The sequence below is a fragment of the Schistosoma mansoni genome, chromosome 1 (assembly GCF_000237925.1).
Source record: "Schistosoma mansoni strain Puerto Rico chromosome 1, complete genome".
NCBI lineage: Eukaryota > Metazoa > Platyhelminthes > Trematoda > Strigeidida > Schistosomatidae > Schistosoma > Schistosoma mansoni.
Window position 1 is genome coordinate 24,019,213 of NC_031495.1, and position 66,094 is coordinate 24,085,306.

Consider the following 66,094-nt stretch of genomic DNA (forward strand, 5'->3'; position numbering starts at 1 on the left):
TCATTCGGCTCTCACGCTCACTCGCCTATTTTACGGCACTGCTCTTTCATGCTTGCTTAACGTGCCTGTAATATTGGATAACTGTGTGTGGTTCAATAATAAATGCAATCAGCCCTTCGTATTCGCCTTCTGATTTATACATCGTTAGGACGTTAACGAGTAATGGTTATCAAGACGAACAATATACGAAGTTAGGGATAATATCGAATATCGACCACCACAAATAAAACATGAGACAATTGTATGATACAACAAAGAAACTCGCTGGAAATTACCGTAAACCAGAACAACCAGTGAAAAGCAAGGAAGGCAAGATAATCACCAACATTAAAGAACAGCGAAACAGGTGGGTAGAACACTTCAAAGAGCTCTTGAATCGACCAGCTCCACTGAACTCACCCAACATCGAAGTAACACCCTCAGGACCTCCCAAACGATGTTGTCCCACCACCAATAGATTAGCATGGCCATCAGACAAATCAAGAGCGGCAAACCATCGGAACTACACAACATTCCAGCAGAGGCACTTAAAGCAGACGTAGCAGTAACTGCGAAGATACTCCACATACTCTTTAGTAAGATTTGGGATGAATAACTAACAGAATGTAAAGAAAGAATTCTGGAGCACGGGATACAATGGACAGCTAGAATGCAGCTTGATGGTTTAGACTACGCAAATGATCTGGCTCTACTATCGCACAAGCAACAACAAATGCATTAGACGACCAGTGTATCAGCCGCCTCAGAAGCAGTAGGTCTCAATATACACAAAGGGAAAAGCAAGATTCTCTGATACAACACAACATGCAACAACCAAATCACGATCGACGGAGAGGCTTTGGAGGATGTAAAAACCTATACATATCTGGACAGTATCATTGATGAACACGGTGGATCTGATGATGTGAAGACGTGGATTGACAAAGCAAGAGCAGCATATTTACGATTGAAGAACATCTGGAACTCAAAACGACTGTCAAACAACACCAGAATCAGAATTTTCAATACAAATGTCAAGACAGTTATTCCGTATGGGGCGTGAACCTGGAGAACTACGAAAGCCATCATCCTAAAGATATAAGAGTTTATCAACAGTTGTCTACGCAAAATATTTCGGATCTGTTGGCCAGACACTGTCAGCAACAACCTACTGTGGGAGAGAACAAACCAGATTCCAGCGGAGGAAGAAATCAGGAAGGAGGGCTGGAAGTGGATAGGATAAACATTGAGGTAAGCGCCCAACTTCGTCACAAGGCAAGCCTTCACTTAGAATCCTCAGGGCCAAAGGAGAAAAGGAAGACCAAAGAACACATTACACCGAGAAATGGAGACAGACATGAGAAGAATTAACAATAACTAGATAGAACGAGGAGGGAAGGCCTATGACAGAGTGGGTTGGAGAATGCTGGTCAGAGGCCTGTACTCCATTGGAAGTATTAGGTGTAAGTAAGTAGGTATGAAAGTAAGTAGGTAAGTAAGTAAGTAAGAACTTGAAATTGAAGAAAGTGGTGATAAAATTTCGAAAAATATTCAAAAGTATATTGCCAATACTGACACTACACATATTGGTTAATGGGAAGGAAGTAACTGTTAAAAATCCGATGAACATTGATCTAATGGTAAGATAGAAACTCATTATCCTATTGGCATTTAGTAGAATACCGTAAACAGATGTATCATTCCTAATATGTGTCCATCAAAGTTAGGAGATCAATTCGTCCTATTTGACAAAAACATCCGGTTCCTCAGCAGATTCCACAATCTGCAACTTGACTGTCCAACACTTACCTATGCGCTAAGTGAATACACTCATAGTAATCAATAAGAAGTCAGTAATGTTGATGTGAAGATAAATGAATTCATTCACCTCCCAGTCGTTTTTGTCTTCTGTCATCCAAAAGGGATTGTAGCTGTAAATAATTCCCCAAAATCAATAGCTCATTAAGTGTTCGACATTGGATGCTGACCACGTTGTTTAAGTGGACTTGTTTAACTGAAGGCTTTCGGTCATGCATCCGTACCAGATCACGTTTCAACTCGGCGTGGGACACAGCTCCTGCGTTTCAATAGTCAGCTAAGAACGAACGCCTCTCGATATATTGGTAACGTATCAAATATATCTTTCCTACCTCTTCTCGTCTGACTTCTGATTTCTATCGGGCGTAAGAAGGTTTTGAATATAGAAGGTACTACTGGCCGCTAGTTGTAAAACTAGAATACCAGTCGTATCCTCAAGATTATAGTCGCTAAAACTCCATGAACCAACCCCAAAATCAGTCACCAGCCTTCAAGGAATATACTGGTACTTTCTTCATCATAGGAAGGCACACAAAACCGAAATTTCCTGACAAAATCCAGAGTATTCCTCACGAAAGAATATCTGAGCAACCTGACGAAAAACATACTGTATATCCATGGAAGTGTCTGAAGAGGAACAGACTGCATCACGTTTCATCAGCATAAAAACAAACAAAACGTATGGAGTTGAATCGAGTCCTACTTTTATCACTGATACTAAAACCAACAGAACAAGGGATTGTTGTATCCCGAAGAGAATTGTGAATGGTAACTTTTGAGGACTATTTATGGACCAATGTAATATGTCTATTTCCTATCGTATAATTGTTATGTAACTAAACTATTCATATTCGTGTTCCTCTTATCATTAGTTTTATTTTGACCTTTGACCTATTTTTATACGATTCTTGAGCTATCATCAGTCTATCGATTACTTTCCCCCTATTCACAGCCACATTTGGCCAATAATTGTACAAATTTTATTTTCTATTTTACGGTACGATGTGGTCTGTTTGGTTGGTATATCAACACAGTATGTTTGCAAATAATGATTCATATTGCCGAGGCTGTTATTGGTGTTCTGGACTTAACTGGCTGGGCTAGGCAGAAAGCAGGACCGAGTAGTACTCAAGACTGATCATACGGCTTTTGTGTATCATTGCTCTGATCGATAATTCGCTCTTCTCTCATTGGCGGGAATCAACACGTTCATATAGCAAACAGAGCACGCATTCATGCACAAGTTATAACAGGGATAGACTGAACTATTGTAATTATTCATCTGGAAGTTCAACTTTCAAACACACATTATTATTTGTAGTTAGAATATTTCATAACTCATTTTGGCGTTATTGAAAACGTCACGATAAAATACTGATAAGTGTTTAAAGACAAACTATAGACATAAACACATCTTCCTTTATTCTTGTACCTTTCAGTTAAGTGATATTAGTGAATTTACATTGATGTTGTTACAAACTTCACACTGTTCATAACCACTTAGAAGGTGTAGGTGAAATGTACTTACATAAAATGGTAGAACAGAATTACTTCTGTGTAATATATATGTGTACATATACTCATAAATAATCATTACCTTCAAACGAGCGTGATTTGATTTCCAACAACAGATCCTTGATTCTCTGATTATCTGGTTCAATTGTTAATAAACACTGACAATAAATGGCAGCATTATGATAGTCCTATCAAATAAATAAATACAAAAGAACATTATTATCAAAGAATAAAACAATCATTTTTAATTACATTCAATTTTAAGAAGCCAACAGCCAAATGATATAAACAATCACTTTGTAGTTTGGTCAATTTGTTGTCTTTTAAAATATCTACATTTTAAGAAATATTTATATAAATGTAATCTGAAATTAGAATTTACATACCATGACTTGTATACTTTAGGTTCGCTACATTGATCACGAAAGATGATGAAATATGAGTTCATAAATAATTTTTGTTTTTCATACTCAGGCTAACTCTATTGTGTAACGTGGTAGAGAAATCAAGCACTTATAATGAAAAAACTTATTTCAGACATCAGAGCAGAAAATCAAATAATGTAAGTCAGGTAGATTCAGATCAGAAGAGGTATTTACCATCCTACTTGAAATATTTAGATGTGAGTCATATTACACACAAAAATATGCACCGTATAAAATGAAGGTAAGTAAAGATGGTGAACAATCGATATAATAAGTGTACAGACATCACAAACAAACCAAGTATACATGCGTACAATAGGTTTGAGATAAATGCAAGTAAAGTAATCTGCATAAAAGTCATTAAATACTTGACCAAATCTCAATGACATTTAATAGCTTATTAATTGGTACTGACAAAATTAGATTCACATAGGTCTAAGTGAATAGCATGTGACAGCACAGACTTTAACAAATTTCATTACATTAGATTCATCAGTAGTTTTCATCAACCTACTTACTTAAGGCTGTTACCCCTCGTAGAGGAGCATAGGCCGCACACCAGCATTCCCCATCCAACCCTGTCCCAAACCATCCTTTCCAGTTGTTATTCATCTTTTCCACATCTGCCTCTATTTCCCGACGTAATGTGTTCTTTGGCCTTCCTCTTTTCCACTTCCCTTCAGGATTCCGAGTTAGGGCTTGCCTCGTGATGTAGTTTGGTGATTTCCTTAATGTATATCCGATCCACTTCCAACGTCTTTTCCTAATTTGCTCTTCAGCTAGAAGCTGGTTTGTCCTCTCCCATAATACGCTGTTGCTGATAGTATCCGGTCAGTGAATATTGAGTATTTTGTTTATAAATACTTGTAACTTCTTGACGATGGATAAAGTAGTTCTCCACGTTTCAGCTGTACTGTTTTGATGTTCTTAATGGAGATTCTGACTTTGATATTGTTTGACAGTTGTTTTGAATTCCATATGTTCTTCAATTGTATAAATGCGGTCCTTGCTTTGCCAATCCTCACCTTTACATCTGCATCAGACCCTCCTTATTCATCAATGATGCTTCCCAGGTACATAAATGTTTCCACTTCTTCCAGAGTTTCTCTATCAAGTGTGATTGGCTCGGCATTCTCCGTGTTGTATTTGAGAATCTTGCTTTTCCCCTTGTGTATGTTGAGGCCTATTGATGCAGAGGCTGTTGATACATTAGTTGTCTTCGTCTGTATTTGTTCTAGTGTATGGTATAGGAGGGCTATGTCATCTGCGAGGCTCGAATTGTATAATTGTTAGCAAGCTATCCATTGTATTCCGTGCTTCGAAGTTTTCATAATCCAGTCAATCACTAGAAGAAAGAGGAAGAGGGAGAGAGTTTTCATCAAGATTATAAAATAATCTAAATATCTAACTAAATATTTATTGTGGAATAAGTTAGTAGATTTACAAAAAACAAAGAATATTTAAGTGAACAATTACTTTTAATAACTTCATTATCAGGCTCTACAGTTATAAGTTCGGAATTATTATGATACATTACAAAGGCCAAAATAATGCATGAATCAATGAGTTTGACAATGCTTTATGTTGAAAATAGTGAACGTTTGTGTCTGCTGTTACGACATAAATACTTTAATATTGTGTTATTTGCAAATTAGAAAGATCATTTGATAAAGGTCAGAATGATTTGTAGTAGCTTCAAGCAAAAATCATCATAATACATGTTACAACAGGAAGTAATAATAATAATAATAATAATAATAATGGTAATAATAATAATTATTACTATAACATTGTGTGAATATAGTGTATAATAAATTTTAAATAACGCATTATTTTGGCCTAAATGTCTAATTAGTTTAAACAAAGTTCATTTGAATTTCACCAAAATTTATGAAATCAGCTAAAACGTGTATAGAGAGAGAAAAAAATGACTCACCTGACAACACACAATTCTGAATAAGTAAATAAATTACATTTTGTACAAAATGTTGATATAATCTTTCTTTACAGAAATTATTTATTACTCATATACAATAGCAAAGCAGTACCCTCAGGATGTAAATGTAATAAACAGAAAAAGATCAAAGTTCATGCCGAAAATCAACAACGAAAAAATGCTAAAACAAATTACTCATGAATCACTCTTGTAACTACATTGATGGTATCAGACGTAAATTTTAAAAACAAAACCGTATTACAGTTCAAAGTATTCTCACTAAATGATTTGAAGGTATTTTAACACTTTAGTCTCTATTGATTTTTACTTTAGAATAGTTTATGTGCTTAGACTATAAGTTGATTTCATGTACAGACATCATGACATTCTTCAAAACTAATACTAAACTGAAGTGTGTGTGTGTACGTGCAAATCTATAGACACTTCCGTTTATTCAGTGTAAGGGACAACATTTAAAAGACTGAGCCATATGACAAATACATGAACCATCCTGTGAATAGAAGAAGACTTTTCTAAATGAAAAAGGATCAACTGTTTCTTGATTCATTATCCTATGAAATGGATAAATAAATCAGTTACAATAAAAATACATGCACTGGGTTGAATCAGCAGAACCTGCCAGAAGTAACCTCAACTAGTAAAACAGATGAGTCGAAGCTTCGTCATACTGTATACAACGCCAGGCAATAACACTAAGAACTGCCGAATCAACTCTCCAATCAAAATACTAGACAAGATTAGAACTTCGATATTGACCAATTGAAAAATCACGTCCCTCAACCTGTAATTTTTGCATAAGTCGAGATGAGTATTTGGAAACCTGATTCGACACAGTTGATTGAACATATACCCAGTTTCCCATCTCGCATTTTCATGTACAAATTAATGTCTTCAATTCTTCCTTACATTTCACAGTGTGTTCTTTAATTATCTCCACTGCTATGAAACTCCCTGAGATTGACATGTAACATACGTGAAGTGAAATAGGTAAATATACGGTTAAGCACCACACATGAAAGAGCTCCTTGTGTTAATCATCCGAAACCCAAGATTGAAATGTTTCCCATTAGAGAATATAAATTGGTCCTTATGGTTACCATGTGGACATCTCGGAGTTCGACACCCAACAATGAAAAGCCTCCTATCTAGATGAAGCGAATAAAATCCCATTAGAGTGGTTGTCGGCAGAACTTCCGACAACTTTCCTGTAAAAGTAGAACTGTGTGTAGTCTTGATTGTTTATGATAAAATCTCGTCCAATATTTCACACAACGATTAGAAATGCTGTGAAATAGTTATGAGGCTGTAAGTGCCTTATTATTGAGAAAACAAGGCTTATTGTCTTCGAGGGTCACGACTAGTTGAGAGTGTTCAAAAAACCAGTTTTAGGTTACCAGATGCGTCGTATCAATTCTCAAGCATTCAGTAATGAATGTCCACACAGTGTTTTATCCAGAGTAATGTGTTGGCACGTTCTACTACTAGTCTACTACACAATCGCAGAATATTTATCAGGTCTGGTTTCTAAAGATTATCGATTCACCAGTGCATCCGATAGAAATCGATGTCGTTATCGGTTCACTGGAGAACAATAAATTTTATCTCTCTGACTCAGTCGACTTTATATTACTGACCTACAATTCTAACCAGAATTGATAAAGATTATTGAAAACACTCTGTAGACGTTTTCACATTTACAAAGTGCTGGGTCATAAAATGTTTCTCTTCAGAGTTTCTTGAGTGTTTGTTGTACAATAAAGATTTACATAGAACAGTCCAAATATAGTGACGATTAAACTCAGTTGTGAGAAAGAGTAGTTTACTTCTTTCGTCATGTACATATATCTCATCGGTATGATGATTTCGTTTCATAACTCGTTCAGTTCTACATTTAAGCAGCAAGTTACAAGTCATAAAAATTTCACGATTATAGTCCCTATATTAAGTGCGCGATGAATTTTGTGTAATCGAACCGTTACTTCCCATCCAAAAATATGCATCAGTAGTTAATCAGTCAAAAAGATTACAATCGAAGTCTAATAACGACAACATAAGATGACTGAGCTACTCAGAATCATTGCTTCTTATCAATCATGATTGCATACAAAAATTCACTCTGCATCTTTCTTGAAACACTCAACATCTTTATCGGTTCTTCTTTATTGAGGTCACTTCCATTTGTGCCTCGCCTGTCTTATTCAATGTTTGTATATTCGTGTTGATATTCTGTGTCACCATTTGAATGATGTGGTAGAAATTCTCTGTTAGCATTTCTAACCTGCAGAAGTTATTGTCTTTCATTTCATCGATAACTAACGTTAATATTTCATTTGTTCTAATGGATTCGTCCAGAATTATTATCAATAGTAACGGTGAATGCTATACACACCATTATTGTTAAATATATTGAGTGATACAAGTTGCAAGTGTCGCTTTATTTATGTTTTGAAGTGATTTCTTAATCAATTAAAACTTCTGTCCATTGATTTTCATCGACTGTAAGACAATCAGACATAGCCAGTGTAGAACTTGACACATATCTGCACCGGTTCAAGTTCACAAACCATTTAGGCACCACCAGATGAAATTGTCAAGATGAATGCGAAGGGTAGAAGGAGTAACAGTATCAGTAGTAGTAGAAAACATTAGGCTTAGACAACATGATCCAGCAAGACTGAATGAGACTGCATAATAAACGGTATAAGATAATTTGGAAGATCAAAGGAAAGATAAATATTGAATGCATATGTTTCACTGTGACCTAATCCGAGTCAACGTACACAGGTCTCCAAACTTGATCCCGATAAACGCACGGACGCCAAAGCACAAGTCTGAACCTACCAACATGGCTCAATCCAATCATCAATGAATACATGAACTAATCCTGTTTTGGTTTGAAAGCGCATAGCTTTCTTCAAACCTACTCCTACAACAAAAATACCCTTTCGTCGACTGTTATGTAATCATAAATAGACCTTCATGAGAAATTAATTTTTTTTCTTTAAAATAAATAGGTTTATCGTATTCAAAATAAGTATATGATTATGTGCGATCTGATCTGCGCCCCTAACAAATAACTTAGCTCTCTGTAGAAATCAAGATTCCTCATTACTCTGGACACCAATTATTTCAACTATCGTTTGATTGTTTTAGATTTGTAGTCAAAGCAATCTTCACAATCATCTGACTAAATAAATCTCTATGCAAGTGTAAGAATAATCTCCAATGAATCGCAGTACGCTGCCACATCATGTAAGCTAATTAGATGAGTTACGTATTCGTCGCCTTAAGAATTTTCAACCATTTCGAAGTCACTTCACTTATAAATCCTTTCATTGTTATCGCTCGCTAGGTTTAAATTTGCACTTTTATCACACATCATGTATTAATTAATCTCCTTCGATCTTTCTGAACGGCATTCTTGTTGTTTAATATACCTTACCACCGAAAAAATAATACGATTATTGATTCCACTCATTTGGTTTCCAACTTGTCTATTCCAGTTAACTGTATTGATCTGATGTAGTTACTAGGTCACTTGTATATTTGTCTCATAACAAACATCGGTTATTACTGACTAATCCAATTCTTCAAAGTTCCACAATAGAGTATTAACACTGTCTTCATGCAAATTCAACCAATCAAGCAGTTTTGAAACACTATACACTGGTTAAATATGAGTAGTCCAAACAATGTCTATCTAGTATATTTTTTGTGAAGGCGTATATTCACCCTGACATTCTTTTGCTGCTTGTGAAACACTCAAATATATTCTGAACAATAGCAAAAATAATACAAGTAGAAACATGACTAATAAGAAAACACACATTGGATAGCACACGTATAACATATTTTACTAAGTATTCATTTGAAGAAATCATCACAGCCAACCATGAAAAAAGTATGTTGAAACAACATATAAAAAAATCAAGGAACTATAAAGAAATAGATTAAAGCAAAACTCATGAATGTAAACAGTAAATATCGATTGAGCTTCATTTTCCATCTACATTGCCTAACACCTCTGAAGCACGTTTACGAGAAGAACCCTCAAACACTGAACCGATTAAACCATGAGCAGTAGTTAACAAATTCACTGGTGTCGTCCCATCTGTAATTAATGTACTTTGTAGGCCCAGAGCGTTCAACATGCGCAGACTATTATCTGATTCGGCTGTTGCCATTGCACGCAGTGTATCTGCACCTAATACATTCACCATTGAAATGAAACGCGATTTCTCGATTTCCGTTTCGTCTGCCTTATACTTTAGAGCTAATTCATTCTTTTCCTTGATATAGGCGATCTCTGCAGCTCGAGCCAATTTGAGTCTTTCTAATTCTGCATTCTGAAAATATTGTTTCAATTCCAAAAAAAACAATAAGATGAATGATTGAGATAATGAGATAGGGAAGATTAGGAGATCTGACATCCATAAGTGGGAAAATCTCGAAACACAAATACGTTCTACAATCATTATTATCATACTGTGGGATTACTCTACTTACATTTCGTCTAATTGTAGGATATGGTGATACGTCTATTAATGGTAGAGGTCGCTTTAAACAGCTAACCATAAACCAACTTTGGTATTTTCAGAAAACTGAGTACATGAAATACCAGAGATCACATTTATGAAGAATAATGTTTGGAAAATTTAAGAAATCTTCAACAACAATGAGGATGTGATTATTTTGAAATTTAACTGTGAGTTCAGCTTTCTTATGTTCTCAAACGTCGATAATAAGAACAAAACGTGACAGAAATTCCGTAAGTACGTTTTATGTCATTCCTTTTCTCTTCTCATTACATTCTACTACTACATTTCATCCTTTCCTTAGTAACTTAGTGATCTGACTACATTTCTAGTCTCCATGTCTCACCGAATGTGTTGAAACACAGTGACAAATTATGACTAATGAACAATAATTATTGATTCAAAGTCCTTTCATCAGTTTATCACATTGAGTTTCATTACAAGTAAATCTAACAAATCCCTGTAAAATTTTTGTGAGCTGAAACCCGAACGAAATCAGTGTTTCACCATATACACTTCAATCTAACATCGAACAAATTTTCACTACATCCACCTCCTATCATGTCAGAAACTATAACAAGGCTAACACAAATATTCTCACAAATTTGATCCACAGATGCAGATAAAGAAAACAAATCGAAAATCCAACTGCAAACGTCCTCACCGTTTCAATAGATAAGGCTTCTGCTCGGAGTTTAGCCTCTTCCACTGCAGCTTGACTGGAAATACGATTCGCTTCAGCTCGACTCTCTGCTTCGGCCTTCGCTTGGCTATTACTTTCTAGTGCAGCCAGTTGCACTCGGATTTCAAGCAAATTACGTCTGGCTTGTTCAGCAGCCGCTTCATCTTCAATTCTTTGACGCTCCAACCGACCTCTTGCTTCCTGTTCGAGTCTTTCGGCTTCGTGACTAAAATGCAATACGATAGAATAAACTTCATTATCGAAAATTTCATTCCCGGTTCTCAGCATGACAACTAAATACTTTACCCCTAGTTTTCATACTCGAAATGAAATTTCCAATACAGACAATGGTAATACCCCATTACGCACCACAACTATACACTATAAACCGAGGAAGTGAAACAGTGAAAACACGTTATATTGTAAAGAAAACTTAACCGACTAACACTACTTATTTCATGCACACCTTAACGAGTATTGTACACATGACTACATTGTTCAAAAGAATCTCCAAAATCATACATAAACTCAAAACGAATGCAGTTCGCTTACCGTGCAGCTGCCTCTTGCGAATTGGTCGTGATCTCAATGGCAAGTTGAACTGACTTCTGCAACGAATCCCGAGTTCGTTGATCCACTGGCTCCACAGACTGTACATCCACGCTTGTAATATGCAGATTATTTTGAGGAAAAACTAATCGATCCCGAACCTTTCCAGCTTCATCCAATCCGAATACGGAAGCACGAATAATTCGTGATGAGTGCTAAATAAAAATATAGTGGAAACGAGTATAATTCATCATAGTGTTTCCGCTTACATGGGGACTCATTAATCAGATCTAACCAAGTACCGGCTAGTATTGAAGTTTCTCTTGAGGCTCAAAATCAGTAACCAACACTTACAATCACAAAATCTAATTCACAAAACTACCATACCTTTCGTTAAAAAAATCTAGCTGGCAGTAGAGTTATAAAGCTCTTCACCGAAACAAAACTCGTATGATTACACTAATTTCGTACTCAAACACTGGTGTCGTTCAAGTATTGACGCAGGAATTCCGGGCAACTTCCGTAGCTTGCCACTGATTCCCATAAACAGAACACTGACTGCACCACAATCCATTCTCATAGAAAGTCCGGATCTTCAAGATATCCTCAGCTGACAACCATCACTGTAGTTGTGACCGATCTACCATCTACCGTCAATATATACCCATTAAGGTCGGAATAACACCGTGTTGACAAGTAAATAGTTTGAGCGATTTTCTAGAACTACTTCTCTCTTCAAACACAATTAATTGACCAATGCATATATGTGCTTGGTACTACGTTGTAGCTTAGTGACTGACTGACTCAATCTTTATTCCTCATCACCAAAATTTATCTTACTGATAACCGACCAGTTTGTTTCCATTAAAGAATCTTCTTACAACTACATTCTATATTTGAAAAACAAGTACGGTGGTATGCATTGTGAATATTGAAGATGGAAAGAATAATACATCATTTAACAAACTTTCTGGGAATCACAAGGACTCTTCTCTCCATAGAATTCTACACAGTTCATGTGAAACATTTTGTTACAACTCGGTACACTTTCCAGGATGGAGAAACAAAATTGTAGTCATTAACAAATAAGAGCTTTAACTCAACTATATAAATAACTGACTTATGTAATACTTATAGTCAACTTTAAGTTTCTTATTAAATAATACAACACCATCAAGCATGTTTATTTCGAAGAAGAGATTAGATTTCAAGTAGTTTTTCTACTGGCTCTCAGACTTCTCCTTACTAGTCTGCATTGAACCATGATGTCTTGAACATTTTTGAACGAAGATTCCCAAACTCAGACACTACGCTTTTAAAAATGCACTGAACAACTGCCAGTAATCGGTGAAGAATTTAAACGACATCGCTCTTAATCAGCATCAGTACCACAGATTCTATAATACTTTAACTTTCTGTAGATTCTGAACAACAAACTATTCTAAATTTTTACTCAACCATTCTACTCGTCTTTCTTTTAGTTTCCTACTACACTTGGTATTACTATCTCTCCTCCAACTGCTTCTCGCTCGTTTATTTATTCTCACTGTGTGTATGTATTCGGTAGTAATTGAATAGACATTCATTCGCACTACATTATACGTTGTTACTGTCCGTCTTCCCACCTCCGAAAACATCAGTCAACTTTCTAAGATATGTTAACTAAACGTTTCAGAATAGCTCCCGTCAACAACAACGTGCTAGCAAAGTGTATAAAGCAATTACGTTGTTGCACGAAGTTTGGTCATATCATTCTCTCATCAGTAAGAGTAACAATTACACTACAAATTAACACCACTAATCAATCCTTCATCTAGATATCGCAGTAACTAATAATGTCTCTAACAAAACGTATGCAGTCGCTACGACAAATTCGTGAGAAGGCACTAAATATTCTAACACTAACTAAACCCTCTTTCACCTGAATGAATTTGCAACATAATCAGTGCAATGATCCAATAGAACCACTAGACTAGAAAATTACAAACCTTACCTTATGAAAATCATCGAATTGGACGGATGCAACTGTGCCACGAACACGAGATGCAATAGCTTTACACGCATCTCCAACAAAATCAGGCACTGAGAATAACTTAGCAGCATCAGCTGCACTGCATGATGGAGAGACATCAAACACCCAATTGTACGATAGTTGCAAAGATAAACGAGCATGATCCGCAGTTTCAACAATTACAACATCTGTACAAAAGTCTGGACCTAACAGTAAACATAAACTCTTAATCACATTCGGTTTCTTTGGTTTCCCACCACTCAAGCTCAAACGAGTAAATTGTTCATCTGGTCCTAACATAGCTAAATTAGGTCCGAACTCGACTCTTGCCCTTTTGTTTTTATAGTCATAGATTTGAACTGCAGCATTGTGTGGAACGCGGAAAGTAACTACACGAGTTGGGTCAAGACGGTCAACTGAGTCTTGAATTGATCGAACTCCACGGTCAGCAAATGGGTCGATATTACTTTCCAGCAATTGAACAACCTCAGATGGGAGTTTCTTCTCCCATAATTCTTCATCTTGATTTAACATATAAGCTTCACCAATAACAGCGCGAACTTGTCCTGTTTGTGTATTACGAACATAGATCCCTTCATTACAATCGAGAGGAATAACGTTACGACGGTCTATCACTTCCACTTCAACAGGAGGTATGTATTCGATGGGTCCACGTAACATCCATCGATCACCAGGACGACGTATCTAAAATCAAAACATTAAGTATGGTAGTATTCAACTTAGCAGGGCAAACGTCTCTAACAAATAATATCTCTTCAATACATTAACACTCACTGAAGAGAGGAAACAATCATAACGAAGGGGAAAATAATAAATGGGTTGACCTGAACTTGATCAAGAAAATAAATACAACAATAACATCTTGAAAAGGCTAGTTCGACTTAATTTGATGAATATTAAAACATCAAAATGACAGGACTAACATGTTAAATCTCCATCGTTCGTAAATATTCAATCACTAGACGAGCTCGAGAACTCTGCATGCTAAAGTTACTCGTCTTCGTATGTTGCGTTTCATAAACTACACCGCAAAACCAAACAATATACTAACAATAAAGATTTTTACTAATCAAATCTCATACTACTGAAAATGTAAGTTCTATGTGACTTAGCAACCAAGTACAAGTTCATATACTCAGCCTTGAGTCACAATGTTTTGTGAGAAGGCTGATTATACTACTTGGCTGGTGGAATTCCAACTCAAATTCAAATGGTCGAATCTTTCTACATATGAGGCACAATTCTACAAACGTACACATAACTTTAATTATTAATGCTATGCTCTTATATGAATTGTCCTTTCTCCTAGTCAGCCCTAGTACCGATTGAGTTAGCAAATTACGTGGGAGATATGCAACCAATTGTCAACACCAAGAACCGGAATCGAGTAAAGTTAACAGACCATAGTTTTACTGACACGCAACGCATGGAAAGTCAATATCCACTTCCTCATTAACTATTAAAAACAACAAACCACAAATTCTGATTGGTGCTTAAACGTTCCTAGACTTATGACCACCTCAAATGAGGTAAATATTGGAACAACTAGACCTAGCTGACGACACAAATTAGAAACTTACACATTTCTTCTGCTTCACAGACTCCCCCTCAGATATAGCGTCCCCACATATATCCTCGACAAACTGTTCTTTAGCTCGAAGAATAAGACCTTCGTCATTCTGCAAAATATAAGCATCTTGAACACCCCTTTCTAAACACTCTCCTGGTCTCAGAAAGAATGACTTTTCACCACGTACTAATAATTTTCTCCCTAACTGAGGAACACCGTTCTCATCCCAAGGGTTGACTACCACACAAAACTGATGGACACCTAGGATTGTAACTTCGACTTCTCTCACAAACTCCTCAAGTGCACTGCAAATGTGATACTCCGCATCTTCGTGTGTAATTAACCATTCTTCACCAGCTTTGCGATATTTCCCGAATTTGTCACAATGAGACTTGACAGCTTTGACACATATCGCCCGCTGAAAATGAATAATAACGTTGACCAAATAAAATATTCAATTGTGAGACTGATATATAATTTTAGAAGCATTATGGCTATCCGTACAGCCACCAGTCGGTGATTTCACCTGTCTTGGCCTCACATTGTCAAACAAAGATATGCACAAACCTATATATCATTTAGTCAAATACATAGTACATCACCTATGTAAAATACGAAGTGTCAACAAACAAAACACCAATTCTAATTTAAAGGGCATCTTCACTTGAAAGTAAGTTTGAAATTTGAGGTCATTGCTTTGTCATTGTTTTCATATAAACTTTGATGACCTTTGTCTATTTTTTAGAAGAACACCGACGAGCAGTAACTGTGTTCTACAACTTGAAATAAAATCCTGTGTACGATTGAAGGTATGGCAGACTTCGTACGACTTAAACTTTGATTTTCAAACCACTATCTTTTCCATTCCGTTTGGTTTGAATGAAATCATTACCATAACCTTCTTACGCGAAGCGTATGAAACCCGATACCTGGAAATATTTATAGAATGTACCGATTACCACAACGTGCAATGCTGACTAGTATTGGAGATGGTTGGAAGAAAGTTAGTGGCGGCCAAACCAAAACGTGGTATCAGTGCTTGAAGTCACCAACCTCTGGTCTGAGCCATGTTGGTAAATTTACACTACTTGGTTGGGGTCCGCGTGACTGTCGTAAACAATGGTTGGAGACTCTGTGTGACATGGCTCAGAATCAATCACAATGGCGTAGGTGTATACACTTTCTGTCTTCCCTCAAACCTTGAGATTAAAATTGCTTCATATCTTTCTTTTTGTACTACATACTTATATAAAATCTTTTTTATATATTACCACCATTAAATTAAATACTTCTATGAATTCGGTGTTGATCTTGTTGTGCTAATGATGTATGACAACTTGGACCGATGCATTTTTATACCTGGTCCTACGTTGTAGCTGACTGAATCATAGAATCTATATCTGCAAATACATTATGTCAATGGCCTTTAGGTTTCTGTAATACAGTGTTCGATAACGCTTAGCAACAGAATCCAGTGTGTACGTTCCTTCCCATTCGGGACACATCAGATTAAAAACACTAATGATTTAGTTCCAAAATAAAGTCAATCCGATCAGGAGGTATATATGCTAGAGAGAGTGACCTATTGCAGTCCTTAACATCAACAACGGGAAAACCCAAACTCATACAAATAAAGAGTAACATGTCATATTCATCATAAAAGTCAGTAATATACATGCCGATTAACATAGAGCTTCAGAACTATAAGACGCTATACCCCAATCATAGTATACAATTTATGATGGCGAAACAGTTAATATGTACTGTTTATTACAAATTGCATTCATCAAAATATATGTCTGTGACTGTATATGGCAAAAAACTCCCTAGAGCAGCACATATTATCTGTAACCCAATACAGACACATTTCTAGCTTGATTGAAATCTGTAAGCATAGAATCCCTAATTTTCTAGACAGTAGTTTCATAAGCAAACATACAGAAAGTTACTCTTCTGACCAGTATTCACATCTACATAGGTTTACACCAACTAATTCTAGTCACTCATTACCGTAACTTGGTGAAGCATACCAGAATATGGGCAATCAGGAAATAGCTAGTTACAAAAGGTTACCTAATAGTTCACGTACTCTGTCTGTTAGTGTAATCGCTTTGCGTTCGTCGACAATTTGCTCATAGACACCCGGGAGGTATGCACCTGGTGTCGTAACTAACCATCGCTCACCATAAACACGAGGAACACCACTTCGATCGACGCAATCTTTTGTGGCCTCCATTACAAGAGCAGAGTTGACAAGAATCACTTTGGCTTGCTCGCATTTTACAATTTCAACCTCTTTTCTGGGGTAATAGGTACCTACAGAGAGAAACAAGAGTAATCCACACACAAGTTATACCAACTACATGAATAAAACAAGTTTATTTCAATATTTAAATGGAGTCTGTTTGTTTTCTTTTACTTACATATAGCCAAAGCAGATTACCAAAAGAGGTATGATAAACCCCTGCAAGTAATACATACGTGAACTTGCAGATATCGTTTTATACCCTTTACATGAATCTTCTACTCACAGTGCATTCTTGTGTTTCATTCGCTGCTTATAGCGACTAAAGTAATTATTTTGCTTAGTAAATTTACTAAAGCGTTGTGGAAAGTCACAAAAACTACGGAGACTCAATGTTTCATCAACAGTGTTATTTGATTCAATCCCATCGTACACATGTTAACAACATGCCTCATATTCTTTTGAACGTGTGTATGAGGCTTATATGGAAAATGAACAATTTATGATGACAAGACTCACAGAAACATATTCGATTATCAATCCTACGTAAATTTAAAGTGAAGTATGTTCGCTGATTAAAATTTACCTACGATATGATAATAAAGCTGTTTTGTTTATAAAAGATACAACCACCAAACCCTTTGATAGTTTGACCAATATTTCAACTTGCAATAAACAAATCTAAAGCTTAGCTATCAAGACTGAACTGCAAGAAATTTGAACAACAGAATAGTGATGCTTACGATGTACCTACATTTATAAGTGCACAGAGTGACTAGATCTAGTGTCTTCTCGCTTTATATGTAAACACAAACTTTGATGGCAGCAAATTTAAAAGTCACATGAAAGCATGTACAACCCCTAACTTTTATCACTCCAAGTTTGATACAGCGTCCAAATAAAAACAGACACAAGGGTAACTAAACGCCTTTTACAAGGATACATACAACTTCATCAAAATTGTAAACGGGTGTTATGTCCCGATAACAATAGTGAATGGTAACTTTGGGACCCATTTATATTTTTTATCGTATAATCACTAAATAACTAAACTATTCATACCCGTGTCCCCCTTACCATGAGCTTTAATTTGAACTATAAACTATTGTCGTTCGATTTACCATTCATGAATTACACCCAGTCTACTAATTACTGTTCCCCTATTCACAGCCACATTTGGCTAAATCTTGTACAAATGTTATTTTCTATTTTATGATACGATGTGGTCAGTTTGATTAGTATATAAACTCAGTATGTTTGAAATATAATGATTAATACCGCAGAGGCTGTTCTGGACTTAACTGGCTGAGCTAGGCAGAAACAAGACCGACAAGTACCCTAGACTGCTCGTGCGGTTTTCGTGTGTCACTGTTCCAATCGATAATTCGCTGCTCTCTGACTGGCGGTCTTATCACGCCATACGTTAACAAAACAGTTCTACATACAGAATGAACTGAAACACTAAGTTACCTAGTAAGTAATTAAGACAATTAGACAGTTTTAAAACCGTTGGTCATACTTCCTCGTTGTGTTAAACATTCTAAACAGAGGAGACTTGCTTCTCGTAGTTTTCACATTCGCGACTATGATAATGATATCAAGGTCGAATTTGTTTCCAAACTAACCACTGGTCACTTGGGAAATAAAATACTTACCAGGTCCCTCAAACAACCATTCCTCTCCAGCTATTCGTCTGACGTTTCCATCTTCAAAATCCGAAACTGCTCGCAATCTGAGTGCCGAGTTTGGCAGAACAACAGGTAGAGGTCTGACGATATCCTTTAAAGTTTCGCCCGGATACAATGGGAAAGGATCTTGGGCGAAACGGTACTCCTCGTCACCCATTCGAACTTTAACCTGTCCAAATTTGTCGACTACTGGAACACCGTCTTTGTCTGTTATAACTGGGTTTCGAATCACGCAGTACATCATCGTCGGAACGACAGTTAGTTCCTCAGGTCCGAGAACAATCCTAAGAAATGATAAGTAGATAATGAACGAACTCACTTTTCATCCTGTTGGCAAACATATGTCTTAGGTCCAACAACAAGTGAGGTGACATGAGTATTCAAGTTTAGCACATGGATATAATGTCTTGGACTGATTGAAATTATTGGTGAGTCTGGATTAGACTTCATCTTGAACCTGCAAACATTTTAGTTAAGGACACAATACTGATTACTTACCACTAAATCTGTGGAGAATTTCCGTTGTGAAAAAAAAACCAAAGTCTAGTATGAGGTTGAAGATCACGACCTCCTGTATAGCAAGAAAATACAAATAATAAAGTTTAAACACAAAAGTATTTGGCTAATGGCGTAGAAACAGTGGGAACTGTAGCCAGTCTTTTGACTGAATTTTACATCAACATATATCACTATGGTCAATCTGTACCTAAGCGTTTTACAAAACCATAATCCATCCATCAGGGAAATCCGGCACTCGACTACATAGTCGGAAAACAAAAGGTAAGTCTGACACCACAATCTAGACCAGAGGAGAGACTGAAATCTGGGTGAACTAGGTTCGAGTGGGTGAAAACAGAACATGAACAGCAGCATCAACAACCTTACCTTAGTTGTCATGTATTTGGTCTTTCACTTTACTTGAGATCCATGTGACGTTCGTCGTGCAGTCAAATAAACAGTTCTTCAGTATAGCAAAGAACAGGCTATTAGATGTAAATCAACTCCCAAGTATAGTTGGGCCCCCAATGTTACTTTACGCTGATGTGAAAATTTGAGGAGAAATAATAGGTGACGCAGATGCATGCACACTTCAGGCAGATTTAAATATTGTAATCAGCTGCTCTAAAGAGTGGTGACGTGCATCTACATGCACTTTGGGAATACAAAGGCATATAGGTACAGCAGAGAGAATGTACTTGTACCAGTGGTCCGGTCTCACAAGGGTTTCGGGGTGACAGTGAGATATGATCTTAAGACCACGGTCCATTGCCGGGAGGTTGCAGAGAAGAGGTTTAAAACTCTATGGGTTTCAAGATGGAAATTCACCAAGTTAGTACTATGTTCACTACAGTATACATCACCTTAGAGGGAAATAAACTTGAGAATTGAGTTCAGACTGCAAGCCCTTGTTTAAAAGATGACTCGGATATCCTGGAAAAAGTACCCGTGCAATTCCACAGCTCCGGAGTTTGCCATACAAAGAGCAGCCTGAAGAGCTAGACCTCTTTAGTCCGACCTACCGTCGATTAAGAGGTGATCTGACTGTGATGTATAGGACAGTAAGACATGATTGGACCTAATATATCCTCTCGGCGAGACTATAATTTATGGACGAGCCAATCAAACTTACAGTAACAGGTCTTGAATTTTCACGCAAAATCAATTCATTCATTTGGCTAAATAGAGTACTGGCATTATAGCTGACATCAGCTCATCATGTAAACCCTATATCCAATCCGTAACCCTAACTATCAACTGTAAATATTTATCCTAATTCCTCACACTGGTTTATAACCGTCACCTAAACGTAGAATGTGGGTGAACATTCTCAAACATTTTTAGCGTCACTCAAATGCCGTCCACAAATTATAATCTCACCACCCTCTCTTTTTCTTGCCACTAGATCGGTACATCTAAGATGACATAGCAGGCGAGCAGAAAAGCCAACAACGAACAAAATACCTGTGGTATTCAGGTTTTTACACCAAGTCATCAATTCTTGGAACCTGTTACCCGAAGCACTTGTGTCGGCACCATCAATTGACTCATTCAGAAGAAGACTAGACAATCACAGAAACACACTAGAAACAGAATAGCATAGGCCGTAAGCCTCCAGTCCTTACTAACCAAATCTAAATCTGACTTATGATGGGTAAGCTATGTGATTTCCTCTTGCAGACCGCTTGCTAAGGCCATCTCCATGTGCAAACTTAAATCATATCATAAACAAAACAAGGGTATAATTTACAAAGAACTACCCTCACCACACAAATATAAATCTGAAAAAACGACAGTCCTAAACGCAGTTTCAACCTTGAACGGTAGCACAAGTAAACAATTTGCGAAAGCAAGAATACTCATTGAACACTTATGAGTCGTATATAAACGTAAAACCATATTTCTCATCTACTTTCACATATATTTCGCTGATTTACATGGAAAGACATGATCCACACATCTAGCTGAGTAAGCAATTAGTCGAGCTATTTAAATAGGCTTCAGATGTATTACACCCTTCCCACAAGTTCATGCGAATCCCCCCCACACAAGCACTGGACAGCGTGACCATTAATGAACTCGATATTTTTGGTCTGCTAAATGAGCTTGACATAGGCGAATCCACGAGGCCCGACGAATTGCATCTCAGTCTACTAAAGGAATTATCCAACCTTGCTGTGAACCCTTGAAGTATATGCTTTAATCCATCCGTAACCCAGGGTCGTTTACCAAAAGACTGGAAGAAGAAGGCTATAGTAAGACCTGTCTGCAAAACAGGTATGAAATATAAACCTGAGGATTACCGACCAATTAACCTGACTAATATGGTTGTTAAAATCTTGGAAGGAGCAAGGGTGATAGTTTAGAGCTTCAAAATGACATGGAGAAATTATCTGAATGATCTCAAACTTGGCAGTTGCCAATAAATACTTCCAAGTGTATTGTGATGCATACCAGTCATCATGGCAAAGATGTATACACGATGAATAACACTGAGCTACCTGTTATCCAGACGCACGATGACTTAGGAATCATCGTTGGCCAAGACTTTAAGACTACTGCACACTGCCGTGCAATAGCCGCCAAAGGTCATAGAACTTTATGGTTAATACGTAGGGCTTTTAGTCATGTCGACGCTAAAACGTTTTTCAGTTTGTATACAGTGTTCGTGCGTCGTGTATACAAGCAGCTAGCTCCCGCTTAAAAAAAAGACAGTGAGCTTCTGGAAAAGGTTCGGAGAACAGCAACTAAGCTGATTCATGGAATAGAGAAGCTCCCGCATGATACTCGGTTTGCCAACCTAAACCTATCCCCGTTGTCAAATCGAAGAACCAGAGGTGACTTCATTACAGTTTTCAAATTGCTCAGTGATAAATTTGCACCTGATATGAACTCATTTTTCTTGTCTTCAAAAACAGAAAATTTACGAGGACACTCCATGAACGTTCACAGGCTCAGGACAAATTACTTGTCAGCTGAATGCCGACTTTCCCGTCAAATCATCAACGAGTGATATTCATTACCTCAGCACGTTGTTGAAGCTCCATCCATCAACTATTTCAAAAGAAGTTTGGATCAACTGAGAGACCACCATTGCCAGGACTAACACAGGCCATCAAGCCTCCTGTACTTTCCAAACTGAAACTGAAATGCAGTAACCGAATGTATTATTTACTTCGCTTAATCTTTTGTCACTAAAAAAAGGCTCAAACAGGCATTTGTACTCTGTCAACCTTGTCGGTATACCTTGATTACTGGATTTGGACCAAAATAATGATAGATGTGAAGCGACAAATAGGTCTCCAAAGTGTATGGTTCAGTAAGTCATTCATACTGACGCTCACTCGATTAGTTTTACTCAACATACTTATGTGTCCGAACCAGAGAACCTTCGAGCACGTGATGCTAGACAACATTCATGAAAACTAGCCAGTTCTTATCACATACACGTTGATCATCAACATAGATGAAGTGAATTGAATGATTGAAGACCTAGTCCAGTTAGACGGGAATGTTGTCACCAACCAGCTAACATCTAAATCACACCTCACGGTTAGTATCTTACGTGGATTACTCTTTCATTATATCCAGGAATTTCGGCTACGTTGGTGACCGTACAACACGAACGACGTTATCATGGAAATATATTGGTAAAAATAGGTACAATGAAAAGAGTGCGACCACCACTGCATGAGCCAGTCTGTCATGTACTATTAACTGATGCGCGTTGGTTGTCCTTGGCCTTGACGAAGATCGATGAACTGTTTGCCAAGCAGTGACTCAACTGCCGGATGATCTGTGTGAAAGTCAAGACAAAAACCTTGTAAGCACGAAGTCTCAGATCTCTGTTATACCATTTTGGGAGTTTTCATGCACTAATAGATCACTATTCAGAATAACTACTTAATATTGCGGAGCAACAATCAACCACTTGCATAGTTAGTAGATAGAGAATGTTATGAATATCATTTATTATAGATGAGATGATACTTACTGCTCCATAATGGAAACCGGCAAGCGAAACCTCAAGATGTGTTTTGAATCTTAGAAATATGGGACAACTGATTTTCTATTTGTATTATATCTCTTACAAAACCACAGCACACTCCTCTCACGAGCAGATCCACATCAATTAAGATAGTTAGGTCGGTGCTCGAGAACTTAAAATGAAAATCGCACCCATTTTGCCTAAGTTCATGAGCACCGACCTAACTATATTTATATGTGCATATTTGCTGATAGTTCAATAGACGGCAAGTTAAGGAATTAAAAAAATCAGTAGTGATAAGTGAGGAAAATTACTAGAGCAATAGTAGGAGTCGCTCAAGTAAGATTTGTATTGTGACCAGGCTTAAGTAGATGTTTAAGGGGATGACCAGAAGTGTCAAGGATACTGTGAGCCATAAGAAGGTCACAGTTAGCGTACGACTTCAAGTGGTAGGGTACCAAAGCTCCTAAATCTTTTTCGACATGGGATACTTCTAGAGAGAAGTTTCCTAAGTTTCCTATGGTCTGCAACATGACTCAGATGGACTACTCTACACTTTCAAGTGTTGAAGGCAAGTCCGTTGTCGTCTGTCCAACTTCGAAGTCGAGTCAGATCCTCCTGAAGCCCCAGTATATCCTCTTGGTTGCGTATCTCTCTTCAAGGTTTCACATCATCAGCAAGAAGCAGTAGGTCAGACGATACTGGTTGTGGCAGATCGTTTATATAAATCAAGAGGAGAAGAGATCCTAGTATTGAGCCCAGGGGGACCTCACTAGGACTTTCCATAGCCTGAGAGAAAGTGAAGTTAACACCGACCTTAAAATGTCGTTTTTTAGACATGAAGCGAGCCAGTCAATTAGAGCTGGTTTGATACTCAATTGTTTAAGCTCATTGATAAGATATATGCGGTTGACCCTATCAAAAGATTTCGATAAATCAAGGTGAATAACTCCAACCTTCTCCTCACGATTAAGAAGACTGTCCACCTGTCCACTGCAGTCAGAAGGTTGCCTATACAAGAGTGACCCTTCCTGAAACCATGCTATTTGGTTGAGAAGAACTTCATGGGTAATAAGTAGTCGTGTATACTATCGCAAATCAGGGACTCCATAATTTTAGAAGGTATAGAGAGAAGTGCCACCGTTCGGTAGCTAGGGGGTTCGCTGCGTTGATCTCCTTTGGAAATTGGTCGGATGTGAGCCAGCTTCCGAATTTCCGGTAGTTTACCTCGGCATAGCGAGTGTGAAAACATCACGCAAGGCGGTGTTGCCAAGATTGAGGCTGCTTCCATCAGTATAGCAGAATGTACCATATCTGGACCAGAAGTTTCTTTTCCCATGTGCTGCAGTTTACGGAACACCAGGTTAGCGCTCAGGTCCACTTCGGAAATTGCTGTGCAGCTGCAGGTGAAGCTTTCATCAGTGTAGTTGATGTGGGTCAGTTGAAATGTCCGAGACTATTGTTCAGCCAAAACATTAGCGGCATCCCCGTCGTTATTGGTCGGACTATTAGGACCTAGCCGTTGGGAAACTCCAGTTTTGGCTGGCTGAAGAGAAGCTACGTAATGGAATAAGCTTTTCGGATTAGAGACAAATTTATCGATAGACTTTATTTGGTATCGAAGCCTGTCTTCTCTTATTGCCTTTGTGCATATGTTCCTTATATGTTTGTATTGCTTTTACGCGCCGTTGTTATCAGTTCGTTTATATTCAGCTCGACAGTTCCTTTTGCGGCTTAGTAAACGAAGAATGCGGTTCTTGATGATTGGAGGTTGTTTGTAGATCTTGGGGACAATTTGAGGAACTGAATGCTTAGTAGCACATAAGAGCGTGTGCAGCAAGAAATCCCAATGAGCATCCACTTCAAGTTGAGGGTGAACATCCCAACCCACCTGTTGTAGATAGTTGTGTAAAGCTAAGGCATTCAACCGTTTGAAATTATAGCGAATGTTGTTGGTGGGATATCTTAGCTTAGTTTTGCTGACAAAACTGAAGGATAGAACGGTGTGATCGCTTTTCCCCAGGGAAGCCAGAATTGAGGGGTCCTCGATTAGGAATTCTACATTTGTGAATACCCAGTCTAGGCGCGATGGCGTCTGACTGTTTCTCCAACGAGTTGCCGACTACACATTTTCGAATAATCCCAGATGATGAGGTTGAAGAACCGAGCTTCAGTAGAGTTTTCACATCCAATGTAGGTATGTTCCGCGAAGTTGATCCTAGGAAACTTGAAGTCCCCTGGAATTAGGATATGAGAGAATCCGAGACTAGCAGGGCGAGTTAATCTTTCCAGCAAACGATTTTTGTACTCGATGTCAGCAGTGAGCTTCCTTTAGGTGACCCCAACTAGACACCTTCAGGTGGCAGACAATCTTACTGAGCAACACGCTGATTCATCAAGATTGAGAAACTCTTGGTTGTGAAGTTGGTGTACCTCCAGGTATGATCGTAGGTATAATGCTACCCCACCCCCATCAGTGTTTTTCTGTCGTTGCGAAACAAAGACATTCCAGGTACTGCTAGCTCCTGGTCCGTAAACTGAGAAGACACCCATGTTTCAGATATTCTTGTCATATGAACATCATTAGTGTTGCTAAATTCACGTAGCTTATCCATCTTATTTGGCAATATCGCGGCGTTCATGATAAGCAGTTTATGCTTTCAATTAGGAACGCGTGAGCTTCTTCCTGTTTGTCTGTATGAGCCTTACGTGTATCAAAGTACTTGTATCAAAGAAACATGGGCCATACAACACAAAGGACGTTATCACAGAAATATATTGGTTAAAGTAGGTCAAAGCGAATATGTTACCACCACCTCATGGATCAGCCCGTGGCCTATGATTAACTGATGCGCATTGAATGTCCTTGACTTTCACAGGGATAGGTGATCTGTTCGATATTCAGTGACCCAACAACCGGATGATTTAGCTAGTGCTCAGTGACATTACACTGGACCTACAATATTCCCCCGCCAGTTTCAAAGGCCGTTTGAATCTTTAACAAACATGTTGGAAGTAGCCGCGCGCCAGAAGTAGCCAACCAATTAATACGAATCCCTTGGGAATCGCTGAGCTGTGTGACAGATGGAGAGGAGGCTGGATGAACTGATCAAAAAAGAGCGAATAAATTACAAATATATATATATATTCATGAATATGTATAAGAAATATATAACAAACGGGAAAACTACGGTTCAGAATAATTGAAGAAAATTATATCAAACTTAGTAAGTGATAAGAGTGCAAGTTTAAACCTAGCGAGCGATAACAATGAAAGGATTTATAAGTGAAGTGACTTCGAAATGGTTGAAAATTCTTAAGGCGACGAATACGTAACTCATCTAATTAGCTTACATGATGTGGCAGCGTACTGCGATTCATTGGAGATCATTCTTACGCTTGCATAGAGATTTATTTAGTCAGATGATTGTGAAGATTGCTTTGACTACAAATCTAAAACAATCAAACGATAGTTGAAATAATTGGTGTCCAGAGTAATGAGGAATCTTGATTTCTACAGAGAGCTAAGTTATTTGTTAGGGGCGCAGATCAGATCGCACATAATCATATACTTATTTTGAATACGATAAACCTATTTATTTTAAAGAAAAAAAATTAATTTCTCATGAAGGTCTATTTATGATTACATAACAGTCGACGAAAGGGTATTTTTGTTGTAGGAGTAGGTTTGAAGAAAGCTATGCGCTTTCAAACCAAAACAGGATTAGTTCATGTATTCATTGATGATTGGATTGAGCCATGTTGGTAGGTTCAGACTTGTGCTTTGGCGTCCGTGCGTTTATCGGGATCAAGTTTGGAGACCTGTGTACGTTGACTCGGATTAGGTCACAGTGAAACATATGCATTCAATATTTATCTTTCCTTTGATCCTCCAAATTATCTTATACCGTTTATTATGCAGTCTCATTCAGTCTTGCTGGATCATGTTGTCTAAGCCTAATGTTTTCTACTACTACTGATACTGTTACTCCTTCTACCCTTCGCATTCATCTTGACAATTTCATCTGGTGGTGCCTAAATGGTTTGTGAACTTGAACCGGTGCAGATATGTGTCAAGTTCTACACTGGCTATGTCTGATTGTCTTACAGTCGATGAAAATCAATGGACAGAAGTTTTAATTGATTAAGAAATCACTTCAAAACATAAATAAAGCGACACTTGCAACTTGTATCACTCAATATATTTAACAATAATGGTGTGTATAGCATTCACCGTTACTATTGATAATAATTCTGGACGAATCCATTAGAACAAATGAAATATTAACGTTAGTTATCGATGAAATGAAAGACAATAACTTCTGCAGGTTAGAAATGCTAACAGAGAATTTCTACCACATCATTCAAATGGTGACACAGAATATCAACACGAATATACAAACATTGAATAAGACAGGCGAGGCACAAATGGAAGTGACCTCAATAAAGAAGAACCGATAAAGATGTTGAGTGTTTCAAGAAAGATGCAGAGTGAATTTTTGTATGCAATCATGATTGATAAGAAGCAATGATTCTGAGTAGCTCAGTCATCTTATGTTGTCGTTATTAGACTTCGATTGTAATCTTTTTGACTGATTAACTACTGATGCATATTTTTGGATGGGAAGTAACGGTTCGATTACACAAAATTCATCGCGCACTTAATATAGGGACTATAATCGTGAAATTTTTATGACTTGTAACTTGCTGCTTAAATGTAGAACTGAACGAGTTATGAAACGAAATCATCATACCGATGAGATATATGTACATGACGAAAGAAGTAAACTACTCTTTCTCACAACTGAGTTTAATCGTCACTATATTTGGACTGTTCTATGTAAATCTTTATTGTACAACAAACACTCAAGAAACTCTGAAGAGAAACATTTTATGACCCAGCACTTTGTAAATGTGAAAACGTCTACAGAGTGTTTTCAATAATCTTTATCAATTCTGGTTAGAATTGTAGGTCAGTAATATAAAGTCGACTGAGTCAGAGAGATAAAATTTATTGTTCTCCAGTGAACCGATAATGACATCGATTTCTATCGGATGCACTGGTGAATCGATAATCTTTAGAAACCAGACCTGATAAATATTCTGCGATTGTGTAGTAGACTAGTAGTAGAACGTGCCAACACATTACTCTGGATAAAACACTGTGTGGACATTCATTACTGAATGCTTGAGAATTGATACGACGCATCTGGTAACCTAAAACTGGTTTTTTGAACACTCTCAACTAGTCGTGACCCTCGAAGACAATAAGCCTTGTTTTCTCAATAATAAGGCACTTACAGCCTCATAACTATTTCACAGCATTTCTAATCGTTGTGTGAAATATTGGACGAGATTTTATCATAAACAATCAAGACTACACACAGTTCTACTTTTACAGGAAAGTTGTCGGAAGTTCTGCCGACAACCACTCTAATGGGATTTTATTCGCTTCATCTAGATAGGAGGCTTTTCATTGTTGGGTGTCGAACTCCGAGATGTCCACATGGTAACCATAAGGACCAATTTATATTCTCTAATGGGAAACATTTCAATCTTGGGTTTCGGATGATTAACACAAGGAGCTCTTTCATGTGTGGTGCTTAACCGTATATTTACCTATTTCACTTCACGTATGTTACATGTCAATCTCAGGGAGTTTCATAGCAGTGGAGATAATTAAAGAACACACTGTGAAATGTAAGGAAGAATTGAAGACATTAATTTGTACATGAAAATGCGAGATGGGAAACTGGGTATATGTTCAATCAACTGTGTCGAATCAGGTTTCCAAATACTCATCTCGATTTATGCAAAAATTACAGGTTGAGGGACGTGATTTTTCAATTGGTCAATATCGAAATTCTAATCTTGTCTAGTATTTTGATTGGAGAGTTGATTCGGCAGTTCTTAGTGTTATTGCCTGGCGTTGTATACAGTATGACGAAGCTTCGACTCATCTGTTTTTGTAGTTGAGGTTAATAATAACAATAATAATAATTTATTCTGAAATAACAGTTTGTTACATGAGACATGCCAGTTTACAAGCAAAATCAAATTGTTACACAAGTTACAATTTTCACTGTTGAAAATTACTCAATTGGGTTGATATTTCATAAGATGTGAATGCAAATGGATTTCGTAAGAAACATGTCAATATCACACTTGGCGCACTTTATGAAAGTAGCGTTGCAACACACATCTGATGGTGAAGAACAGATACATGCGAAGTTGCGGGCTTTAAGAAGCTTCGACCTCATATCCCTCTGGAATATTTGAGGCTTTAATAACGGTGTAGGACGAAGTCACTCGTGCCATGTCTGTTTTCGGTGGAGTATCTGCAGGAGGCTGAAAAAGGTGTAAGAAAAAGGAAGGACGAAAAGCAGAGCACACAATATTCACTGAGGAATATTTAAGGTATAACCATTTAGTCTATTTGTCTGTTACTGAAATACTTATTAGGTAAGAACATACTGATGTGTTAAAGAAAAATAAGTGTGGGCAAGGTATGAGTGGATAAGGAACTGTATAAATGAAGGTAGTTCAGAAGGAAGTATGGAATTGTGTAATTATAAAATTACTTCTGGCAGGTTCTGCTGATTCAACCCAGTGCATGTATTTTTATTGTAACTGATTTATTTATCCATTTCATAGGATAATGAATCAAGAAACAGTTGATCCTTTTTCATTTAGAAAAGTCTTCTTCTATTCACAGGATGGTTCATGTATTTGTCATATGGCTCAGTCTTTTAAATGTTGTCCTTTACACTGAATAAACGGAAGTTCTATAGATTTGCGCGTACACACACATACACTTCGGTTTAGTATTAGTTTTGAAGAATGTCATGATGTTTGTACATGAAATCAACTTATAGTCTAAGCACATAAACTATTTTAAAGTAAAAATCAATAGAGACTAAAGTGTTAAAATACCTTCAAATCATTTAGTGAGAATACTTTGAACTGTAATACGGTCTTGTTTTTACACTTTACATATGACACTATATATTTAAACACAAATTAGATGTTATCAGTTTGTATATGACAAATAAATCGAAATGTCATTCATTTTAAAGTTATTCATCATCTTACACTTCAGAATTGGTTATCTTTTTCTCTATGCATACGAACTGGTTTCAATATTGTTGACAAAAGTCAAATCAACATTAATGAACCTAATGGACCGAATAAACTCCGAGGTACTGGTCGTCAACTGCCTACCTGTCTCTCTTATTCCCTATGATCGGAAATTTTAGTTAAAGGCACTGGAGTATCTATTTGAGAACCTTTGCATTACGAGCCAACGGCGAAAATACGCTTTTGCTTTGGAAACTTTATCAGGAGTTCGCATGTCGTTGTTTGTGAGGTAGTCTTCAACCATAATGTATATAATGTCTATGATCGATACAAGGAGGCAATGCTCAAACATTTCCACCCATCGAGGGAGGAACGATTGAGGACATTATTAGCATAGCACCCACTGGTTGACACGAAACGAGCCATCGTGTCACGCGCCTGCAACCTCTCACAAGACCCACTGTTATGACTTGACCTAGCCGTCGTCAATCGTTATGTCTTGATCAAGGTCGTAGCTAATTTGTTATGACCTCACGAATTAAACAAGGACGTAACTTGCGTGAATTATCCGCCAATAGAAATACGACTTCTACGACCTTCACACTGTGACATCGACGTTCGATTAGTATGAGTAATCTAGCGTCCTTATTAGTCCTTAATCCGCCTAGCCCGTCCACTTGAGTCCAGAACACTAATAGCAGCCTCGGCAATATGAATCGTTTATTTCAAGCATACTTTGTTTACATATCAGACAGGTAGGCCACATCATACCATAAAATAGAAAATAATATTTGTACAAAACCAAGCCAAATGAGGCTGTAAGCGTGGGAGACAATAATCAAGAAACTGAGCATAACATAGGAACAATAAATCATATAATAATAATCAATAGGTCAAAATGAAGCTTACAATAAGATGAATATAGATATAGATGATCTGGTTACTGAATAGTTGTACAATAGGAGTATACATAGAATAATAGTCCAATAATAGGTCCCGCAAGTTATCCGTACTTACTTCTTCCCTCGTATATAACACCCACGACCCGATTTCGTTAAATAATTACGGCTCAAATCTCTATCAGCACAAATACAACCGACGATTACGGCTCTGCTCGAAGAGAAACCACTTAATCAGGTGGCCCTCATAAAAGGTAAGATATTGGCAAGGACTAGCACCTGAGTCAACTATATAGTTGCCTCAACCTCATGCTCGAACGTAGATCTCGACGCTAATGGTGCTTCGGCTCTGAGTGACAAGAGTGGCTGTATTCATATCCGTCTCATTTTCTGAAACCGATCCAATATACCAGAACCCTAAGTCCCCCGAGCCAAATCACGCTCCCGTCAAGCCGTACCTACTCGATCCAAGCGGGCATCTTCCAAGCCACGCCGAAAGGCGGCTTCGTAAGCGAGTTCTGGTTAAGGCTGTGCCCAGTCACTCCTACCATTGGCACACGACAGCTTACGTTCAGCCCGAGCAATCGACGACAGTATCTCTGGGCGTTCGTCATTGCCGATGTTCCCACAGCCATACTCGGTATCGATTTGCTACAGCACAATGAATTGCTAGTCGATTCATGTAGGCTGCAGCTAATCACACTTATTTTGCTTTGACACATTGGTATGCTCTTGCCTAATAAGTATTTCAGTAACAGACAAATAGACTAAATGGTTATACCTTAAATATTCCTCAGTGAATATTGTGTGCTCTGCTTTTCGTCCTTCCTTTTTCTTACACCTTTTTCAGCCTCCTGCAGATACTCCACCGAAAACAGACATGGCACGAGTGACTTCGTCCTACACCGTTATTAAAGCCTCAAATATTCCAGAGGGATATGAGGTCGAAGCTTCTTAAAGCCCGCAACTTCGCATGTATCTGTTCTTCACCATCAGATGTGTGTTGCAACGCTACTTTCATAAAGTGCGCCAAGTGTGATATTGACATGTTTCTTACGAAATCCATTTGCATTCACATCTTATGAAATATCAACCCAATTGAGTAATTTTCAACAGTGAAAATTGTAACTTGTGTAACAATTTGATTTTGCTTGTAAACTGGCATGTCTCATGTAACAAACTGTTATTTCAGAATAAATTATTATTAATATTAATCGATACTTCCTCGAACAGCGAATTCGTGGGCTTTAAAGCTCACACAAACGCGTGCCGAATCACAGGTTTATTTCATCGCTGTGACGATTCATCCCACGCTTTATTCCGAAAATTTCCCAAACCGACTAAACCTCTCGAAGAGATCCCATTACTGACCAATCTTGTGGTACACCACATAGTCACCCGCGGACCCCCAGCCACGGCAAAACCTCGCTGACTGGCAACGGACAAATTAACTTTTGCCAAATGTGAGTTCGACAGTTTACTGGCTACTAGTATTATTCGTCCTTCTCACAGTCCCTGGGCCTCACCTCTCCGTATGGTTCGCAAAATGGATTGGGTTGGTTGAAGACCATGTGGAGACTACCGAGCATTGAACGTAGCTACACGTTTTGGTATCTACCCCATTCCCCGCACACATGACATCACGACATCACTCAAGGACACGACTATGTTTTCTAAGATCGATCTGGTACGAGCATATAGTCAGATCCTAGTTGCCCTTGAGGATATCAAGAAAACCGCCACCACGACTACTTTTGGTCTGTCTGAGTTCCTACGAATGCCATTTGGATTACGGAATGCCGCTCAAACTTTCCAAAGGCTTATCGGTAGCATAGTACGAGACCAAGATTTTATTCGCGTCTATATTGATGGTCTGATAGTCCAATCATCAAATGTAGATGGACACTATCAGCATCTAATGCTCCCATTCCAGAGTATTTCGGATAACGTAATAATAGTCAACTCGGATAGGTGTGGACTTGGCAAACCGGAAATAAAATTCTTAGGTCACATTATCAAGCAAGAGGGTATTTTACCTCGTGAGGACAAAGTACGTGCAACAATGGAGTTCACTGTACCGCCCTAACTCAAAGAACTGAAGGCATTTCTCCGTTTGGTTTGCTTCTACCGACGTTTCATCCCACACTCGACAGAACAGTTGCGACCATTAACCGACTTACTTCTCTGCAGTCCACGCAAATTGAAAATTAACGATGCCGCGTGTACTGCTTTTTCAAAAATCAGAACGGCACTAGCTCAATCCACACTCCTAACCCATCAGTCACGCTTAGTATAGCTTTCGATGCATCGGATTTCTCCATAAGAGCCGTTATGCAACAGAACATCTCCGGAAGTTGGAAACCTCTCGAGGTTTCCTCACGACACCTCGTTCCCGCGGAGACGAGATATAGCGCTTTTGTTCGAGAACTGCTAGCAGCCTACTGTGCCATCAAACAATTCCGACACGCAGTAGAAGGTCGCAATTTCATCCTATTCACTGATCACAAGCCTTTAACTTATGCTCTGGATGCAAAGTCTGACTGCTATTCACCACGAGAGTGCGTACATTTGGACTATATCTCTCAGTTCACAACAGACCTTCGTCACGTTCAAGCCTAGTCAAACTATGTTGCCGATGCTCTGTCACGTATCCAGGTGAATGCAATTACTTTGCCCGTGATTGATCTCCCTGTTATGGCCGTCGCTCAAGCAAGTGATCCTTCATGCACAGAAGCACAACATTCTACATCCCTTCAGTGCAGTGAAGTATCCTTAGCTACTTGTTCAGGTACTATCTTATGTGAGACTTTTACTGATCTTCTCCAACCCATCGTACCTTCTGCTAATCGTCGTCTTGCCTTCAACGCCTTGCATGAACTGTCTCATCTAGGTATCGCAGCTACATTACATCTCATCGCAGCACAATACGTCTGGCCGTCCATGAATAAAGATGTTCGTGTGCGGATAAAGCAATGCTTACAATGTCAACTTTCAAAAGTGTACAGGCACGTAAAGGCCCCCATTGGCACTTTCACTACGCCTGACGCTCGCTGCGGACACGTCCATATAGACATTGTGGGCCCATTGCTACCATCGAACGGGTATGATCACATACTCATGTGCATCGATTGTTTCACAAGATGCCTTGAAGCTATTCCCATGACGTCTATTACGCGGAGACAGTTGAACACTGCTTCGTAGAACGATGGGTAGCGCTGTACGGTTGTTCCTCAACTGTCATGACTGACCGAGGACAACATTTGGAGTCCGAACTACTCTCCCTGCTGACCTAGCTGCTTGGTAAGGAACGCATACGCACTTCTGCCTACCACCCAGCATCAAATGGTTTGGTTGAACGGTTTCATCGCCAACTTGAAATAATTTGGACGAAACGTTGCCACTCGCCCTTATAGGTATCAAAACGAGCTTAAAGGAAGATATTCGATGTTCTGCTGCTGAACTTGTATACGGTACGACATTGCGTCCTCCTGGGGAATTTTTCACACAACAGAGCGGTAACGATTTTGGTAAATCAGACTACGTCCAACGATTGTCCGAGTATATGCGAACAATGCCTCCAGTGTCAACTCGAATACAGCATCGACAGGTCTCTCACCCTGGAGAGTTATCTACCTGTTCACATATTTTCATACGAATAGATTCGGCACGCAAACCTTTGCAACAGCCTTACGAAGGACATTTTCACGTGATTTCTCGTCATGAAAGGACCTTCAAAGTTGATGGACTCGGCCGCGTCCAGATAGTCAGCAATGGTAGTCTCAAGTCAGCACATATCGATGACAATGCCCTAACTGATAAGCTGGGACTCAATGCTAGACCCACCAAACCTACAAGCGGGATACCTAAAACCACTTCGGACCCCGCACTGGATACATAACGGACCAACAACAGGTTTCAGCCGCACCATCTACGGACGAGACTTATGTTTCAGGTCCAGATCCGCAGATCACACCGCCCTTGACTTTGGATGAGATTGCAGTCTTATGAGGAACGAACGAGACTACAGTCTCACGTTCCGGTCGCCGAGTACACCTACCTGTTCGCTTTCGTTAATAAACTCTCACTCAACAACGGATATGGTATAGGACCCTATCCATGAATGCTACACCTTTGTCTTTTCATTTGATTTTTTATCCTGAGCCCAAGTATCCGACCATCTCCCAATCGGTACCACTGACTTCAGCCAACTGGTTTGATAACCCATGCTCCTGTCAACGCACTCAGTCGATGTTTTCTAGCTCCGAATACATCAGGCATACGTATGGTCTCGAACTTGGTTGTTATTGTGGCTTTTGGCTGCCTGGCTCAATATGGTTACGTCCTACATCTGCAGCGCTTTCTGGTCCGGACCCCTACGAACGCAAACCCCATATTCTGCATGGAAACCACCCTGGTGTGGCGCGCTACGTGTCGAAAGTGTAAACCCTTCCTAGCACAGGGCTCCCGTTGTGACCTAATTTTATGAAGCGAATACGATTGGTACAACGGAAACAATTATTAGCATAATCAATTGTAGCTGTGATTGTTTCACTCCACCTGTTTGTTCAAGTGTACCAAAAAACACTCCTCCGTTGTTTGCGACCTGATAGGAACTGGTGTATGCTCAGTAGTCTCGCTTGTGGATTTGGCACGATCTCAGTATTCTTTCGATATCATGAGATCGCCAACAAATATATCTCATTACAACCGTCCACTACCTTCCGGTTTTCGACCAACGGAGATATCCAACCTAATACCTGGCACGTGGTATTCCTGTAGTGGTGATCACAGTCAGACGCGACTCGACGCCGACTACAACATGATTTAAACAACTATATTCCTCTGCTCTTTTGTACTCTCAACCAAGTTGATTTCACACAAACGATCATGTTTAAGCTATCTATAAATAGCTCCGACAAACAAGATAGCCATAATAAAAGCCTAGTGGTAGATGTCAAATGGAAATTTCGCGAATAAAAATCAGAATAAATTAAGTCTTTGTAAAGAATATAATCAAAATATATTCTTCAACTACCAAATCTTATCAGTGCTGAGATGATAAGTATGTATTTAAACTACAGAGAAGGGAAAATGAGGCAATTTTTGAGATTTCGAAACCTGTTCAGACTGATAACGTGAAATGTCATTAGTCGTAAGAAAGTCTTAGAACTAAATAGCTTCCCAAGTTTTTGGTACTGACGCTGACCATAATAAATTAACTGGTCACCCCCTGACAAAAAGTACTCTGCCAAGCGACTGTACCAGATCGTAGGTAGCTAGACTGCCGTAAGTGCATTCATCGATAACTGGTTAGCTTGTTCTTACACTCTACATTACAGCAACATTTATTCGAAATTTGCATTAAAAACCCATATTTTTTATTTCGGTTCGCATTAGCTCTAGTTTAAATAAATTGGAACATATTTCGTTTAGTAACGTTGTTGACACAAATCTTAATAACGGAGGGACCTAATTACTTACGCCACCACCAGAAGATTATATGTAGACAAGCTAGTTAGTGAGTCTACACAATATCCTAAACCCTTATAAATGTGCAAAAACTGAAGGTTAAAGAAAAAGAGACAGCATTCCAGGATTATTGTGAGATGGTAGTACTAGATAATTAGTGGAAATGATTGTGGAAAAGCTCAGGTATTCTCAAATTATGCTAGCAATGTACATACCAAAGAGTTACCCTAAGCTTCAACTCGTCAACCTAACTAAATTGGTGGTATGTCGTTTCTTTCAAAATATTTGGAAGGCGTTATTTAAGCATCTGGACAAATACCGGATTCATACTGGAAAGCACCACGGGTTTCGAAAGTTTTACTGGTGTATCACAAGCACTTTATAGACTGTGAAGTGTGGTCCTCTCTTCAGATCAAATGCTACCTACAGATGAATTCTTGATTGACTACAGCAGGGTTTTTGACAAAGTTCAACGTAGGGTCATCAGTCAAGCTAAAAACCCCTTGATTTTTTATACAGTGTTCAATGTTCCTTAATTCGAGTATTGAACGTAGCTATCCACCGCCTGAAAAGTTATAAGAGGCTATTGAAAAAGGTTTTAAAAACTGCAAATAAGCTGATTTCCGGAATCTCATAGCCCTAAAATGACGATAGACTGGCTAAACTAAACCTATTTAGTTTCAGACTTCAGTTATAAGGATAATAGCTCGATGGACCTGTATTAATCCTTGTAACTCGTTTTTCAGAGAAGGTCCAGATTTTCCTTGAAAATGTCATCTGATGGGGTTGATACCACCTTTTCAAGTAAGGCGTTCCAGTCATTATCTACGTGATGGGAAAGATGAAATTTTGTTTTGGGTTTTAAGATGGCGGTTTACGAACCTTCTTGCTATGGCTTCGGAGATGATTAGTTCTGGATGGAGTGAAATATAAGATATAATGATACTCAAATGGTTATTAAAGTTACAGAGTGCCAGTATAAAGTCACCTCGTGTTGCACGATACGATAAAGAGAAAAAGGGCTGGCGTTTTGAGCGCTGATCGTAAATGGGTTGGGAAAAAACTACTAACTTTGTTCCTGCATGCTGAACACGCCCGAGGATTGTAGCATCCTTAGTAAAACATTGACCAGCTGCTCGGACACAGTACTCTCGGTGTGGTATTACTTAGGTGGGGTTTAAAATCTGAAACATCTCCTCATCAAAGCATTCCGATGCTCAGAGAAGTGACCATAACTCCCAGAAACCCTTGTCATATAGGAGAACCAGGAGTGACTTGATCACAGTTTTTAAATTACTTAGTGATAACTATGTAACTGAGATAAACTCATTTCCCTTGCCTTCTAAGACAGAGAACTTGCGAGTAAACTCTAAGTAAGTTCACAAGCCCAGAACAAATTACTCACTTCCCCATCTAATAATCATTTAAAAGAACTCACTACCTCAACACGTGATTAAAGCCTCATCTATTAAAGCATTCCAAAGAAGGCTAGATCAAACGGGAGGCCAACACCACCACGATTTACAGTGGCTAATCAGCCTTCTGTCACTCCCGAATTGAAACAGAAGAATGAAACTGACCTAGTTCACATCCCTGATTTTTCTGAAGGTCACTATGCGCGAAAAGTAAGTGATAACTTGCATTCGAAAATGTTCAGTTGAACGCACTCACACTCACACTATTCGATTGTCCTAATTTCACACCTGTAATTTTACAAATCTATTTTGATTATTTTCAATATTTAGTGTAAGTTCATCATCCAGAGAATCGTTAACCATTAGCTAGATTTTTCCGTATGTTTTTATCGCATCTAGGGCAAAGTAAACTTCTTTAGAATATGAAAAAGCACTTAAGCTAGACGCAAATAGTGACTTGTTTGTATATTAACCGACTGTTTATTTTCAAGTCTATCGAATATATATATATATATGTATGGATTATAATCCAGATGGTTTTATTACACTTATTTTTTGTCATTAGTTTGCGCATAAATACATTCGTTATTACAAATAAGGATCTTATTCAGTGCTTCAGTGAGTACTGGCTTGATCGTTTTCAATATATTGTTAATAAAATGTCTGCTTTCAATTTTCTCCGAGAAGTCGGGTTCTTTTCAACTTGCCATTCCTTTCTTGAAGATGCGACTGCAAAATATAATTATGGAGATACTTTCTGTCTTTACTAAATGTTACGATGTAATCGGAAGCTGTTACTTATTGTTCCTGTTCTGCAAATCGTTTATTTATTCACATCTTTTTTATGTTAGCCGTGAACATCGATCCGATACACATATGCGTTGGCAAAATAAAAAATAGCATTTAACATATGTTATGGAATAGAACTTACCAGATTCATCCATAATTTACTCTTAGGCCTACTAAGGGACCTGCATCTGAGGATAGGAAAACCCCGTAAACTCATGTATATTTGTATTGGAATTATGGATAAAGCTCATAATGATATACAAAACGATAATCACTAAACACACGAACCACAGTCACTTTTTTAAAAATCGTAAAATGACTGTAGATCTGAGAATGTTAGTCCAAACTTTCATACTTATGCATTACATATGTCTTTTCGCGTTTCTGTTGCATGTATACTTTCCATACAGGGACACAGTATGTTCCATATCATAGTTTCTAAACAAACGAAAAATATACCTGTTAAGCTAAACCAAAGAAGTTTTGCCCCAAAACAAATTTGAATAGCAAATGATAAAAATTGACAGACTATAAGTATTGTTTTGTACAAAAGTGACATCATAAAATACAACATTACGATGTATTCCAGGTTATAAACAGATAATACACAGAAATCAGCGATATGTTTGTTGCATGTTCTCATATTGGTCTGCAGTGGGTTGCGCTTTTACTGGCTTTGATCATGAGTTTCACAGTTCTAACAACGTAAGTTCATCTCCTTGTTTATCATTTCAGATGTAAAACGAATACGTATTTAAGTCTTTTACAATTAATTTACATATCATTATTACTGTTGTTTTATTTGAAGCAACTTTATGAACATTCTACTGTTAGTTGATCGAAGGAATGAATTCCTAGTTAAATTTCCAGAATGTTTGAAACTATTTTACCTTTTTACGCCTAAACACGGCAAATCCACTCAGAAAGAAGGTATATTTCTTAATTCCTAAGTAACTCTTGACTAAAAGACGTACTATGTCTTAGAAACTAAGCGAGGATACTAAGAAGTAGCTAGAAAATTGACTGAGACTGTAACTGTTTGTAAAACGTAACTGAAATCTGGGTAATTCTTTTACTTAGTTAACTTCTAATGCATACGTGATGAAGAGTAGTTTCATTTGAATTGTAGAAACAGAACGAAAGTTTATCTTTTAAACAAATCCGAAAGTAATTAAGTCCAAAATACTTTTCTTGGCTGTTACTTAAATGGATCTAGAGTCGTGAATGCTCTTCACTGCTTCAAAATATTTGTCAACGTAGCATATTTTGAGAATTATATAAGTGTCACTGATTCTCTACCTTGTCAGTAACAGAATCAATCTTGTTGCTCATAGTATTTCCTAGTCCTGAAATGAATGTCATATTCAAATAAAGACTATCCAGTTTCTTTTCAGGCTTAGTGTCCAATCAATTTTTAGGATTAAATTCCAGTTGCTTTCTAATTAAAGGTTTGTAACAACAAATAAAATTAAACATCAAAATTTTTCCAACTTCAACTTCCCTGATAAACGTAACCCCTATTTTGTCATAATAGTATTAGGTAACGTTATTGAGGTAACATCGAAAAAATACGGAGATCCCCAGATTTATATGTTTAGAATATCTCAAATAGTTTACCTAAAGTTGGTAGCAAGAAAAATGTTTCTTTAAACTAAAAAATACCCTTTCTGCATTCTAAGAGTGGTCATAAATTATGTGAATGAATATTATAGGTCGATAAACATCTACTAAAATGTGATTTTTTGGATTACTCTATGAAGTAGTCCAGATATTCATTTGTGGGTTTATCACACAGTTAAACATTTACCATCGTTTGCTTCTTACCTTAATGAGATAAAAATATGACTTATTGATCTAATTCTGCACAGTTGTTGAGTCATTTCAGATGCGTGTACTTTTACATCCTTATTACTTTAAAACTCGAGTGCACGCTTGTCAAACGGGTACCTGGATGACTTCTTATAAGGCAATGTGATAGAGTGTTAAATTTAGTCCCGCAAGTTCACTGCTTGTTACTTAGTAACTTCACCTGAAAACGTATTCTGTTGACCAAATCAATCTTTCGTAAAAAATTAGCATTTTATAAGTGGTTTGCTTTCAAAACTGAAACCGATATTTTTATTATATAATAAAATCTTTTTGTTTACTTCAATGTAGATATCTCATTTCCATCTATAGAGGACATGTAAATGCAGAATTGCCATTTATCAGGCAAGTATATACATATTCGTTCTATTAAAGCATTACCACATCATATTTAATCTAGATTTTGTGTTAAATTAATAACCATCTGGAACTCTTTAGTTAGCCCACAAACAATGTACAGTACTGTGAGACGCTTATAACTCTCACAAAGTAGATGTAAACAAAATGCAGATATGCAGGTATAGAAACTTGTAGTTTTACATAAAATCCAGTCTTAGGCAAATAAGAGATAGTTGAAGCAAATTATTTGTAACGTTCGACGAGCTAACAACAATATTAATGTTCTTGACAGAGCTGTGGAATTTTATGAAATTGTGAATACCTGCTCCACCTTTAAGGAATGTTTAATAAGTTTAAAATGATACCGAATTTTAAATCTGATTAGCATTTTCCTTCAATCAAGAATATAGTTTGGTTGATGAGTAGAAGTTTTTGACTAGTTATTAGATTAAAGGTAGACCTCTTCTAATTTTTCCCTGGTCAAAAGTAATTTACTGATCTTCAGTAACTTATTGGACACTGATATATGGAGCATCATAAACTATTATTGTGAGTTGCATGGAAACACTGAGGGTATCCAGAGGAAATTTTTGTGAGGTTGGCAGTAAGTGATTGGAAACCCTAGGTTACGAAGTAAGAAATCATTCACAATAGCCCAAATACACTCATGATACAGGTTAGTTAGACAGTCTTAAACTAATGAGCCACATAAAATGTTAAATTAAACTTTTTTAATTGAAGCCATCATTTTTGTCAGGAAATTCAAACGTGTTTGTAGGTAAACAAACGACTCATTGTGGGACGGAAAAATGAATGGTTTTTAGCAGGGAGAGTTTTTGCTGAAATTTAATTTTTAGAAATGTACAACCTTTTGTATATAATATTTCACAATTATAGTGTATGAAAAAGACGATAGATCGAACACAGCAAAACAGATAATAAACTTGAAATAATGTAGTAACTTTACAATAGGTTGAAAAAAACTCGAGTATGTCATAGAAATAAGACAAAGAAAGATAATTACAAAACGAGTTGCGTTCCACAGTAAGATAAGCTGGGAATGTGAATTGTAGTCTACAAAAGGAATCAGAAACAAAAAGCAAGAGTTCGACTGTGTGATAAGGAGAGACAATGGTGTGTAAAGAACTCATAGGCTTTTGGTTGGTTCAATCTTAAGAGGAGTTTAACGAACTTCTTTTTCACACTTAGTTCGGGCTTTCTATTCGTTTATCGAGAGATTATGGACCACAATGAGAAGAAAACTAGTGAGTTTTACAGACTCGTTTTTGCTTTGTCGAATGCTACCAAAAAGGGTTCCGTTTTGACTTTAGAGCTATTATTGACTTGATGTTTTACTATAAGACTTTTAATTCAATTTCTGCCCTCTCTAATTACCCACCCAAGATAATATTCTTGTACGCTTTCAGGAAAACTAACCATCAAAATATCAAGATACTTGATTCACAAAAACAAGTAACTTAGCGAATAAATCCAAAAGCGTTCATATAGGAGAGATTTTTGCAAATATAAGTCAACCGTAGAACACGGTTCTCATAGTCTCTGTAAAATATTTTTCTTCAATGGTATTCGATATCCTACTCCCTAAAATATTAGCATCTGTTTTGTCTTTGGCGTGGGCATTTAAGTAGATCATCTTTTTCGAATCGAAGGTAGACGATTCTCATGAATTTTTGGACTTCATCTTTTTACTAGTGAATTTTACTAGTGAAGCTTGATGTAAGCTTATCTTCGATCAGTATTTTCTAAGAAAATTTATTATTTCTCCCTTAACAAAGGGACGAAACGTCGTATGTATTTATTACTAATTGTAAAAGATAACGATCTATTGGACAATACTGTGGTTATCATTATTTATTAACTTAATGGATAACACACTGATATTTGTATCGATGGACTCTACGTCTAATCCTTGATTTGAACATCGGTTCTATTTGACTTGGCCTTAGGAAATGTTTCTGACTAGTTCATAAATATAATTTGTAAATAACATACTTCAAATGGTACACCATAATGTGAATGAGTGTAATGAAGTGGAATCTCAGGGTTTAGTCTAAACTTCGACCCTTTATTTTTATCTTTTTTAAACGTATTGATTACTCCTCACTAAGTTTCAGTTACAAATTCACGAATTGCCAAAACCGCTAAAAACTATTTTTATAAATTTCAAGAGTCAAAACATATATATTTCATCAGAAAGTTTATCTTATATGTGTGATGCTAGTGTATTCCATGTACTTTTCCAGTTAAATAGCTTTATTTCTTTTATTTTAAATAAGAATATGATATTGGCTTAGCTTATGTGTAAACGAATTCAGGCATTAGTACATGCTCATGCCTCAATCTGTAGTTTGACATCTCTAGTCTATGGTTCTCCTTGTTTACGTTACCCAGAAACTCATTTTAAATATATTTAATACTCTTTTTCAGCTCTACAGGTGCCTATCCACCAGAAAGTTGTATATTTGGTGAGGGATTAAACATAGCTGCTTTTATCAGTAAGTCTAAGTTTCATAATACTATCAAAAATGCTATATTCAGTAGAAGAAATTATCGCAAATTTAATCAAGGAAATTTAAACAAGTTGAAAAGAATAATAATATTAGAAATAATGATTGGTTTGGAAATAAAACCGAAACTAATGGTCAATTAGTTTGTACTTTATCTACTATGCGACAGAAATTCGCAAGAGAATTTTGTTTAATACCTTTTCTGTCAATATTGTATACTTTCGTTCTGCTTATTGTACGGTAAATAAGGCGGAAGACAGGTCATCTTTAACCATTTATACTGTACTTCATAAAAGCGTGAAAATTAACTTTGAAGTCTTGACCTAATCCATTAACATGAACAGACAAATTCTTCCTAGACTAGCTATTTGGTATTTGAATACCACCTTGGTGGAATTTACCCAAGACTTAAGAAAAGCTGTTAAACACAGCTTAGTGTTTGAGTACAATCTCAGTGCATTTGACTATGAATCCTATTTATCTATGCTGGTAATAGCCACCCATAGTCATCTAAAAAATGGAATCATTATTTAATTTAAGTGATCAAGTGATTGAAAGTAAACTATCAGATTATTGGACTTAGATTTATTAATTTTGTGAGTCCATCTAGTCTATTTAATATTTTAGTATTTAATATTTCTATATTTATTTTAAATGAAATATCAACACCATTATTTATTGATTGGTGCTGAGTGCTATATGGGTGGAATACATCTTTATTATTATTATTATTGTCACAGTCATACTGAAAAAGCGAAATGTTTTCCTCACTTTATGTTATGCAGTTTTACGAATGTATACTTCTCTTATATTCATCTCTACGTGAAATTCCATGTTTTTTATCTGTATGTTAAGGGGATTACACAAGTTAAAAGTGCTTCGGAGGTTAACAAAACTTTTAAATCCATCACTTTGCAATATCTTTTAACTAAACGAAAACAGAATCGGAAAGTTATCAATTTGCAAGAAATTTAGCTCGTTTCTTCGAGTACTGGAGTAAATATTCTAGAAATGTCTTGTAGAATAAAACTTTTCCGAATTCAATATACCATTTTTACAATTGGCGGTGTATATTCCTATACCTTAATGAAATTTTTTGAAACATATTCAGCTTAAGTTAAGATGGTACACAAAGTCTAATTGCTTTTACTTACAGTTTACTTATCACCCCTTGATATTTTGATGGAACAATTGTGATGCAATTAAATAACTGTAGTATTAGATTTATTTAAAGCACTCCGTTCAGCTGGTTGTTCATCTCATTATTATCAGTCAGAAAACAAATTATGATGTTCATTATTATTCGTAAGGCTTTGTGCTTGAAAGTGGTTTAATTTTAGTTATGATAAATAACGTGTTATATCCGTTGAAAATTGTAAGCCACTAATGTTAAAAAGAAACAGGTACCGATATTGAGTCTATCTGATATAAATAATCCACCTATAAGTTCAGCTGGCATTAGGAGCCCCATTCAGACAGCTTGCATCCCAGTAAAGTCTGATAAATTTTAGTTCTAATACCATCAACCCAAAAAACCTAACTAAAGGCTTTTTTAAAAATTGTTGTATTCCGGCATAATGGTTTCGTACATACTCATTGATTAATTATTCGCTCAAAATAGTTTAAGTACGTATTAAACAATGACAGAGTTCACATTATAAAGTGAATAACTTCCGTTCGTTAGAATAGATTTTTATGGCTAGTTTTTTAGATATATTTTCCACCAAACTGATTATTGGTGTTTCAGTTAGGTGAATGCATTTTAATGAAACTGAAGTAATATGATCGTGCACCTCTTCATCTGGAAAAAAGCTTGTTGAACACAAACCTCAAATTACTTACTTGCTCAAAATAAGAAATCCAACTGACAGTTCTATCCATTATTGTTATTACAAATGACAGTTCAATTAGAATACCCTATCTTGATGAATAAAGTCCTTCGCCGTTGTTGGACGAAATATGGCTTTCTTTTAGTTTACTAGAATGCGATAATTTATCAAATTCTGGGTTTTTTAAATTATGGATTAAGTTACAGCCTTTACAATTGAAACACATTCTGAATTGTGTGGGATGTACTAGCCAATAAACACATAGGGTGTGATTATAATCTATGGACGACCTTTGAGGGACGTTAAAGTGAACTTGAGAATGTCCACCTACTTGCGAGGGCTAAATGTGAGTTATAAGCCTGTGTGAAGACTGAGGATTATGATTTACAGTTAATGGTTAGGGTTAGGATTGAGATTTAAAGTTTTCACGAACTGACATCAGCTACAATCTCAAAACGCCATTTAACCAAATGGATGGATGAATTCCGCTCCAAAATCCAAGACCTGTTATCCTAAACCTGATTGGTTCGTTCATAAATTATAGTCTCGCCACACATGAATATTTAAATAAAGCGAAAAGAACAAGATTTGCAGAATAACATAGATTCATGATATTTCAAGACTTCTCATCAGCTACATACGTTCTAATTTACATTAGTAATATTGTTTTACAAACCTTTATACACCGTAATCAATGAAGTTTAATTCAATACGACATACGAAGTAAGAAAAGGAAGAAACATATTAGGTCGAAGAGTTAAGGCTGATTAGTATTTATATTTAGATTGATATCATTAATGGATCTATGTTAGACCACCATTGAAAACCTGGAAGCACTGGGCGGCTGTTTCATCTTATAATGGGACTTCTCAACAGCGTTCATCCACTATCCCGCACTTTGTACTTGAATCCAGTACCTTCGGTCTGACACGCAAACGCATAACCTCTAGACCACTGAGCCGGCACCCAACGGTGTTAACGCCCACTGCTGAGGAGTCCCACACTAGGACAAAACGGCCATCCAGTGCTCCCAGGTTTTCAATAATGATATAACACCGATCCATTCATGATATCACCCTTAACTCAACAATCCCCACAACCCTATGCAGATAGTATTTATATGTTGAAGATGAAGTCATGTAAAGATAGGGTTGAAGTTATGAATCATAATAATGAAGAGACAATGACTAGAAACAAATAATCGAACAAAATAACGTGAATTCATCTTATTTCGTATGACTCTCATCACCTGGTTATAACTTATGATATTTAAAAAAAATTAAAAATCACTGTAAAGTTTACATGCTTATTACAGTAAAAATAGATACATATCATCATGGTGGAGTAATAAGAGTAAAGACATAATACATGAGAAGGGATTCTGGATTATCAGACATACTGATAAGAAATTATAGAGATAAATGAATTACTTGATTATATAATGAAGTAGTTGAACAAAAATTAACAGCATTTTGGAATATCATGTGTTGGGATCAGTTAGCTAAAAATGAAATTATGAACTTAATGCTAGTGATGCAACTAAAATAAGATAGCGAGAAAAAATCCAAGAATGATGTAATGAACTGATGATAAAATCGTCATGGTGAGGAAATATTTGCAATTTCTTCCTTTTGTATACACAAATCTGGCTTGAGTCGTTTGATGACTATAACTTCAAAGAGTTTGATAAAAATGGAATCTGGCTGTCGATTGATAATGCTGATTGATTTCAGTCTAGGAACTTGATACCCTGTGTCACAGAGATATTTAGCAATGGCAGTGCTAAAAGTCTTTAATCCAATTGACCAGACACTTTTTGGTATATGTTCTTGGAATCGAACATAGGCCCTTCTTGCTGTTCTACAAATGTGACTGTTTTGTCGAGTACATGTAAATTTGCATACGCAGTTGCCAGTAACATGAAAGAGATAACTATGGATCTTCGATTAGAGTAAAGAACATAATGTTTTATACAGGATAGGTTCTGGTCAATGTCGTTTTTAATCTGCTGCTCATTGTCGTTAAAACCTCGTCCTTTTTGAATTCAAGTTGAATGAAATTAGGTTTCTTTTCTCCTTCGGTTTTTTGGAGCGTTTTTACTTTTCCCAGATTACTCAGTAAATTCCTTTGGATGCCCACTGCTTTTTAGGCTTCTTTTAACGTTCAATAATTTTGCTCCCATTGTATCGAAAGTACATATCCTTTCCTTCCTGTGAAACAGTGTTCTAATAAGTACCCTTTCGTAACTAGTCGGACAAAAGCTGTTAAACTTCATATAAACATCAGTCCGCGTATCATTTCGACAGACTGAACGTTCAACTCTAATGTCCTCTTTCCGTTGCACTGCAATGTTGAAAAAGTGGAACTGATTATCCTTTTCGTATTCCATGGTAAACTGAATATTTTTATCAGCGTCGCATATGAGGTTTAGCAGTGTTTTGTCTGCTGCTGATCGTTACATACAATAAAAGTATCGTCAAAATACCTCTCATAATATACCAGTTCATTAATCGCTTCTTTAAGTTTGGTCTTTCCAAAGTTAGTCTTGAGCAAATCTACTAGGACAGTACTAAGTGAGCTTCCCATTTCTATACCACTTTGATGGTGTGTGTGATGTCATCAAATTGAAACTGGGCGTCTTTCGTTCACATAATTATCAGTCGTTTGAGTTCTGGTACTGGTAAGGATAGAATATTATATTGTTCGCAAATTATGTCCATGGTTATGAGAAGTGGAACTTCGGTAAGGAGAGATGTCATATCAAAGGAAATTATCGACCTACCAGCGATATTTATATGGTTATGACTATCAGCAAATTGAAAAGAGACTCTTTGTGTGGCTACGTGGTGACGAACTGGTATTAACTTTTCCTCTGGATGGCGTGCAACTTTGTGGTGAGATGAATTTACCATTGACAAAATAGACTTAAGCGGGATATCCTGTTTATCAATCTTTGGCAGGGCATACGTATGCGGTGAACGCTATTAATAATTTTCTTCTACAATAGCTGCCTGAGTATACTCATGATTCGTCTTTCGGTTGAGCCAATTAAGTCTGTTGCATTTACCTGCCCAATTTTTCGTTCTTGCTCTCTTCAAGATAATAAAGGGGACTAAATATATGAGACTAGAAAAGACTGTCGATAAATTAGTGATAATCATGCACCTATCTGACATAAAATCCAAGTTAATGTCACAGGTGTATGTTAGTGTAATTTGTTTTATTTTAAGTTAATAAGTGCAAAAAAGAGAGGATGTAGCTATCAAACGTTGATGACAACGAGAAGGTTACCAACCACAAATTTGTTCTGTGTAAAGAGGTCAGGTTGAAAGCGCTTGAAGATAATAGCCTCTAAAAAGCGGAATAGAAGCTATGTTTACTGTTTTTTTCTAATTAGTTGAACGCTTTTGTTATTATCCGCGTCGCGTGTGCTACCGATCAAATGTCTGGTGATCGCACTTATGAATACCTTAATTTCTTTCAAGCAGAGCTTTCAGCGAATATGTTTGGGAAACCTTGTAGATCCCTTATTTCAGCCCTCCTATGTCCGTGCTTCCACAAGTACATGTGGATTCGTAAATACTTTTATGGATGACCTCAGAAGAGTATTAATCCACTTTTGATTAGTTTTAGAAACGTTTAGTGTTTAACACCGAAAATAGATAGGCTGCAGGAAATATTCTTTTCAGCATTACTTTATGTCTTTCGTCTATCCTTCATGGACTCTCCTCACCTTTAAATTCAAGATGGATGAAAACCAGGTTTATTTTAAAAGCAGTATAGGATTGTAGAGATTGTTGAGTTTTTAATTGAGATCAAGAACTGATCAATGTTAGACCATCATTGAAAACCTGGAAGCACTGGATGGCAGTTTCATCCTAGTATTCATTGATAGAAGAATTAATTTTATTCATTTGTTGTGTAATGATCATCAATACAAGTTATACAATAACTTAGTGTTGTTTATATTTCAATACAGTGAAATTTATAAACGTTTCATGCTAAAATTATTATTGTTGTTTTGAATCATAAACTAATTAGTTTATTTGATTGATGAGAACTAATAGAATTCTATGAAACATAATATTATACTTTATTCAATGAAAATGTTTTTTTTGACTGAAAACTTCAATACATAAGTAGTAATGTAGTGCATACATTGTTATGCATGATTCTTGCATGTATATGTTCATACAGCAAATGTGTACACCACTCTTCTTTTTTTAGAATGAATTTTCTTTCTACCTTTTAGTTTAACTAATTGGTAATTCTTTTGTTTATTGACAAACCTTTTCTTTTATAGTAAAAACTCAATGACAATATCGATCCTCATTTAATGCATAAATACTTGTTAAAACATTAATTTTCATCATATGATGAGTGACGTGTTTTATAAAGTAAAATTATGAAGCCAACTGACAAGTCACAATGATATGATACGTAAAACAAAAATTTGGGACTCAGCTGCATTCCATTAAAAATAAACTTTCTCTTATTTTGGTTGAAATCCTTCTGTCTTACTTTGTTGTTGACTGTACAGGATAAACATTCACATAATAAATCTCATTTGCAATTTTTTAAAGATACAAAGTATTCAGTATTCTTATAAAGTCACTTAAAAACAAGTTTTTTTAGTCTGATATAATTAGTGAAATTTTTATCCGGTGTATTTAAATAATCATGGTACAATGATTAGATGCTTCAAAATGCCTAATTATTGTTTTTTTAGTGTTAAGTATATCTGAGGTATTATTCAAATTTGACTGATGAATACAGAAACCTAGTTAACTTTCTAAGTCATCGATATTTTAATATGAAAAACAAATGTTCACATTTATTTTCACTATTCTATTTGTTTTTCTCACTACTATAGGTTTGATATGCTCCTTTTGCTGGTATTTAATTGCCCTAGAGAGAACGAAATTTATGGGCACACACCAACCAAATTGTCTTCTTAAATTTATGCTTGTATTGTCTCTAATTGCTTCAATCGGTTTAACATTGGTTGGGAATTTTCAAGTAAGTTTACATAAATGAATTTATCTGAAATACATGCATCTGTAATAAATATAAAGAGCTATATATGTATATATATATACAATTTCCATGAATGGCTACAGTTTGTTTATCAAATTTTATTGAACAAACTTTGAAGTACGGAGAAAATTCCTGAATCCAAATCTCGTTGTGAAATTCGTTAACTTTCAGATGATCAGCGAAATAATTCCTATAAAATTATTCTTGAAGCATATAAACATTTGCCTATTTGGTTTTTTGTACTATTAAAACAGATTATGCTGTTCTGTCAACAAAAAAGTCTACATACACTGGTTTTTATCATTATCCTAATTCCTGTTAAGCCTTCGGACAACTGAAATATCAAATTTATTAACCTAAAAGTCTTTTGTGACACTTTCTTTATTCTTTGTTTAGCATAATTTGAAGAAAGACAATTATGATCATTATCTGAAGTGGCTAATTTGTAACTGTACAACCATGTAAAACAAAATGAACATCAACAACTTTCAAAGAAAAATCGCAAATCACTGAACGTGTAAAATCGAACAACAAAACGTAAATCGCATACCATTATTGAAGATACTAATCAGTGTTATTTACAATTTACATCTCTGAATGTCCTTAGGTAGATAACTACTGAAATTACCGAACATCTGTCTCGTTCTAGTATGGGAATCAGTAGTGCGCATGCAGCTAACAAATGGGGGTGGAATCCAGGACTTACATGTTGTTTTAGGGGTTTGGTGAACAAAGCTCCGTCAAATTAATTACCCTTCCTCCCTTTGTTTGTAATAAGAATGTTCCTACTTTTTTATATGCTAATGATAAGATAAATTACGCAGTCAAAATTATTCTTTTAATAATCTATTAAGTGCATTTCTTTTAGCAATGATTAAAGTTGTGATAGTCATTATATGATTTGTGATATTTTTGCAATGACTTCTGCTCTGTTAGTTAACAGATGACAAAATCGCCTGTCCGAATACCCATTTATATAACCTTGTTCTTGTGTCGAACCAATTGTAGAGAACGAGAACACAAGTGGGGACAACCGAACGTCTTAATAAAATCTGCGAAATGTTCACTGATTGTCTCAGACTTCGTTGTTCCTGCACTCCTAAACCAATTGCTTTCTATTTCCGTTCTTTCTTCCGCGATCTTCTTGAGCTTCCGCTGCCAGACATTCTATTACTGAGTAGCGTTATATACTGCTTATGTTGACATAAGTAGCACACACCACACAATGACACGTGAAACAGCACTAGAAGCTTTGGGTCAACTCTTAATCCTTATTTATCCTCGCCTAGCCCTGCCTGTTGAGTCCAGAATGTAATCTCAGCCTCTACTGTATAAATAGTGTATTTCAGAAATACGTGGTTTATATACTAACAGACCAGACCACATCACACCATAAAACAGAAAATAACAATTATACCAAACCAGTCCAGAAGGTGGATGTGAGTGTGAGAAACTGTAACTAACGAATTAGGAATAAGTTAAGAATGGTAAATCGTATAACAGCATCAAAGAGGTCAAATGAAATCTTATGATTATATATATATGTAATTATAGCCTTGGTTGGGACTTATGCATTCTGTGCAGATTACCTTTGTATACCCATTATGGCACAGGTGTATGCAGAATAAGTAAACTTTAAGTAGAATTGGAATTCAGAACACGTGGAATGATCGACGCCCTTAGAAACGAAGTTCAAATTCATTCTCCTTGTACAAATGAGAGGCTTTCTGAACTTAGTAGGTTACTGGATAACGCGTTGGCGTTTGAAGCAATTTTCATTTTTCATATATATTCACCTTATATTCTAATTATGTATTTACATTTATTCATATCATTTTATTTTTTTGTGTTTTCAGCAAGTTAACGTTGAATTAGTACATGATATTGGTGCTGGGATGGCTTTTTTCGGCACAACGCTTTATATCACTTTATGTGCTTTAGTTAGCAAACGATACCTTGGAACACATTGGTGTATATGGGCTTTTAGACTTGTCTTAGGGATTATGGCAGCAATAACATCAAGTTTGTGTAAGTCACAAAAAACACAGAGAAAACCGGTAAAATGTCATAAAGAAAGTAAAGCTATCACTTTTTGACATAAAAATAGTTTTTCAGTCTTACCGGTTATATTACCAAAATATATTCCTTTGGATACAAGATTCTCTTTTTCCGTGACCACAAACATAGACGTATATGGTTAGTTACAATCAGTGACCTTTGACTAGACATTCCTTAGCAACATTTATCGCTTTCATTTTTACATCTGGTGGTTACTGATTTTATTATTCAGTTGTCTTGTTAATGTCTGCTTCACTGAGTGCGGCCCTACTGTTGTACCGGAAAATAAATCACTGCCTAATCGATCGATATATTTGATGCAATATTGCAAGACGATGACCGTTTGCTTTTGTAGTGATACGAATCCTACAGTGAGTTGGAGTCCTATAGAATAATGTTTCTCTCCAAGACTTATTTTGTTAAATAAACACTTATATTTGTATAAAAAGGTGAAATGAAATATGTATATGATTAGGATACTGTAGGAATAATATGATTATAAGTAATTTGATAGTTAAAAAATTTGATTCTAGAATCTCAGACAGACATAACCTCTAAAAAACTATGGCTAAATAATAATTCTAACCTTATACTTTGTTCAAAACTATCAAAAGTAGGATAGCATGAATTCGGATTATAGGTATACAGACGTTTGCAAGTTAGTTAAAGTTCGTGGAAGGAAAACCGAGTTTACTAAACAGTCATTTAGTTTACTTTATTTCATTCATAGTATTAGATTATTAGTGAACTTTTGATGGTATTAGGTCGGTTAGAATTTTGAATTTCAGAAAATAAAATAATCATCATCTTATGAAGTGAGAGATGCCTTGGATGGAAACACACTGAACATCTATTGTATCTTATTTTTAAACTCCTTAAAACTCCTCACCAACAATCGTACAAAGATTTTAACCTAGGAGCTTCAAATCTCACGGCAAGTACGGCACTATCGAGCATTAGTGTCGTAATTTAATTGTCATTATTTTCATTTCAGTCAATAAGTTTAATAGCACGATTTTCCTCCAACGTCACCCACTAGTAAACCATTTCATTTACTTTGTACTACTGATTAATTACTCGATTACTTTGAAATTTTTGGTTTTAGTTTCAGTCTGTCATACAATTTCCAGAATAAATTTCAACGGTACACAAGAAGAATCTTTGACTTATCGGCATCCTGGTCAAGGTGTAAGTGTCTTTCTTTAGTTTTATGATGCAATACAATCCTCAATATTCATATGTTTAAATTTCTTGAAGATATTTGCAAAGCATAATGATCACAAGTTAGGGAGAACCATAAGTCTTTGTTTTCTTCACTAATGGTAGGCTTCCTATTTCTTGGTGAAACTTATTGATCTGTTCATGATATCCTTCTACACCTTAGCGGTTGTAGATTTTAACTTTAAATTCTATATAACAATGACTGTTCGATGCCTCTTCGTGGTGAGTGACTCTCTCATTGACTTCAGTTCACAATGAAAATTATCCCTTAAATGTGTGTCACTATCTGCAAAGGTAATTCGTTTAACATCTGTTCAATAAATAATTTAGCTGTGTTCATCCGTATCACTATTCAGCAACGCGTTTATCATTAATAATACGCGTTTATGGCAGAAGTGTGAAATTGTTTGTTCCCGATTTATCAATCAGTTTGATTCAGTTCTCATCACACTTTAAACTTAATTCAAGTGAAGCAAAATGTATCATAATAACATAAACATTCTATTTCTGGTTGACTTTTCAAAGTTTCTGCAAGAAATCATGGCATTCATGAGATGAATAAAATCATCAATAGCTTGTCTATATTAGGTTATAATGAGTAAAATGCAATATTAGTTTATGATTGTATGTTTAATTGCCTGGCTCCATTAATGCTTAAATTTCTAAGTTTTACTTAAATAATTGTATAGTATTTCGACTTTTGTAAAACATGTTGTTTCTTATCGAAATGTTGTGGCTGATTTCTATTATCTACTTTAAGGAACTTAGTTACGGTTTGCTTGTTTGATAATTCATATACAATTTACTTGATATCAACAAAACATCTTAGAATCTCATGGTTGTTTTTATCCAAATATTTTATATAGAATATGATAAGGTTCAAATAACCAGATAATTATATGAAAACGTAGAACTCAAATATTACATGAAAATAACATTTGATGCCTAAATGATTTTACTTTCAGGGATTTTCATTTTATCTATGCAGTACAAGTTTTGAGTGGGCTGCAGGATTTATCATCATAGTGTTTTTTACCACATGGGCTTACGAATTCAGATCATATGCTTTTCAGTTACCACAGGTAAATTTTGATGTTATTAGAATCCTATTCTTTACCACTGTTCTTTTAACATAATGCCAAAAATGCATGTTAAACGAACGCTGACTTATGGTTATTATTTTTAACACCTGAATCTAACAAATAGTCTTCAGGTTTCTAGAATATGGTCGACCATGTCAATGAGAGAAGGTCCGTTTTACTGTTGTTTGTATGAATAATCCACATGAAAATTTATTCCGGTAACAATCATAAAATTTCCAAACTTTCATCTTATTTTAGTTGTATTGCCATAAAACGACCTCACTAAAAACTGAGTTCGTCAGAATTAGTGGTTTCTGAGGTACGAATTAGTTATCTTTTCGTATCCTTTAAACATAAATGAGGATCTTCATTTGATCTATGATTCATTCACATGTCTTTCAAGACACGTTATATGACCTGTAAATGAATAACAATTTAAGTAGGTCAACGAACTACCCAACTAAATAAAAAAGATTTTTGTGATCAAGTTCATGGCTAAACAAAAATTCTCATCCTCTTCTCGATCTCAGCTTGCCAAGTTTCATAAATATTGATATGAAAATTTTTACTATATATTTTCGTTATCTAGTTTAAATGTATGTAAATGTATTTGAGATGCTACTGTGTTAAAAAAAATTTTGATAGATAGATATACTTTGTAATAAGCTTTTCATCATATAATCTCAATTACTGAGTTTGTCAAAATGATATCAAATTATTTAACAAATCTTATCTGTAAACCTGTCTTTTATGCTCGTCTTTTTTCAGGTTGTTAAAAAACACCCATTTGAATCCGATATCTATAGCCTCAAAAGCTGAAGACAGCTGCTGGTTACTTTAAAAGCTTTCTCCCTCAACTTCAAATAATCAAATAATTGAAACTTCTAACCCCTACGTTATCACTATATAAATCCATAATTACTTTAATATATTATTATTGATTATTCACCAATAAAACCACATTTTACATCATTATGGAGGAAATAATTGAGTTCAGTTAGTGTACCTGGTTTTGCGTTCTCTGAGTAATAATTTTTTTTAGATTTTTACCAAATAATTTATTCACAGTAACGTTATGACTACAACCGACAATTTAAATGCCCTTTTTACAAAGTAAAATTCACAGTAAGGATGGATTTTCGAATCTAAAAATCGATTTCTATTATTCAGCATTTAGTGTTCATATATTTGGAAAGTAAAATTAGTATTTGATTTTAGATGAATAATGCCTCATCTTTGTACCACATAACGAAAATTTGGCACGGTGATTTATGCCAACGTACATATACCCTAGGATCTATGTTCTTTATGATCGACTGGCAATGAAACTTAATTTTTTCCTATTTTGCCTTTTGATTACTTACTTACGCCTGCTACTCCCAATGGAGCATAGGCCGCCGACCAGCATTCCCCAACCCCAGCCTTTTGATAAGTTCATGTGATGGTTTGCAAATATAATAAGACTGTAACTAAGGCTACATACTTCACCGTAATAGCGGATAAAACGTTTACGATATAGAATCACATGGAAATGATTGATAAGAAGACTGGAATCCCACCAAATTTCGTTTCATTCAGATAAAAATATTGATTATTTTGATATTCACGGACAATACCAACATCTATAGTTTGCGGAAAACTATCCTTTGGAGAACACTTTATTTTTATAGAGTTTTGCTTTCTGAGCTGAGTGGTTTAGTCGTAAAACTTTCATCGTCCTTCTAAACAATATTACCAGAACAAATTTCACATCGAAGTTACCTATCCCAATTTCGTCACAAATGACCTGGAGCCTATTTTTTCGACCTTGATTTTGTTAGAACGATAAAAGTCTCACAAACACACTACTTGCTCAAAGAAAGGAATCACTAAAAATGGGTTTTTACAAATAAACTTTCAGTATTTAGACATCTTCATATTTGAAAACACAAAAATCTTCCACTTGGGCTGTATATCATTATTCTTTCAAAATCTTGTTATTTATTGCACCATTATAAGTTACATACAAAACTTTTAACTTGTTTTAATAAACTACTAAAAATACTGACTGTATTATAAGTATTCTTAAGATGGTTAGTTATATTAAAGTCAGAAGATTAGATGAAAATTTTTCTCTATGCTGTAGAAAACATTTCTGAAAAAATGATGACGTAACTTTTTGTTAAGAAAAAAAACGAAATACATGGAGAAGGGTCTTTTTCCTGTCATCATTCCATCAGTCAACAAATTTTGTTCCTCACACTTACTGATAAGCAACAGATACTACTTGAGAAAAACAAATCATTCATGAGTGATCTAAATATTATCTTTATAAAAATGTGAATTTATTTTATTTCACTACTAAATATTTAACGAAGTTAACTAATCAAATGAACATTATGTACTCTAGTATTATTGTCTGTTAAAACTTTTCAATAAGCCTGATAATTTTATTTTTTAAAACAAATATAGTCAACATCAATCCAGTAAGTTGAACCATTGGAAACCTTTCTGCTTGATTAGTGGATAGTTGTTGTGATTCAAGCCATCTGTCTAAAATCTGTACCCACCGAAAAGCTTGTATTCTGTCGAAAATTTGATCATCATCATCAAAAGATTTTAAAAGATTTATGGAGAGCCATATTATATGGGCACACCTGCTAGCTTGAAGAAACAGTGTTTTTCCATGATTTGAAACTAATGTCTGAAATTTTTCACAGAGCATTTCTAATACATCATCTATAAACTCAGTGGTAAATTGGACAATACTAGTACGATACAGTGTGTTTAGATGCGCTTTGAACGAACTGGAAAGGATTAAATTTAATTCAAGTATTGTTGAATCCCAAAGATTACTGTCTGAGTCTGATAACACATCCTTGGAAATAAAAAATCTTCTTAAAAGATCAAGACATTGAATTAGACTCTCCGGGTTTTCGTTTAACAGCTCCATTGTTTTGTTAATCCATAAACGAAATGTAAATTCTGCATCTTGTTTCATACTAATGAAGGTATTCAGTTTCCTTGAAGGAACCAATCCTTCCGCACAATTTTCTTTAAAAGCATGAAAAAGGATATTGTAGGATGAGGATAAAATTTCTTGTAAATAATATTTCAATTGATTAACTGTTTGATTTGTAGAAAGTACCACTGTGTTCTGCAGATTGAATTTAGTCATCTTTAGCTGACTTGAATTAAAAGCTGTATAGGTGCTGAGGTCTGCACAAAAAACAAAATAAAAGTGTACAATTAGAAAACTAAAATATCACCTGTTGTTTTAGTTCTCACTTTGAAGCTGACTTCGCAATTTGAATTATGATCATTTTGCTGCTTTTCATTTAGGAAATAATAATTAATAAGTGCTTCTTTTTCCTCCTCCCTTCTCATGTACTGATTCTGAAGGAATCTGACGAAATCATAGCTTGAAATACTCGATGGTGTCTGTCTGACAAGATAAACTGCCACTGACACTTTTGCAACCACTAGTGAAATATTTGCCAAAAATTCGCTATACATTTCGTTGTTTTGCGAACTCTTCATCTGCAACGCTAAATTTTGCGTAAAATAATAAATTAATAGACGATCACCACCATTATTTTGGAACTTATCCAATTACGTAGGTTATTTTCGTTAAAAAAAACAGCATTTTAAGTTATTAATTTCAATGTTTTATGCGTTTGTACTTTTCACTGTATTTTACAGTTTTTATTCTAAGATTTGGACCTAAATCGACGGACATTACGATAGCCGTTATGCTTCGACTGGGATGTATTTGAAGTGGGATTTTATTTTAGCCATCCTTAGTAATACCTATGTGGTAACAAAATTTGCACTTCCAGACACTACGTCAGTATCAATTAATCATGCATAACCACTTCCACCCGAATACAACCACCCTCGAAGGATATCAGAGGTAAACCTTTCTATAATAAGGTGTGTACAGTATTCTTTAAAACCAGTCAGCAACAACATAGAACTTCGTACGTACGTACGCGCATCAGTTCAAGTTGACATACCACATTAGCACAGAAATGCAGTTGTCGATTCAAATCCCATAGTGGTAGAAGTAGTAAGAGTATAATCAGTAATCCGAAAGATTAGAGTTTGAAGATGTTATTCAAGGAGTATAATCCAGTGAAATAAATTTGGAAAGAGAAGAAAGATAGAGACATGAAGAATTCAGAAGATTAGAATTCGGTAGGACACTAAAAAGGATGCACCTTCGCCATTACAAACGGTTTTGAGCCATATCATTCAAGGTCTCTAACCATTGATTGCTATCATCTCACGAATCCCAACCATGTAGTCTAAACCTACCAACATGGTTCAGTCCACTTGTCAGTGACTTCATGGATTTGTGCCACGCTTTGGTCTGGCTGCCCCTAGCTTTCTTCCAACCTACTCCTATACCATAAAACATTGCACGTCGGGGCAGTCGGTGGTTGGGCATACGTAACACGTGTCCGAGCCATCTTAACTGACGAAGTTTCACTACTTCACCAATCGACTTGCCATCCTTACCTAATACCCTTTTCCTAACAACCGCATTACTTACCCGGTGGACCCAGTGTATACGAGCAATGCTTCGAAGACACCTTTGATCGAGATCTAGTAGCCTACGACTATCCTCTACTCTTATCGCCCATGTTTCACTGTCATAAAGTAGGACGGGACGAAATGTTGTGCAGTAAATCCGTCCTTTGTTTGGTAGACAGATATCCCGCCTACTCCATAAATGACGCAAGTTGGCAAAAGCTAGACGAGCCTTCTGTATCCGTGCTGTGATTTCGTCACACACCAGACCACAATGGTTAATGAGACTCCCAAGCTAAGTGAAGCGGTTGACAGGCTCAACTACACTCCTTTTCATTAGTTCAGGTGTAGTAGTCGTACAAGTTTAATCTGTATTCTTGAAAGATCGTGAATGATATTTTATAAGGTCTGATACTATTATTATATTTTCTAAAATCTTGCTATTTCGAACCTTTCTGATGAGAGCTGTCAACCGATAGATCCGAAATACAGACCATATTTGATCATAGTGAAAATTACTCAACAGAAACTAATGACCTCGTAAACATTGCTATGTTCATATAGAAGGCATTCTAGACTTAACATTCCTAGTAGACTCAACAAGTCAGTGATACCCACTTCAAACGATAACAGGTGATGCCTTTTAAAATGTGCGGTGTTACAGGTTTGAAGGCAATATCCAATTTCATATCATAATGAACAAGAAGATGAATGGTGAGTGTACGACAAGGGAGTTATAGCGTCTCAGCAAATCTAACAATAATGGCTGGAATTGCCGTCGGAGTAAATCCCATGACGAAGTTTGAATAAAGAGGCGTAACATTGAATAACTAACACAAAACTCGTGATTCAAATATTCGTATTCGACCAGATTGGTCGCTTGATGATCAAATCAAGTTGAAGAATGCTCTTACAGAGTTAAGAACTCAATGCTTAATGTCAAAACCAACCCAATGATCAAGAGTTTTCGGGTAGTCCGGTCTTGGAAGTCAATGCTTCCTAGACTTGTATGGGTAGAACGTATGGTTCCCAAAACACCTTAAATGTGTGCTACACGAATGCCCGTAGTTTTTGAAATGAAATGTTCGAGCTAGGTTTGATGGTGGACGAATTAAGTCCCGGTGTAATTGTTGTCACAGAAACTAGGCCCACCGTAGATATTAACTGCTCTCCCATCATTCCAGGCTACATCAGTATTAGAAGTGATAGAGTTTTGAGTTGCAAGGGAGGAGGCATAATTCTATATGTTAGGGATAACTTTCACATACAATCATATCAGAGGCGCATTTTAGCGTTACGTGTGAGGAAGCATGTTGTACAATTAGCTCTAGAAAACAAACTGACTAAAGGAGGAATATATCATTATTCTTGTTGTCTTGCTGACGACTTTATCTTAAGACACATCTGTTCTTGGAGTAAGGCAAGATGTTGTCTCACCTTTCGAGACTTCGACGCGCCAAATATCAACTGGATAGAGCTTACAGCTTCAGGTGGGTATCTCGATAGTGACCTATCAACCATTATTCATTGTGCACTTGTACAATATATAGCAAAACCTACACATATAGACTGGGAACATCAACCGTCATTGCTGGACCTTGTCTTTACACACCACCGCGAGGATGTCATCGACATTCAGCACCTTCCACTACTAGTGAATAGTGGTCACATTGTAATTTACTTTCAGTATACAATTTGTATCTGCTTCACCCCGTCTCAATATCTGGAGAGCTAGTAATCCGGCAATCAGAGACTGTGCTATCTCGATTGACTGGAATTTCGAAGATGAATGGAATAGGTTTAAGGCTACTTTCGAGTCCGCGACATCACCTTTTATCCCATGGTCAACACGTAAGCTATCAAATTGCCCTCCACTGATTACTAGGGAAACCCGGATGCTGTTAAAGCGTAGGAAGCACTTTTAAGTCTTACTTTTGCCGACAAGACATGCATCATTTAAGTATGGATACTAAAGAATCCGGAATATATTCAAAATGACCATAGCTAAATCTCTTACTACTTACGAACGACAGTTGGCATATGATAGCCCTACTTTTCCGAAACGATTGTTTTAATTCATTAAATGGAGAAGGAATTGTGATAAAGGTATCCCCCATTACCGTTACATAAAAATCCAGATTTACTAGCTGAATCAGATCGGGCAAAAGCTGAGACTTTTCAAACTATTTTAATGAAGTCTACTCCACGTGTATTGTTACAAATATCTGTCTCAATCACACCGAGATACCAGCCATAGGATCTGTGCATATGACTAAGGAAATTGTTCTCCCATTGATAACTTTTGGTTGGAGCTCAGAAGTTAATTCTGCGAAAAGCATGCTCATGCACATCGCACACGGTAATAGTTACCATGATACCAGTGACGGTACATCTCTTTCACGCTTTCAAGAACATAAAGACTGGGGAGTAATAATAAGTCATGACTTGAGAACAACTATGCACTGTAACGCATATGCTACCAAAGTTAATCGTGCGTTGTGGTCACTTAGCCGAGCATTCAAATGCTTTGACGAGGAGGTGTTCCGGTTTTTTTTTATCCCACCTGTGTAAGATCACACTTAGAGTATAGTCTCCAAGCAGCTAGTCCATGTCTGATAAAGGATACTAACTCACTTGAGCGTGTCCAGCGTGTGGAGACGGTGAGCGTTTAAAATGCCTAAACCTTTCTCCCTTGTCGTATCGTAGGACACGAGGTGATCTTGTACTGGCATTTCGTATCTTTAATTACGATTTAAGTGTTAATATGTCTTATCATTTCGCTCTCTTCAGCACTGATAATCTTGGAGATCATAGCACGAAGGTTTACAAACCGCGATCTAATAAGCTTACTGTGAGGGTACCGTTTTTTCATCGATTAGTTAATGACTGGAACGCCTAACCCGAACAAGTGGTATCATCCCCATCAGGGAACGTTTTCAAGGAGAAGCTGGGCCTTCACTGGAAGGAAATCTGTCAGCATTAACATAGGTTCACAAACCTATTAATCTTATTGATGAAGAATGAAGAGTGTATAAATACTCAACTCAATCAACTTCTAACAAAATGTAACTGCCCAATTAAAGGCAGTTAACCAACAAATCATTCAGTAGTTTTAAATCAAAACTCAGTCCTACCTTACTGTGTTGCTAGTGCTACACAATCTGTTCTTTAGTGTGTCGACAGGTAGGGTTTTAATCACGTGTCAAGTCAATGAGATGGAGAAGTGGGTAGTTAGCCTGCAAGGATTTAGAAATTGCGATCAAGTCACTTCTGTTGAATCTGTATGATTTAGGAAATATGTTTATTTTATGCAGTATATTGTCGACTATGAGCTATACGCTTCCGGATATTAGCTGGAATCTGAGCAGTTTAACAATTTAACGAAGCTTCTTGGTCCCAACGGGTTACGTTCCACATCATATCCTCGGGCGAATGTGTTGGCGAAACGTTACCATCATCTGTTAAAAGTTGCTATAATATCACGTTCAAACCCCTTCCAGTGTACAGAATTCCTTCTGTCAGTTATGTCAAGAGTAAGAACAACCGTCAAAGATGAGTCATTGCGTTCAGCAACAGAACCGCTCTTCAAGAACTCTCAGAAAGTACAAGGAGGGCTTAGCAATCTTTATATTTAAAGTAAAAAGCTTCATTTAGAAACTTGCGTAGACCAACATCAAATATCCAGACTCAAACCAGCTATTACTCATGAACGGTCATGAGTCACACATGCACACAGAGATCTGAATTCCAACACGCACGCCTGAATGAGGTTTGTCATATAAAAGTACTACCTAGCCCTGCATTTGAATGTCCCTTTAAAGTGATCCTAATAAATTCTTAGTACTTTGCTAAACAAAAACGTGTAAACACAGATGCAATAGATATAGATAGGCTTAAACCAGTTTATCTTGATAATGAGGCCCCGCTCATAGCTTCAGACCGTTTACCAGACAAAACGATTACAGAAATGTTAATTAAAATCAAGAATTCTCCACAATTGACCAAAAACTTTAAATTAGCACGAGTGATTATTCTGTAAGGTATGTGTACGGTTTCCCCTTAATCCCAAAATTTCGCGACATGTGTGCTAAAGTTCTTGCTTATTGACGTTCATTGGTGTGTATATAAACATTAAATTCAAAAGGAGAAAAACGCCAGGAATTCTCATTTGGTCATTTTCCATGGGTTGCAGATAGATTAAAACATATGCTGAAGGGATTAGTGGTCAAACTTGCTAGTTCCTCTAGTGGTCTATCACGCATTCCGAGTGGTTCAATGGATTGAACTTTATCAAAAATATTTAACAGACCAAAGATATCGAGTTCTTCAGTTTTCGGCGTGTCCAGATTGGGTATGTGGGGGTTGCACGAACTGAAGTGAAGAGCATTTCTACGTTATATACATTGCTAAAGTAATTTTGGAATCCCTGAGCTTTACCACAATCATCTTCCACTAACGATGTAATACTAGTGTCTACCCATAATCCTCTTAGGCCTTTGCTTTATGTACGAATATAAGCGTTTATAGTTATCTATAGAATCTTTAAGGAGCTTTCCTACATACAAGCTTCCAGGCTTTCAGAGACTCGAGGCACAGATAATTCAGGCTTTCCATCATTGAATTTTTAGTTCAACGGTACCCAGTAACTTGAATCTCTTGCACATTCAGTTTATCATTCGAGAGGGCTGTGAACCTCCTAATTGATCTACGGTAGGAGTGTCTTCGGATTTTTTGGTATATTTCAAGGAATGTGGGGTGCAGTAACATTTATGCGTAAACTTCTGGAAAACCCCAAGACATTGCAATGAGACAGTCTGTTTTTATTATCCAATCCAATGAAGATGCTGAATGTAAATTCCTTGTATGCTTACAATGTAAACGTCTGGAGTGATATGTTTCATTGCTCTTCACAAACACCCCCTCGGATTAAACGGCAGAGATCATATGTGAATATCCTGAACTTCTGCATTTACCACTCCATGAATTTAAACAGATCCTGTTTTTGTGTACAAAAAACACAATTTAAAATCGAAAATGTGTTGTACAGTCAAATCGATGGGTTGGCCATGGGTAGCCGTTTTGGCCCGATTCCGGCCGACATATTTGTGGGAAACCTGGAAAAGAAGAAGCTTAAACACGCAGTCGATGGTACCACACCCTAATGTAGATACATTGATGACACATCTCCTGTTTGCAACAACCACAAGCACTCCATGAACCTACTCAGTTTGTTTAATAACGCACACAAGGATATTGAATTTAATATGGAATATGAATTTGAAGGTGAATTGCATTTCCTAGATATTGGGATCAGACGAACATAACTTGGCACATTACAAAGACACAATTATCGCAAAAACATCCGGAGTGAAGTATATCTCAATTAATACAGCTTCTGTCCAATGAGTTACAATAAGTGTATTGTACGAACCTTTTTTGACCACACACATAAAATCTGCTCAAAGGAATGTCTGGAAGAAGAAACTGCTCTCGTCACCTGAAAATGCATTTCCCGCAAAATTCATCCATATATATATGCAAAACCAACCCTCTGGTAAAGTATGATAGAGTGGAAAACAAAATTTCCTTCTTATACTTACGCTTCAAAAGAGATGAAATCACTGGTATAATTAATCACAAAATTAATTCCGCGTTGAAAGTGATTCACCCATCAGCAAAACTGACGATGGTATGGGAAACGACCTGCTCATTCAAACAAACTAAAATCTACAAGTCCTCTTTTCTCAGTAATATCTTAAGTCCTTCGCTCTTTTTAGTTTTTATTAATGATATTTGTGAGTGTTTTAGTGTGGGTAAGTCCCTTTTGTGTGCAGACGATCTTAAGGTGGTGTATTCATTTTCTCCACATGAGCTGAGCAATATTCAAAATTGTATCAGCACGGAGCTTAACAAGGTAGCACAGTGGTGCTCGAAATGGCAACTGAAGCTTAATACAGCTAAATGTGGACTACTATGCTTCGGTGATACATCACTCAACCTCGATCTTACCATAAATGGTGAAGTGTTATCTAGGTTACACATAGTAGTAGACCTAGGGCTTAGGTACTCCCACTACTTGTCGTTTACCGAACAGATAATGAAACAAACGTCCAAGTCTCAACGCCTTATATGTTACATAACTCGAAACCTTCATAACAACGAATCACGTATTCTGATGTACAAAGTTAATGTTCGACCACTCCTTGAATACTGCGCGTTTCTTCTTAGTAGCACGCGCATAAAGGATAAATTAAGACTGGAATCAGTACAGAGACGATTTACACTTCGTACTCTTGGAACTGATAATTTCTTGACATATAGTTCTAGGTGTAGTAAACGAGGGCTTCACCCTTTATGGAAGAGGAGACTCAAACTGAACCTTATCTTCTTCTTCAAAATACTTGACAAACTATCCTTCACATCCAACCAGGCGATTCAATATGCTAAAGCCTCACATTACGACATTCGTAACTCCTTGTCTTTAGCGAAACA

At 36.5% G+C, this 66,094-nt stretch overlaps 4 protein-coding genes across 4 annotated transcripts; 2 read left to right on the forward strand and 2 right to left on the reverse strand.

The window, feature by feature from the left end:
* Nucleotides 1-9,689: 9,689 nt before the first annotated feature.
* Smp_006740 (putative major vault protein) lies at nucleotides 9,690-21,290 on the reverse strand (the record flags this gene model as incomplete). Its single annotated transcript, XM_018793747.1, has 10 exons — nucleotides 21,260-21,290; nucleotides 19,494-19,566; nucleotides 19,315-19,452; nucleotides 18,963-19,279; nucleotides 17,152-17,378; nucleotides 15,073-15,480; nucleotides 13,454-14,176; nucleotides 11,464-11,675; nucleotides 10,894-11,137; nucleotides 9,690-10,040 (listed from the first exon to the last, which is right to left on the reverse strand). Exons 3-10 carry the CDS (start codon nucleotides 19,443-19,445, stop codon nucleotides 9,690-9,692), a joined length of 2,613 nt encoding a protein of 870 aa, XP_018648228.1. The 5' UTR covers nucleotides 19,446-19,452; nucleotides 19,494-19,566; nucleotides 21,260-21,290.
* Nucleotides 21,291-30,539: 9,249 nt separating this feature from the next.
* Nucleotides 30,540-30,851, forward strand: Smp_196830 (hypothetical protein; the record flags this gene model as incomplete). The annotated part of the gene is given in 2 exon segments (XM_018793748.1): nucleotides 30,540-30,734; nucleotides 30,738-30,851. Coding segments are annotated over 2 exon segments (309 nt in total).
* Nucleotides 30,852-39,752: 8,901 nt separating this feature from the next.
* On the forward strand, nucleotides 39,753-56,065 carry Smp_006730 (fasting-inducible integral membrane protein tm6p1-related; the record flags this gene model as incomplete). The annotated part of the gene is made up of 8 exons (XM_018793749.1): nucleotides 39,753-39,835; nucleotides 41,288-41,359; nucleotides 43,784-43,851; nucleotides 50,566-50,711; nucleotides 52,586-52,757; nucleotides 53,893-53,975; nucleotides 54,974-55,090; nucleotides 55,859-56,065. 8 exons carry the CDS (start codon nucleotides 39,753-39,755, stop codon nucleotides 55,907-55,909), a joined length of 792 nt encoding a protein of 263 aa, XP_018648230.1. The 3' UTR covers nucleotides 55,910-56,065.
* A 1,426-nt stretch (nucleotides 56,066-57,491) lies between these two features.
* On the reverse strand, nucleotides 57,492-58,247 carry Smp_125850 (hypothetical protein; the record flags this gene model as incomplete). The annotated part of the gene is made up of 1 exon (XM_018793750.1): nucleotides 57,492-58,247. One exon carries the CDS (start codon nucleotides 58,245-58,247, stop codon nucleotides 57,492-57,494), a length of 756 nt encoding a protein of 251 aa, XP_018648231.1.
* Nucleotides 58,248-66,094: the final 7,847 nt, after the last annotated feature.